The 72,089-nt window shown below is 37.2% G+C and overlaps 5 protein-coding genes across 6 annotated transcripts in view; all 5 read right to left on the reverse strand.

The window, feature by feature from the left end:
• Positions 1-9,154: 9,154 nt before the first annotated feature.
• Positions 9,155-15,970, reverse strand: LOC133804256 (glutamate receptor 2.7-like). Its single transcript, XM_062242402.1, has 5 exons — positions 15,582-15,970; positions 11,270-12,609; positions 10,605-10,917; positions 10,091-10,497; positions 9,155-9,999 (listed from the first exon to the last, which is right to left on the reverse strand). Exons 1-5 carry the CDS (start codon positions 15,871-15,873, stop codon positions 9,415-9,417), a joined length of 2,937 nt encoding a protein of 978 aa, XP_062098386.1. The 5' UTR covers positions 15,874-15,970; the 3' UTR covers positions 9,155-9,414.
• Positions 15,971-32,613: 16,643 nt separating this feature from the next.
• Positions 32,614-36,657, reverse strand: LOC133805077 (uncharacterized). The gene is made up of 7 exons (XM_062243178.1): positions 36,340-36,657; positions 36,201-36,259; positions 33,804-34,509; positions 33,509-33,724; positions 33,351-33,443; positions 33,164-33,268; positions 32,614-33,085 (listed from the first exon to the last, which is right to left on the reverse strand). The coding sequence occupies exons 3-7, from the start codon at positions 33,975-33,977 to the stop codon at positions 32,741-32,743; spliced, it is 933 nt and encodes a 310-aa protein (XP_062099162.1). The 5' UTR covers positions 33,978-34,509; positions 36,201-36,259; positions 36,340-36,657; the 3' UTR covers positions 32,614-32,740.
• A 1,477-nt stretch (positions 36,658-38,134) lies between these two features.
• Positions 38,135-42,047, reverse strand: LOC133804367 (glutamate receptor 2.1-like). Of its 2 annotated transcripts, none has more exons than XM_062242534.1 (5): positions 41,762-42,047; positions 40,084-41,396; positions 39,683-39,995; positions 39,186-39,592; positions 38,135-38,737 (listed from the first exon to the last, which is right to left on the reverse strand). In XM_062242534.1, the coding sequence occupies exons 1-5, from the start codon at positions 42,018-42,020 to the stop codon at positions 38,204-38,206; spliced, it is 2,826 nt and encodes a 941-aa protein (XP_062098518.1). In that variant the 5' UTR covers positions 42,021-42,047; the 3' UTR covers positions 38,135-38,203. The 2 variants fall into 2 exon arrangements, with proteins under 2 accessions (XP_062098518.1, XP_062098517.1); XM_062242533.1 differs by having other exon boundaries at positions 39,126-39,592.
• A 4,963-nt stretch (positions 42,048-47,010) lies between these two features.
• On the reverse strand, positions 47,011-55,089 carry LOC133805374 (glutamate receptor 2.7-like). The gene is made up of 5 exons (XM_062243539.1): positions 54,691-55,089; positions 49,542-50,905; positions 49,161-49,473; positions 48,214-48,623; positions 47,011-47,518 (listed from the first exon to the last, which is right to left on the reverse strand). The coding sequence occupies exons 1-5, from the start codon at positions 54,959-54,961 to the stop codon at positions 47,027-47,029; spliced, it is 2,850 nt and encodes a 949-aa protein (XP_062099523.1). The 5' UTR covers positions 54,962-55,089; the 3' UTR covers positions 47,011-47,026.
• Positions 55,090-67,177: 12,088 nt separating this feature from the next.
• The window catches only part of LOC133805375 (uncharacterized), an 8,531-nt gene continuing 3,619 nt past the window's right edge, over positions 67,178-72,089 (reverse strand). Inside the window, exons 2-4 of the mRNA XM_062243540.1 lie at positions 68,414-69,740; positions 67,937-68,280; positions 67,178-67,865 (exon numbers count right to left, since the gene is read on the reverse strand). Of these exons, the coding sequence (XP_062099524.1) occupies positions 67,338-67,865; positions 67,937-68,280; positions 68,414-69,740 (2,199 nt within the window). The 3' untranslated portion in view covers positions 67,178-67,337. The remainder of the gene's footprint in view (positions 67,866-67,936; positions 68,281-68,413; positions 69,741-72,089) is intronic.

Consider the following 72,089-nt stretch of genomic DNA (forward strand, 5'->3'; position numbering starts at 1 on the left):
TCTCTTATGCGTGTAGCACAGTGCATGTGCACTGTGCCACACGTGTACCACATGCACGTGCAGGCATGTGATTTTTCCCAATTTTATTATTATTTAAATACCAAAAAATAAATTAATTCAAAATTAATTATATTTTTGTTAAATCAAATAATTAATTAATTACACATAATTAATCAATAATTATGTTTGATACATAGAAAAATATTTTACTTATCACATAAGTCCTTTTTGCCCATTTTTGTATTTGCCTTTGACAGTGATTGTTTGAGCCATTTTGGGGACCATGGACCTATAACATTAAGCTCCAATAAATTGAAACTAAATAATTAAACTCTTTAATTATAATAGTTAATTTATTAATTCTGATATTACTCCACTATAAATTCAGAATTGCACTCTTTATGTTATAGATATACTTTTACAGAAATCTTCTTCTTAAGTCGTCCATTGATATAACCATCTTGCAATAGTTCAACCCTCTAATTAATTAGTTCATAAATTAGAATGGAAGAATTACCATTTAACCTTTCTAGTTTACTTCTTATTCCTTAAGTACCATTAATTCACTAGTGAATAATTAATCTATAATCTAATTATAGATTTGAGCTCAAAATCACTCAGTTCCAGAATTAACCCTTAAGGGAACTAATATACGATCCATTAGGAAATATTAGATTCTGTATTGTTGATACATGTTCCCAGCCATCCATGATATTAAATCTCCAAAACAAAAGTCATTAGCCTCATTCTTTGAAGAGACCTTAACGAATGAATCAAAAGATTTAATAAACATGAACAGGAGTTCATGCACACTCAGGATTCAGGTTGATCTATAAATGATCATCAGTTATGATATGAATTACAAGTCTTTATTGTTAAATGGTTTTTGGATAAAGACTTTAATTCACATCGGTCCTTGTCATATATAATCATATTATATAAAGCACCTTTACCGAGATGTCTTACCACATCAATAATCCGAATCTAGATTATTTGTATCATAATGATACTCAGTAAACCGTACTTACAACTCCAATTAAAGAATTCCATAACTTTAATTTGTTGTTGTTGACTACTTTTATTCATTCATGTGATCTTAATTCTCTCGTACTAATACAAGATCACATCCTCAATAATGAATATGGAATTTTTCTGATATTTACAAAATTATTCAAACAATAATTTAACAATCTAAATATAACAATAATAATAAACCCATCGTATTTATTTATTCACAGAAAAAACAAATGTCTTTACATGCTTTTAGGACACACTCCTAACATGCATTCACCATCATATAATAATATAATTCACATAAACATGCATATAATCATTAAATACCATAATAAATCAATTATGGTCCTCCCGTCCTCCTAATCAAGATCCTAAACCTTATTAGGAAATTTGGGGCATTACAAATTTAAATCTCCAATAAATAGTTACGAGCTGAATCAGATCGACCACTTTGAGGAAACAAGTTCTGAATACTAATTCCAGTACACTGTCACTCAAAAATATTCACAATTAATTCGATATCTCTTATATTGAGTTGAACTTTGCTACGGGAACAGTACTCACCGTCATTCTAGTATTCAAATACCATGACGAACGACTCTCTGTTGAAACTTGATGCTCCCTACGTGTGTTCATCTCACATACTACATTCAACACCTACGGCCAAAACAAGAAAAAAACATTGGAAACCTACCCTTACTGTCCATGAATATTAGTTTAGATGGGGAAATATAAATAAAGTGAATAATTCTAACTAAACAGTCCAACATTATCAATCTATACCTCTCCATTAATAAAAACACCAGGACACAATGTTTGAACCAAACCACGCGTGAGATGATTAAACCCCGTGTCTACCAGTGTCTCACTGTGCCACAATTATAAAACAAATTTATAATAATATTGGGAATGCAAAGAAAATTTTTATTGTTAATTAATGGAAAAAATATACTTACTCTGGATTCAAACTATCATCAAATATGTATTTTATTAATTTTCCTATATCATCGTCCATTATGGGCGTGCAGATTTTAAAGGGCTCTATGCTTTGGCTCTGCCCAATTGTAACATTAGAAACATAAACTCCACGTGGAGTTGTCTGTGATTTAGTCTTCACCTGATTAAATAAACTAGTAAATTATAAAACAAGGTACAATAACAAATAAATATAAAACGTACTCAATTACACATTTACCGTTTTTTTCCTCCAATCAACAGGCCCACCAATGCTACTAGACACCGACTGGCTTCCTACTTTTACATCCGACAACTTTGAACATTTTTTATTAATCAGGAAAACTCTAGGCTTCTACAATCTCAAAATTAACAACCAATTAGGTTCAACAAGTAAATTAAAAAAGACAAAAATACCAAAAAAAATAATAATCAACTTTTAACCTACCAAAAGATACCATTACTTACTTTCATCGACATCTCACGCTGCAATAATGTTTCTCCAAATTGGGATGAAATCCTGAAAACAGTATCATCAAAGTTCTCGAAGTTTCCCCCCAAACATTTATCCTCTCCATTACCAACACTTGTCTTCCTTTTGCATTCTATATTAGTTGAGCTATCATCTAACCCTTGAATATCTCCTACAGACTTCTTCAACTCACCGTTACTTAAATCTTCCACTTTGCTACCAATCCCACTACATTTAACGACACCATCTTTGTGTCTATCAAAATCATTTGCTTTGTTTTTACCTAAAGGATTTATAAAAGCAACATCTTCCTTCCTCCCAATTAATTTTTCAACCATTTTACGCTCAAAAAATTTCGCCTCACTATGTCTATGTTTCCCATGTTCAGTTATTGCACGTAATTCATCTTTAATTACTCTCAAATCATCTTTCAACCCAGAATAATCATTACGCAGCCTTTGTATTGATTCCATTATAGAATTCAGCAATAAAACTTCCATCCTAAATCACCAAATCAACAGTAACATAAAATGGGGAAATATATTAACAACCATACAATAATCATTTTAATACAAATTTCATTCCTTCAATACTATAATTTGGGTTTGTATATTGCACATTCCAAGCATAAAAGTGTCGTCTATGTTACTAAAAAACCCATAGCAAAAAAGAGGGTTACCGATATAGTAAAATTAAAGTCTCGTACAATAATATACCCAAATCAATAGGTTAAAATAGTGAGAGTTCATCCTTTTCACCAGCGTGTTACAACTCACATACAATTTATACTCATGCGGATTCAGAGACTTTGAAGAAAGTAAAAGATAAGTTAAAGGCAAGAAAATAATAACAGATTTTAACTTACCCATGTGTCGATGAGAGCTTCAGAACAACCAGAGAAATGGGAGAGAGACAGAGAGAAAAAGATATGGCTGTTTCGGAGAGAAAGTTATCTCATAGCCCTTGGGAAGAAAATGAGGCTTTCAAAAGGGCTTTTATCTCATAGCCATTGATAAGAAGATATCAAAAGCTTGGAGAGAATCGATGGGGAGAAATAGAGAGATAAAGCTTGTAGTGACCCATGGAGAAAGAGAAAGAGAATAGTTCTCTGAGCTGTAAGTTTTTAATGTGTCCAGACTTGTGAGGGAAAGAGAGAGAGAGAGAATAGTTCTGAGAGAAAGAGAGAGAGTTTTGAAAGATCACAGCCCTCCATCTGATCAAATGGTGCAAAAAAAAGGTCTTCACAAGTGCATACGTTTTAAGAGCTGCACAGGAGAAATTGCCTATATATATATGCCCACCATGCAGATTTAGGCCGCAGTCAAACAATTTATTGTTTTAATCTAGTTTTTAATATATAAAAACATAGGTTACATATTAATCAATTATTTTTATTTGTTAATGTAATATGAATTATGTGTATAAGAGTTACGGATGTATGTAGATGTGTCAAAATGGGGACAAACATGGTACATTTATACTAACAAAACAAATATACGATATATAATGTCTTATTAATAAATATATATATTTAGGACAATTCTCCTATAGGGGTTCACTTTAAGCCCTATCGGTAGGGCTCTCACTGTTTCTCGACCCCTGAACAGTTTTCGGCGTGGTTTTTTTTTATGACCATGTATATTATTATAGCTATTTAGAGCATCCTGCAAATTTTCAGAAAATTCCGAATAGTTTACAGTACCGAAAACTAGGTTCAAACATGTTGCTTTCCGCGTGTATAAAAAAAATTAGTCACGCGTGCAACAATATGTTTGAACCTAGTTTTCGGTACTGTAAACTATTCGGAATTTTCTGAAAATTTACAGAATGCCCTAAATAGCTATAATATACACGGTCATAAAAAAAATTCGCACTGAAAACTGCTCACGAGTCGAGAACACTGAGAACCCCGCCGGTAGGGCTTAAAGTGAAGACCCTATAGGAGAATTCCCCTATATATTTAAACAAAAAATAATAATTTAATTATTATTATATAAGTAAAAAAAAATACCTTTATTAGAGCCGAGGCTATTATAGTAAAAATACAACAACTCTCTCTTATGTTCAACTTTCAACTATTTCAGCACGTGTTAGTTAAGTAGCTAATCATTACACAAGTTTGAATAATAATTCAAATAATTAACAAGTTAAAAGAAGTAGACAACACAAAACAAATATTTAAATATCAACTTATTAGTAGAGACCAAAACGAAAATCCAAAATTAAAACCGTTAGATTTAAAATAATAATAATAATAATAAGGTTGTGTTGCGAATTTTTACTACTGCGCAAGTATACGCAATCGAATAAACAAGTAATAATAGTGGAAATATATTATCGTTCCGTCAGGGAATTGATCTAATAATTACCAATAGCAAACTTTTATTTCTATTTGACTAACTAGATTTTAATGACAATTAACAATGAACAATAAACTAAGAAGGCACAATTTAATTAACGAAATTTAATATAAGCGAAAGATTAGAGTATTCTAATTTCATCAACCTTCAATTCTATTCAATCAATAATACAACTAATATGTTTCTTTGATCTATGGTTATAGCAAGTTTACTAATGACAATTCTATTCTCTCTCAAGATATAAAATATTCAGTTTACCTGTGAATTTTCTACATGTCTGTGATAAATTCTACACATAAACCGCATTAAGAACAAAAACCTAATTGCTACACAAACCAATTTGATACTTTCGTTCTAAATTGAAATCTATGTCTATTGTTTAAAGCTATTTCAATTCTCACTTTTCAGATATTGAATTAAAACCAATAATCATGCAACAGATGGCCAATCAATTACAAGCATTAAACATAAGAACAATAGATAACCATAAATTCAAAGATTCATAGAAATTGCATTGAAGACGAATAGAATATCCAGTGACTACATTAAAATACTCTAAATACGAATTTAGTTCATAATATTAAACTTCATCATCCAATTTAAAATTCAAAAACATAAAAATAAACACAAACGAAATAAATGCGGATTCTTCTCTGTTTCTTTCTCTTTGCCTTCAGAATGCCTCCTTCCACTTTTCCTTTCAGATCTTCTTTTTATAAAAATCCAAAAACCTACGAATTTCCATGAAAATTTCCAAAAATGCCCTCGTGCCGATATATCGCCCAAGACAGGCGATATATCGCCTGGCGAATTTTCTCGATGAAAACGCGAGTTTCTGATGTCGTTTTTGCAAAAACAAAATTTGGAATTCCTCCTTATGCCGATATATCGCCTGTACAACATTTCCACATATTGGCCAATATTCGGCTACTAAAACCAACATTTATCCAAATTCTCGAACAAATCAGAATTATAACGACAAACTGCACAAGTTCACCAAACAGATTAAATAGAAACTTTCTCTTGAGAAAAACAACCAAATCAATATGAAAATGTTATTAATAAGCGTATATTTTATACGCTTAGCAGGTTGAGAATAGATCCAATTGTACACTACTTGGTCTTTCTTCATTTTAATGAGTTGTACTCAATACAAAAAAAAAACCATAAGAATTCCATTCATGGTATTGGTTCACTAATAACTTAAAATTAAGAAAACAAATGATAATAAAGCCCCTTAATAAATTAAAACTAATAATATTTGCCCTCCAAATAATATTTTCTAGTTATATCGCTGAGAATTAGTTATTCTATTATAATGCACAATTCATTAAAATTCTTGCACAAAGAAGTTATATCTTCCAAAATTATACCTAACGACGAGTGTTACAACTTTCTTGTTTATAATATTACAAACTCGAAGACGCCCATCTTCATAATAAGCGAGTGATATCTGCTTGCATATCAGCAAATCCTAACACACCGCCAAAATTTCTGCTACATGAGATTTAAGAGTCAAGCTGAGAATGATAATAAGTTTTCGCGCGCAGGTGTCATTTTAACCAAATGCAAATATCACAACACAATTTTTTTTGTCAATGTTTGGTCACAATAAACATATATATTTTAGTAACTATAACTCAATTTGTAAAGAGTTGATCCGAAGTTTATATCCCCTACTTAAAATGACTATATATGTCCACTTTTTTTTAGCAATTTGGGACAACAATTATGAATTTTACAGAAATTGTTTATAGTATTATTTCGAATCCCTTTGACTTATTAAGAAAATCTACGCAATATAATAAGCGGTTATAAAATATTGAGGGAAACTACTTAATTTATTACTTATGGGAGAGATAAATATATATATATATATATATATTATTTATAGTTCAATCACTTTTAGTTAGACAAGAAAATCTATGTAGTATATCATATATATAGTGATCGATTAAAAGATTACTATTTGGAAGTAGTCAATGAACGAACAACTTCACGTAATAATCAGCTAATTTGGATTTATTTACAAATTCTAAATTAATTAATTTGATGAATTTTCGTGGAAAGATTTTTAAGGTAACAGGTCAGCTATAATTCAAGAGATCTACAGTGTAAGCCTGACTTCATGATGTTATGTCTTCGATTTTATTTTTATTTTTTTTCACTATTTTTTAAGTAATAAGGAATGATGTACACATACATCATTGACGATCCTAAAATAAATAAAACTAATAATTGAAATAATATATAATTAGCAATTACTCGAAAAAAGTAACAAATAATTAATTCTTGGGGGAACAAGCTAACTTAAATAACGATTAATAGACGTAAAGGTGATTTTGAAATGTTATCTAAAAAAATTGGCTTATATTCTTTTCGTCATGTTTTAGTAATTAAGACTTAGAAAGCTTGATCGATCTTCACACTGAAATTTGAGTATTGATGCATTATAAGGGTTCTAAATAAAAAATATCTCATACTATGTACATATTACTATTTTATGTTAGTGATCCCTTAATTCTAAAAATATCCCTAACATAACTTCTCTTTCTCTCTTTTTATGATATTGTCTTCTCTCAATGCAGTTCGATGTGCCTCGATGGACCTTGACTTGTCTCGATGCCTTTAGGAAATAGGCACCTCGACAAGGCTCGATATACCTCGATAGGTCCTTCTGCCTTCACTTAGATAGGCCACCGCGACAGAATTCAATATACCTCGATGGACCTCAATAGGTCATTCTACCTTTACGTAGAATTACCACCTCGACAGGTTTCAATATGACTCGATGGACCTCGATAGGTCTTTTTTCCATTACTTAGATAGACCACCTCGATAGGAATCGATGTACCTTGATAGGATTTGATAGATTTACCTCGGTGTACCTCGATTAAGCTCGATAGAACTTGCTGTTAATATTAATTTTTAGATGATTTTTTTTCCATTACATATTAGACTGTTTTCATATTTGTTGCATACAATGGTGTTTGGGAATTGGAAGATAAGGATTTGATTTTTCAGAGATGCTAAAAATCAAGTGCTACATTTGGAGAAGGGTGTGACATACGAGCAATTGCTTGATATTTTTTACGAAGAGCTTGAAGTGGATAAATGTGTGTACGACTTAAAACTTGAAGTCCCGTACACATGCCTCTCACAACCCTTCAAACCCACCGTTATGAAAAATAGTAGGCATGTTCGTGCATTCATCGAGATAGCATCAAAATCTATAGATAAAATGATTTCTTTGTGTGTAACCTTGGTTAAGAAGAATTGTTTAGTAAATGTATTGGCCTCTTCCGGTGTTAATAAATAAGTTCGATTTGAGAAGAATATTTCTCTCCCATGTCCTGGTATCAAGGAATCTCGAAGTGAGATTGAGACAATTGTTCCAGAGACAAATTCTCAGATTATTGTCCATGATGAAATCCTTGTTAGAGATCCGCCTATGTTCATGAGACAGCGTAGTACGATCCTATGACTACGATTCTTATGTTAATGACGATCATGTTGTTGATGCACTTGATGTTAATGGACTTGATAATAGGGCAGATTTGTCTACGCAAAGTTCAAATGTTATGCATGTACAAGTAGTAGAGGAAGAGCATGGCAAAAGACAAGGTCGACAAGCACCTATCACCTACAGTAGTCGTCCTGGTAGAACTGAAAATAAAATAACCTTGTTCCAACATTCCAATCTCTTTAGCCATGTTGAACAACCTTGATCCCTGGTCATATGATGTGTGAACAACCAAAACCCTAGTTTGCATTGTGCCTAGCTTGTAAAGATCGGTCTTGATTTGATGGTCATAGGCCGAGGGTGAATGACACTCCAACATCTACTTCTCCTAAGGCATCAATCAAATAAGGAATGATCCCCTCTCCGTATTCATTGGCAATGTAGATGGGCATCAATTCAAAGCTTTGTTTAGGCAGAACAAAAATTAATAATTGTGCTCAAGTTAGTTAGGATCCAGATACAAGTGCTCGCACCACTTAATGTCACATTTTCTTTTCTTTCTTTGGTAGTTGGTTTCCAAAAAATTGAATTTTATGAAACTTTGTGTTAGAATGTTTGACATATTTAATTTCATGTAATTGTTTTCTCTACTTGTCTCTTAAATTGTTGGTTTTCTTTTTTATAATTTTATTATTCTTACCATTAGTTTATCCGAGCAAAAATTAAGGCACTAGAAAAAGGAAGAACAAGCCACAATTACAATTAATATGTTCATCAAAATCTGCTTGTTTTATATTGTTATATATTATGTAAAAATATTGATTTCTGAATAATTCGGTCTAATATTTCTTCTTTAAATATCTCTAATGGTGCAACACTAAATTACTATACAATATCACAAATTAATACTTTTTTTCAGTTATCTTTTTTACAGATTATTTAAAAATTATTACAAGACATGTCAAATTTCTAATTGCACCAAACCCAAATCTTAAAGAAGAAACAATTAATCTCTGGTACTGTCATGGGAGTGTGAGAATTTGCATGTATATCAGAGTTATATCTACACGTAACATGATTTATACGAATAAAAACTCCTACCATTTTAAATTGAGGTAGAGTTCCATCATTACTAGCATAATATACACAATCTAAGAGTTGTGATTCTCCCTCAAGTCTTGATCTGGGCCAGTGACCTCTACAGCTGAGACTACAACAGTCTCTTGATAAGTTGTTTGTGTACCATTTGGGTCTGGAGAAGACGATCCTGGCTCCCTAAACACAAAGCTTGAATTTGTATGGACTGAGAACCCTGAAGGACTTGGCGGGCAGTTGGTGTTCGGCGATGACATGTCAATGACGCTTCTTTCTCCGACTTCATTCTTTCTAAAAGTGTGCGAGCTGAGGTCCTTTTCGTCAAATGTTCTAAAAATGGCCGCAATTCTCCTCCAAACTGATGGTTCTGCATCGGAGTTCATCAAGAGATTCCTTTGCTCGTAGAGGAACATGACAGCATATATGACAAGCGCCAACGATGAAGCCACACCTGCGATGAGAAAGAGTCCCCAAAAGCTTTCCAGCCCAAGACTGTTGGATGAGAACTTGTTGTTGGGGTCTACACAGTTAGTGTCTTTCTTGAACCACAATTCTTCTATAGCCTTCATTTTCTTTCCTTCAGTCACTTCCAATATTGCCCTCGAAATATCTTGAACAAGAGGCGAGCCTTTCGGAAAAGCCTGGGATATACATGTTGAGAATAATCATATATGAGTTTATATACGAGACAAATGAATACATATGTTGGTAATAAAGAAATAGAGGTCTTACAAAAGCAAAGCCGTCAGCTTTGAATGTTGGTTCAACCATGGTAAACTTGGAGCAATATTTTGCCATAAAAAGTTTCATGTAAGGTGTTTCATCAAAAGCAGCAGCAATCCCATTGTTTTTACTCCCATTTGCAAAGAGTTGGTATAAGTCTTCTGGAGTGTCATAGATCACAAATTGGTGATCTTCAAACCCCATTTGTTTCAATATTCCTTCTATAAAAGAACCCCGTTGAAAGCCAACTTTCTCCTTGTTCTTCAGGAGCTGGTTCACATCAGTGATGGTTGGTTGGAGTTGTTGGACTGTTAAAAGCGAGGTCAAACTAGCTGTGTAACTTTGGGTGAGTATGAGTACTACAAAGCACCATATAATCACTACAAATCTTGCCAAGTTACTCACAACTCTTTCCTCTGTAAATTTATTTTAAAAAAAACAAAGCACAACAAAAAGAACATGTTAAGTCCTTTGTAAAAAAAAGGTTATGTTCAACTTGTTCAAATAATCACAAGGAACTTACTATGTGCAAAAACCATGGTTGAAAAAGAGTACCAAAAGCTTGTTCCAATTTGATGATATGGAGGGCCACGAAAGTCCTCATTTATTCGGTGTTCAAGAACCCATACTACAAACCCAACAAAAATGAAAAAACAACCACTTGTTACCCAAAGATCCCAAGTCAAAGGCTTCAAGAATGCCCAAGCATTGCCACTTCTATCATCCTTGATTGGTACTATCATGTACACACCAGACTCAGTATATGGCAATGTAAAGTCCACATACAAGGACCTATTTGCTCTAATGGTTATGTCCCCAACTGCAGCATCCAGTTTCTGCCAAATATGAGCCATTAAAATGCTGAGTAAAAACACTTCAAAAGGCAACAAAGAAGAAGCTATCTTTAAGGACAATTCTCAAAGAAGAAAACTCTCTCTATTTCTCACTAAGAATGATTTCAAGTTTCAACAACCAACACGAGACTCAGAACATTTATTCTCCTTATATAACATTAAGATAAAAAACAACCCGTCTTTATCTAACTTCAACCAACTTTATCCAAGAAAGAAAACTGTTAATTGAATCAACTTCCAACAAAAAAAATCCATACTTGTTTATATTTAACAGTAATGTACTAAGATAAAAAGGCAACAAAAGTAAGAAACATAAAAAGTTTAAAGCTTTTACCCCATCAAACACTTGGTAGACAAAGTCGTTGTATGTGCCAGCCCTACTGCCATCGGCATTAGCAAAGGGAACATACTCGTACGAAACAGAGTAAGGCAGTGCTTCCAAAACGGCCTTGAAAACATCGATACTGTAACCTGTAACAGAATCATTTGAGAAAGGAAATGTCACATTCACAAACTCCCTAAATCCATGTTTAACCGGGACCCCAATTCGCAACTTCTTCCCATTCGTCGGGATCTGCCACCCCTTAGGAGCTGAGGTCGAGTCACCAGGCCATATTATAGGCGCCAAACTGGTATTCAAAGCAGAGTATTTGGTCTTATCTCCCGAACCCAACGTTCTCTCGAGTCCATTCTCAAGCGTCCAAAACCCAACCTTTCTTTCACCACTTCCATTCACGTTGATGATCTCAATAGTCGAAGTTTGCAGCTGCCCATTAACGAGTTTAAACTCACCCGAAAGCCCTTTAAACGTCATCTTCGATAACGCTTGAACAAGTTCCGGACCAGTCTGAGACACCCCAAACGATCCCAAATCAGTAGAGTTGTTATCACTCGAAACATTCACCCTTTTGAAGCTAAAGTTCGATGCTTTCCCAATCTCCTCAACTGCCTTGGCCAATCCGAAAACGGCGTCGTAAGCCCAAAGCCCAAAAGTCACCAAAGGAGGGTTAACAATGGTGGGATTTTCACGTTGAAATTTTTTTCTCCAGCGAACCGCAAAATTCTGAAGCTCCTTCGTTTTAGGGACATGGGTTTTCAACCCCAAAACTCCTTGCATCGAATCGAGAACAGTTGAATTGGCTGAGCCCAGAAAATCAGCAACCCCATCAGTCATTATCCAAACATAACCATCAGCCATCATACCAATCTTCTCGGCCATGGCAAAGATTCGGTACCCAAGAGCCGGCAACATATGAAGGACGAAGACCCTTGTCTGCATTGTCATGAGCTTGTAGAGCTCGGCGGAAATGTGGTCGTCTGTGGCGGTCGGAGGGATCACACTCCGGTACGGTACTTGGGCATCGACGTCTTGTAAAGCATCGGTCAAGTAAGGAATGATTCCCTCGCCGTACTCGTTGTCGACATAGATGGGCACTACTTCTCTCCATCCGAAAGCTTTGACGACGGCAGCTATGGCTTCCACCTGAGACGAGTCGTTTGCGGCTACTCGGAAGAAGTATGGGCTTCGGAGAGAAGTGAGAGATGGGCTTTTCGCGGAGAATGTTATGATGGGCACTTGGGCTTTGTCACCGAGTTCGATTACGAAGTGGGTCTGCATTGATGTTTCTGGGCCTAGAATGGCTTCGACTTTAACATTTTTTATTAGATCCAAAGCTGTTTCAATAAAAAAAAAATAATTAATACGAAGAATTTAAAATTTCACGTAAACTTTAATATATGATAAATGATATATGAATTTAAAATTTCAAGTAAAATAGTTTCAATAGGAAAATGATATGATAACAAAAATTAACTTATTAAATCCAAAGCTGTTTTGAGAAAATAATAATAATAAGAATATAATTAAACTATTTTAATTAATAAATGCGTTTATTTATTTAATTTTTTTTTCTCTTCTTGGTTTGAGAATCGTGACCGTTAACTTTGTGTATATAATTATATGTATATATATATATATATATATTTTTTTTACTTAAATAATCTACAATATCTTAAGTAGTTATATGTGGTTAAGTGCATGTTGGCTTTTATAAGGTTTTTTTTACAACTTTTGTCAATATTTGGATAAGTTTTAAAAGTGATTTATTGGAGGGCTGTTAAGAAAGCATATATCCACCTAGTTCTCTATATAAAAATTAAAAAGAAAAAAGTATATATTTTGAAATATATTTCAAATCTTATTCTTGTATTATCAAAGCAAAAACAATTATAATTTTATTTTATAATGTTGTAATATATCATTTTTCTCATATGAGATGGCCATAATATTATTATTAGAAAATAGTCAAACAATTTTACATACTAATTAATGATTCTTCAAATTACACAAAAAAATCATCTTCTACAAATTTAATGAAATTTTATTACATTTAGACTATATATAAATATATCTAAAAATAAAATCCAAAAGAGAAAATAATATTTCAAAAAAAATATAATCTAATTTTAGAAAAAAATTATCCTATCAAATTTTATACTTTTTATGAATGGACAAGGAATAATCGTGAAAAGCCAAACATATCTTTGAATTGCTTATATATTGTTTTGAAGTATTCAAATTTCTTTAATCTTCTTAGCATATTTTTAATAAATAAGAAAATCACAAACACAGGTGGACTTAATTCAGGACTTTATATTATAGAAAAATCAAGATATCAATTATTTCAAATAAATATCAATATTAATTTTCTAACACATCATTTTCAGTAAAAACATAAATAAAAATATGGGGAATTCTCTTATGGGGCTTCACTTTAAGCCCTACCGGTAGGGCTCTCAGTGTTTACAACCCGTGAACAGTTTTCGGCGCAATTTTTTTTTATGACCATATATATTGTAGCTATTTAGAGTATCCTGCAAATTTTCAGAAAATTCTGAATAATTTACAGTACCGAAAACTAAGTTCAAACATGTTGTTGCACTCGTGACTAATTTTTTTTATGCACGTGGAAAGCAACATGTTTGAACCTAGTTTTCGGTACTATAAACTATTCAAAAAATTTTGAAAATTTACAGGATGCTCTAAATGCTACAATATATACGGTCATAAAAAAAGTCGCGCCGAAAATTATTCACGAATTGAGAAACACTGAAAGCCCTATCGATAGGGCTTAAAAGTGAATCTCGTGCAGAATAATTATTCATCAAAATATTATATGTGGATGGATATAATATTTTTATATATTGTTCAAAAGTCAAAGTCAATGTAACGTGATACTATTGTAACCGTGTAGATATAAGTAAGCCAGATCGATTCTTCCATCCTGGCATGGAATATGAAGTCCATATTCTTAGTCCAATAATAAGTACATTCTCATCCTCTATTACGGCTAAGTAAGACTATAAGTATAACAGGTGTGTTATTCAAATTTGACTTCTAAATTTTAATCTATATATATATACACACACACTTATATACAAGAAAAGGACTTTGAATACTTGGATATATTTATATACGATTTGGCTATATATATATATAAGTTGGGAGAGTTGAGAAACAATTTAAGTTAGGGGTGTTCACATATGATTTTTTTAGCCTTTATGATGAGATACAATTATCAATTGGATGTTGAATTTTTATAATCGATCTAATAAAATTAATTTATCTTAACCAATTCAATCATTGAATTAGATCGGTTTTATTCATTGAATGTGTCTCCTTGTTTTTTTTTATTGGATTTTTTCATATATCATCTAATAATCGATCTGATCCAATTTGGATCTTCAAAATTCGATCCGATCTAATCATAATTGGATATCAAAATTTTTGGCAGTCGGTTGTATCGGTCGTTCTTATAGAATTTGATGATTTTTGCACACCCCTAATCTATCTAATCTTATTAAAAAAATATATACTAAGAGATACATCTAGTGTCTAACACCATATGAAAGTGACATACCGCTAATCCAATATGAGGGGACCACACAATTTAATTTATTAATTAATATTAAGTATTATTAATCAATCGTGAGAAGCTACCTCATGTAGTGTTATATAACCCACATTAAGGTGACAAATAGCAATACCTCTAATCTAGGCGAAAAAATGCAATAAAAATAATACTAATAATTAGTTAAACTACAATATTTTATAGGGTGGGTGGTATGTACATGAGTATGTGTGTACATATAATTGTTAATTTAAACTTTTTATATTCATTATTTTTATAGAATGAAGCATTATGTATTTTTTTAGTTTAATTATTTACCATATTCCATGCTTCTAGAAATTAATAATTAGTATGTTTTTGAATCTCTACTCACTTACACAAACACCCATATATATATTAATAAATACATAGACATAAGAATAAGACATACAGAAAAACACTTTTTGGGTAATATCTACACTTTTTGTGTAAAAAGATGACGAAGTAGTTGTTTCATTCATATATATATATATATATATATATATATATAATTAGATAACCGATATACCGCTATATACAATTTATTATCAGAGAGAACAAGCATATACACAATTTAATTTGACAGAATCAAATGCTTTAACTCAGTCGAATTTACTATGCAGGAAAACTAGGTCTTTATTATATATATATATATATATAACATTATATAATATGTATGAAAAGACAAAAAGGGTATTGAGGAGAGAAGTGAGTGACCTGAAGCAGCGGCTTCAACGACGTCGGATTTGGAGTTCCTAGTGTGGAGACGAAGTCTGGTTGTGAAGGCAGGATTGGAGGTGTAGAAATCAGAAAGAGCCATATTGATGCAGCTCAGCCCCATCTTCCCAAAATCAGTCTCCAAGTTCAGAATCACCCCAACTTTCACTCCTATTATTTTCCCACCATTACTACTTTTTTGGGCCAACGACATACTCGGGAAATTACAAAGCAAGAACAACAAGGACACAGAAAAAACGACAATCGCTGGGATGTCGTTCTTCCTCATCATCTTCTTTGTTTGTTTGGAATACTGTTTTGAGTTTTTGAGTACTTGAAAAAATAAAAGTAGGTTTTGGTTTGATTCGGAAATGAGAATCAGACAACTCTAAACTTATTCATACATATATATATTGCTTATATTTATAGTAATAATATTAATTATTTCTGAAAATTCTATAGGCTGCCATGTTTGATATATATAATATTTAGTGCTGACAATATTATTCTCTCTAATACGCGACCCAAACTTGTATACGTACGTAGCTATTATATATATATATTGTAATTATTTGTATATGTATTTATGAGTTTTGATCGTTTACCTTGACCAAATCAAAGTAAATTTGTTTGTATCGATATATTGAAATATGCCAATTTCTTAACAGACTAAAAACAGTGAGGATCTGGACCATATATATGTGTATACATATATATCACAACTTTTTTTACATGTTCTCGCTTTAACCCTTATCGGCTCATCTCTTAGTATTTTTTTTTATCGGTAAATAATTTTCGGTGCGATTTTTTGTTATGATCGTGGATATTGTAGCTATTTAGTACATCCTACAAATTTTCAGAAAATTCTGAATAAATTACATTATTGAAAACTGGGTTCAAATATGTTGCTTTCCACGTGTATAAAAAAAATGAATCACACTTGCAATAACATATTTAAATTTAATTTTCGGTACTGTAAACTATTTAAAATTTTATGAAAATTTTCATATGCTGTGAATAACTTCAATATAATATATATTGTCATACAAACAAAATGAAGCCCAAAACTATTTACAACCTAAAAACAGTAAAAGCGAATCGGTAGGATTTAAAGTAAATTTCAAACATTCTCATATATATATATATATATATTTATATAATTCCACCATGCAAATTTCGGCTGCATTGAAGTCTAGTCTTGATTTCTCTTCTACTATTCAAGTGTTGATCGTTAATCACAAGTTAAACAGTTTATATTTTATATGGATGTTTTTTTAATATAAATTATTAAAATTTAGTCTTTTACTTTTATTACTTTCGTCTTTTTCAATGGTTCATAAAAAATAAAAATAAAATATTCTATTAGCTGTGTTCCATTTTAGTTAAATATTTATGTTAGTTATATTAGTTTTTCTTGCTATGTTTTTTTATTTTATTTTTTATTTTGCTAATAGTTATAAATATAGTTGTGTAAGAATCGGTATAAACGACACATTTACATACTTGACATGACAACTATGATCTATTTCTTAGTTCAATATCCTTCCACACTAGAATCAATGAAGTAGTCTTCCTAACATTTTCGAGAGGCCTACGCCCCCATATTTGATTATACAAAATATATATACTATTACTAATATAATAATAGAGAGTCACTACAATGCATCTTATTTTTTTTGCAATATCGGTACATTTTTTTTAAATTTTTGGCACCTGAATAGATATATTCCTAAAAAAATTTATATGACGATGTACATTATAGCTATTTAGAACATCCTATAAATTTTCAAGAAATTCCGAATAAATTATGGTACTGAAAACAAGGTCTAAATTGTCTATTGCACTCATGCATGTTTTTTTGTGTACGCGTGTAAACTTTGACAGTTTGAACCATGTTTTTGGCTTTGTAAACTATTAAGAATTTCTTGAAAATTTGCAAGATATTCTAAATATACCGTCATATAATTTTTTTTTTATTATATCTATTATTGACGCGGTTCTTCGCCAACAGGTAATTAAGAAAAGAAAAGAAAGGGATTAGTGCTAATGTTGAACCATAACAGATATATGATCTTGGAAAAGTGAAATGGTGACTCAAGACACATTTTTTAAGTGGTTCGAAGGTTAAAATCTTTCTACTCCACTAGTCAGTATTATTGCTATATACTGGATATTTGATTACAGGGTATTTCTTACAAGAGATAATCCAACCCTTATTAACTCTCAGGGTCTCCATATTTATAGGAGAAGGCACCTGGGAGTTGGTAAAAAGGTCATCCCGTGTCCTTCTTACCTATTGTATCAACTCTGTGACATTCATGATTAATTCCTAAACCTGACACATAAGTGTGGTCAAATCAATAGGTAAGGAGATAATGGGCCGCACAGCCCAACCCAGTAGTGGGTGTCTGAATACGCACGTTCCTGCTGCGTGTCCGAGAAGTCAGGGGCATATCAGACACGTGATGTCTTATATATGCACGTTTACCTTGCGTGTGTTGACTTTACAAAGGGTCACAGTCTTCAGGTCCAGCTCGTACCACGATCTGGATACCTAACTCGACCTTTGGCCTTCAGAGTCCGGACTCAGTTCTTAGGCAAGCTTGGCAAACCCTTGGGTTATCTCGATCTAAGGAGGTACGACCTTATGATGGAAGCTTCGGTTTTGGGGATGTCCACGAGATAATCATGATTAGGCCGCGACTCGACTCGCTAATCAGCCCGTGGGAAAATCAGGGCGTACATCTACCCCCAAGCCCCTGCTCGTGGTATACCACGTCGTATAAGGCCACAGTAGGGGCTTTTATGCTTCCCCATGAACTCTTCACATTCCATCTCATACGCAGGCGCCTGATACGTGGAACATCGTGGTTGGTGATGGTACGTCTTACGAGAACCGCATTTAATGGCCTAGCCTATACCCAGCCGTCGTTTCGTATTTCGAGTGGAGGGCCTCAGACCCCTCATCAGGGCCATCCAACAGCCGTCTATACGTGACCCTTCACGTATATAAAAGGGGTGGCCACCCCACGCATGGGCCACCCTTTCATTTGAAATTTCTCAGAACTTCTTTCCTTCTTCTCTCTTCATCTCAGAAGAAAAAGGAACCCTCCTTTCTGCGACCGCCATTCTCAGTGTTCAAGAAGCTTAGGCGTGAGGATTCCCTCGAATCTTTGGAGAAAGCAACTCCTACGAAGCTCCAACCTAGGCGACACCTTTATTCACCTCCCAACCAAACACTGTAAGTCTCCTGACCATGCGTGTTTTGAAAATATTTTTCACTGTAGCTTAGGTAAATATTTACTGTAGCCACATGCAAGGGTTTACTGGTTTTTGTGGGTATGAAGGGTGAAAGCCCTTTAGGTTAGGGTATTTTTTGCTGTAGGAAATCGTTTAGGAGTATGGTTTATAGGATGCATTTTCTGGGGAAAATTTCTGGGTAGGAGTTTTGGACTTTTGGGTGCAAAACCGGGTAGCTTAGGGGACACGCTTCACAGGCGGTTTTGCAATCTTTGCCTACTGAAACTTTCCCCCCAAGACAAATTCTATCCTGACCCTCCTGACACACGAATTCCGAGTAATCGGGGATCTGTTGGGAGCACAGACGCGTGTTCATTGAACCGCGTGGTCCCACTCTCCACGGGTTGGGCTTACCTCAGCTCGTGCAAATAACATTTGATTTTTCCTCACGCTTGGGTCGCCTTTTCTAAAATATTTTCTTTTGTTCGTTAGGCGACCAGATGGCACTGAAGAGGAGCGCGCCAAAGAAGACTGTCGGCAGCTCGGCCTCTCAGCAAGACAAAGGAAAGGCGGTGATGCCGGATTCCCCAATCCCCAACTTTGGGCCGGCCGTGGAGCAGGAGATCGAGGTCGCTCCTGATGCCTTCTTTGAGGCGGAGAGGATCGTCTCAAAGGTCACCGACCTGGCGAAGATCAACAAAATCTTTCTCTCCCACAACATCGCCCTGGGGAGAACATCTGTGGTTGCCCGAACCCCCGCGGAAGGCGAGCGGAGCTGCGCGCCACTCGACGAGGTATTCGCGGCCTAGAGCGGCGAGCATTTCAAGGCGGGGGGGGGGGGGGGCATTCCTCCCGCTGGACCAGTATTTCGCGGACTTCCTCAATTATGTGAGGTTGGCACCATTTCAGCTCCCCCCCAACTCTTATCGGTTGTTGGCGAGGTTGAGATATTTATTTTTGAAGCACGAGTGGGAGGTCCCCACTTCAGCGGACATTTTGTACTTCTTCTGCCTCAAGGCTAGCCCGGATCAGCGGGGGCGAGGCGATGGGTTTTATTACTTGACCCGATTTCCCAACACGGCTACGGTCATCGAGCTGCCCAGCCACCCCAACGACTTTAAGGATCAATTCTTCATGTCGACGGGGTTCAGAAATTGCGAGCTCCACTACTTCAATCGTCCTCGTAAGTGTTTTTTTATCCTTAGCTCGTAAGTTAAGTGTCGTTTTAGCTCCTTCCGTATCTCTTTCTGACTTAGATTAATTCTGCAGCCATCTTCGCGAGGACAGAGAAATCTGTGACCCTCGGGGCCCAATACGAGACACTGGCGGGCCTGCCCCCCAGTGAGAAAGATTACCGCGTGCTCGTAATAGACGAGACGATGGTAGCCTGCAAGCTGATTTTCCCAAATCAGACTTTGAACCTCAGGAGGCCCCGGGGGCTTCCCCCAGCTCACGACACCAGACCCATCACCGTGGAGGAGGTCGCGGGAGACGAAGATGAGGAGGATGAGGGCGACGAAGCTCCCCTCGCGAGGAATAGGAAGCGGGCTTTGGAGGTCACCGAGAGGACGAGCGAGGAGAGGATCCAATCCAGAGCAGCCGCGGGTCCTTCTAGCCAAGGTAACCCTTACATGTTTAGGAGTCTAGATAGGGCCACAGCAGACCCCCGGTTGGCTAGGTTCAACCCTAGGCAGCTCGTCCATCGTCACCGAAGTGATCCGGACCTGAACACAACCCTGCTCCACTGTGTCGACCGGCTCATGCTGGACTACCAAGATAGCCGGCCTAGGGGTACCGTAGTAGTAGATAACACCCTAGCCTTTAGGTCAATCCTATTCGAGGAGTATGGGACCAACCTTCGGTCATGGCCATCACTCCAGAGGGGCGCCGTAGCTCCGGGGCTTAAGCAATATGTAGAAGAATCTAGCCCGGAACCGGAGTCGGATCCAGAAATTTCACCAGCTCGGGAGATAATCGACTTAGATTCTCCTGCGGGAGCTCCGGAGCCGATGGTCGTAACCATAGGTTCTTCTAGCCCGGGGGGTAGGATCCCTTTTAGTATACATATACTTTAATTTCTCTTTTTTCCCCCTTGTTTTTGTTTGTGTGATTGCTAACTTGTACTAATCATGTCTTTACTTTGACAGAAAAGATGTCTCAGCCCGAGGAAAGCCTGCGAGGTGCGTTCTTTGGGGGGAACCCCCCAGCAGGGGCCGCTAGGCCAAAAATGAAGAGGCTCCGGACGTCCAAGCACGCCGCCGGGACCCCCACCAAGTCTCCTGCAAAGGAGAAGGAGCAAGCCCCAGCTGCTCAGGTCGTGGGAGCGGTCCCTCCTGCTGCAGGGGGAAGCAACATGCCTCCACCTCCTCCGCGAGCTCCGGCCACCGCCCGGGACGCAGGAACGGAGCTCGGGACCTCGGTGAGTGTGCCCTCCGAGGTACGCATCCCAGTCAATCCCCAGGACCTGGAGAAGATCCCAGAGGCCTTCCGGGGAACGGTGTATGAGTCGGCAAACTACGTCGTCAGCCATATATACAAGTTCAACGAGAAGGAGCTCTAGGCCATCGAGACAATGAGCCCGGTGGGCGTGCTGGAGTCTTCACTGGGCATGACCCTAACGGTAAGCTGACTTTACCCCTTTATGGCTTTTAAAAGTACACCTTGCCCTGTTTTTTCTTTCTTCTCTTTTTTCTAAGGCAATTGTCTTTTCACCTTCGCAGAGCGCCGTTGCCCTTCACCGGAGCATCGCCAGGACCAAAACTCAGCTTGAGGACATGAGGAGCGAGCACCAGACTAGCCTGCAGGCGGCTAAGGATGCCTTGGCAGCCTCGCAGGTCGAGTTGGAAAAAACCCGCTCGAAGGTCCAAGAGCTCGAGACCTCCCTCGCCACCTCGCGGACAGACCTAGATGCCGCGAAGGCTGAGGCTCAGGCCGCCCTAGAGGCCGAGCGGACAACTTCGGAAAAGTCCCTGGAAGACCTGTTCTACCATTGTTGGGCCTACAATCCAAACGCTGACTTCTCCTTCCTGTCAGCGAGCCTCTGGGAACGCTTGCTGGTGAAGTTCCAAGCTCGCCTTGATAAAGAAGCGCCCTCCGAGGCCGGGGAAGGCTCTGGCGTAGCCGAGCAAGGTGAGACGGCGACCTCCAAGGGGCCACCTGGCAGAGCCTAGGGCGTTTCTTCTCTTGTGCCCTTCATTATTTTTTAATATTTTTTGTGTAACCTTTGCATGAGGTGCTTCCACCTCGAGACAATTTGATTTAACGTTTTTAATTGATCCTCTTTCTTTCCCTTACGCATTTTGGTTACAATTTTTTGAAAAACTTAGTTCGCATTAACTTTTACCCATATCTCAAGCTCTTTAGGAAGAACAACGATCAATAAATTTAAATCAACTTCTAAGTTTTGTGACCCGGTTATGACCAGGAACTTACTTTGAAAACTTAGTTCGCGTTAAATTTTACCCATATCTCGAGCTCTTTAGGAAGAACAACGATCAATAGATTTAAATCAACTTCTAAGTTTTATAACCCGGTTATGACCAGGAACTTATTTTGAAAACTTAGTTCGCGTTAACTTTTACCCATATCTCGAGCTCTTTAGGAAGAACAACGATCAATAGATTTAAATCAACTTCTAAGTTTTATGACCCGGTTATGACCAGGAACTTATTTTGAAAACTTAGTTCGCATTACCTTTTACCCATATCTCGAGCTCTTTAGGAAGAACAACGATCAATAGATTTAAATCAACTTCTAAGTTTTATGACCCGGTTATGACCAGGAACTTATTTTGAAAACTTAGTTCATGTTAACTTTTATCCATATCTCGAGCTCTTTAGGAAGAACAATGATCAATAGATTTAAATCAACTTCTAAGTTTTGTGACCCGGTTATGACCAGGAACTTACTTTGAAAACTTAGTTCGCGTTAACTTTTACCCATATCTCGAGCTCTTTAGGAAGAACAACGATCAATATATTTAAATCAACTTCTAAGTTTTATGACCCGGTTATGACCAGGAACTTATTTGAAAACTTAGTTCGCGTTAACTTTTATCCATATCTCGAGCTCTTTAGGAAGAACAACGATCAATAGATTTAAATCAACTTCTAAGTTTTATGACCCGGTTATGACCAAGAACTTATTTTGAAAACTTAGTTCGCGTTAACTTTTATCCATATCTCGAGCTCTTTAGGAAGAACAAGGATCAATAGATTTAAATCAACTTCTAAGTTTTGTGACCCGGTTATGACCAGGAACTTATTTTGAAAACTTAGTTCGCGTTAACTTTTACCCATATCTCGAGCTCTTTAGGAAGAACAACGATCAATAGATTTAAATCAACTTCTAAGTTTTATGACCCGGTTATGACCAGGATAGGACTTAGTTAGCATTTAATCCTTATCAATATCTCGCGTTTTTTAAGAAAAAACAACGGTCAATCGATATGAATCAACTTCTAAGTCATTAAGGAGACCTGGTTATATCCAGGTACCATATATCCCCCAAGTAACTGGGAAAGGGCCTTTCGTGGTTACTTTAGATTACACTTGCAAACATGTACAAAAGCTGATCTTCATTAATACATAAAAAATGGCCTTTCAGGCCTTACAAGTGAATCATTGATAATATTTCTTTAAGTGGATGGCGTTCCAAGTCCGCAGGACCCCCCCTCCATCAAGCCGAGCTAACTTATAAGTTCCCTCATTAATGATTTCGATGACCTGGTACGGTCCTTCCCAGTTTGGTCCCAAGACTCCGTCTTTGGGATCTTTCCCGGCCAAGAAAACTCTCCTTAGGACCAAGTCGCCAACGCTAAAGGCACGCTTTTTGACTTTGGTGTTGAAGTAGCGAGTGATTTTCTGCTGATAATGGGCGAGCTGGAGTTGCGAATCTTCTCGCCTTTCATCAACTAGGTCAAGGGAATTTCACAGTAGCTCATGGTTGTGGTCCAGGTCGTAAGACTGGACCCTATGCGAAAGCACTTTAACCTCCACGGGGAGGACTTCCTCACTTCCAAAGGTTAGGGAAAAAGAAGTATGACCCGTAGGAGTCCGATGCGAGGTCCGGTATGCCCATAGGACCTGGGGGAGCTGTTCTGGCCAGACCCCCTTCGCTTCATCTAATCTCTTCTTGAGGCTCTCCTTTAAAGTCTTGTTGACAGCCTCGACCTGGCCATTCGCCTGAGGATAGGCCACGGAGGAGAAACTTTTCACAATTCCGTACCTTTCACAAAACTCAGTGAACAAGTCGATGTCGAACTGAGTACCATTGTCGGAGACAATCTTCTTGGGCAGGCCGAATTGACAGATAATTCTTTTAACCACGAAGTCAATCACTTTTTTTGGACGTTATTGTTGCCAAAGGTTCTGCCTCAGCCCACTTCGTAAAGTAGTCGATGGCTACCACGGCGTAACGGACTCCGCCCTTTCCAGTGGGGAGGGCGCCAACCAAGTCTATCCCCCAAACGGCAAACGGCCATGGGGACGAGATCATCTTTAGCTCAACTGGAGGGGCTCGGGCAACTGCGGCGAATCGCTGGCACTTGTCGCACTTCTTCACGTGTGAGATCGAGTCTTTGGACAGAGTTGGCCAGTAATACCCCTGCCTCAGGACCTTTAAGGCCAAGCTCTGCCCCCCAGTGTGGTCTCCGCAAAACCCTCGTGCACCTCCTGCATGATGGCCTTTACTTCATCTAGAAGAACACATCGTAGGAGAGGCAGGGAGTGCCCACGCCGGTATAACACCCCATCTACTATCCTATACCTGGGAGCTTGATAGAGTACTCGCCGTGCATCATTACGCCCTTCAGACAGCTTTCCTTTGACGAGATACTCAAGGATGGGGGTCATCCAGGTCGGCCTGACATCGATCATCTCGACCTCCGTCCTGACATCTACTATGCTTTGTTTCTCCAAGAACTCTATTGGCACTAACCCCAAGGTCTCCGTTTCCCCAGAGGTGGCGAGCTTGGCGAGAGCGTCTGCGTTAGCGTTCTGCTCCCGAGGTATCTGTTCGATCGAGCCTCGCTCAAACACGGATAACTCAGATTTTACCTTTTCCAGATAGGCGGCCATCTTGGGTCCCCGTGCCTGATATTCGCCCAGAGCCTGATTTACCACGAACTGGGAGTCACTGAAGCACTGGACGGAGCTCGCCTTCATTTCCTGGGCTATCCTCAGCCCGACCAGCAAAGCTTCGTATTCGGCCTCGTTGTTGGAGGCTTTAAATCTGAACCTCAGCGCCGAGTGGAATCTATGTCCCTCGGGGGATATCAAAATGATTCCAGCTCCGGAGCCGTTCTCGTTGGACGAACCATCTACAAAGATCCTCCACGACGCCTGGGGTGGGGTGATTTGGTGTGAGTCTTCTGCGGGATCCTCCTGGAATCCCGTGCATTCTGCCATAAAATCGGCCAGGGCCTGACTTTTTATAGCAGTCCGCGGAGTGTACAAAATCTAGAACTGACTGAGTTCGATTGCCCATTTTAACAAACGTCCCGATGCTTCAGGTTTTTGCAAAACCTGCCTTAAAGGTTGATCGGTCATGAAGTGTATCGAGTGGGATTGGAAGCACGGCCTAAGCTTTCGCGAGGCCGTGATAAGGCAGAACGCCAATTTCTCCATCAACGGGTACCGAGATTCAGCCCCGAGAAGTCTCTTGCTGATGTAGTAGACTGGTCTCTGAACTCGGTCTTCTTCTCGTACCAACACGGCACTAGCTGTATCCCCGGTGACAGCCAGGTAGAGAAAAAGAGGCTCTCCTGCTTTGGGTTGGGATAATACAGGTGGCTCGCCCAGATGTGCCTTCAGGTCGAGGAATGCACTTTCTCACTCTTCTGTCCATTCAAACACTTATCGGTGGACTTGGAAATAAACCGATTGAGGGCTGCCACTCTTCCTGTCAGGCCTTGGACATCTTTTCGCGACCTGGGCGAGGGAAGCTCGAGCAGTGACCTGATCTTGTCGGGGTTTGCCTCGACTCCTTGGGTATTGACTATGAAGCCCAAGAACTTTCCGGACGCGACTCCGAAAGTGCACTTCTGCGGATTAAGTCTCATGCCATACTCCCGTAGTATCCTAAAACATTATTCCAGGTCGGAAACATGGTTATCGGCAGTCTTTGACTTGACTAGCATGTCATCAACGTAAACTTCCATGTTTTTCCTGATCTGGCTTGCGAACATTCTGTTTACTAACCTTTGGTAGGTAGCTCCGGCGTTCTTCAGCCCGAACGGCATGACCTTGTAACAATAGACGTTAGTCAGGGTCATGAAGCTGGTGTGTTCCTGGTCTGCCGGATTCATGGCGATCTGATTGTAGCCTGAGTATGCGTCCATAAAGGACATGAGCTCGTGCCCCGCCGTGGCATCTACCAGCTGGTCAATCCTTGGCAGTGGAAAACAATCCTTGGGGCAGGCTTTATTCAGGTCGGAGAAGTCTATGCAGGTCCGCCATTTTCCGTTGGGCTTCGGGACCAGCACGGGGTTGGCGACCCATATTGGAAATTTGGCCTCACGGATAAAGCCGGATTTCTTGAGCCAGGCCACCTCTTCCTTCAAGGCTTCAGCCCGAGCTGTTCCTAGGCGTCTTTGCTTCTGGGACTTGGCGGGAACGTTTTTATCTAGATGAAGTGTATGCATGTTGACACTCGGGCTGATTCCCACCATGTCCTCATGGGACCAGGCAAACACGTCCAGGTTATCCCGCAGAAATTTAGTCAGCTCCGCCTTCCTCTTGGTACAGAGGTTTTTCCCGAACTTGACCGTCCGTGATGGGTTCTGCGGATCAATGTTCACTTCCTCGAGCTCCTCAATCGCATGGAGCTCGGATCTATCCTCGCCTATTCGGGGGTCAATATCCTCACTTAAGACGACATTTTCCCCTTCGGCGCTTTGAGGTTTTTCAATCTCAGGATTAGCTAAGGGTTCCTGATATTCCTCTCCACCACCTTGAATGGCCATTGCCAGCTGCCCGGGTTTAGATTTTCCCTTCATAGAAATGTTGTAGCATTCCCTGGCAGCGAGCTGATCGCCATGAACAGTGCATATTCCCGTGGAAGTAGGGAATTTCATCGCGAGGTGGAGAATGGAAGTGACGGCCTCAAACATCATGAGCGTAGGTCGCCCCAAGATCGCGTTGTATGCAGCGGAGCAGTCGATGACCACGAATTCGAGGAGCTTGGAGATTTTCTGTGATCCTTCTCCTAGGGTGATCACCAGCTCGATTGTCCCTATTGATGTTGATCCCTCTCCCGAAAAACCATACAGCATCATGGAGGTCGCCTTCAACTCAGCGACGGTTAAACCCATCTTTTCTAACGTGGATCGGAACAGGAGGTTAACCGAGCTCCCGTTGTCGATTAGCACCATCCTCACTCTCCGATTGGCGAGCTAAACTGCCATGACCAAAGGGTCATTGTGAGGGAATTGGACATGGCCCGCATCTTCCTCCGTAAAAATGATCGGTTATCTCTCCAACCGCTGTTGTTTTGACTGGCACTGCTCCGGGACGAACTCTACTCCGTTATGAGCCTTTAGTTCGTTCAAGTATCTCTTCCGGGCACCCCTACTCGTGCCGGCCATGTGCGGACCCCCAGAGATGGTGGATATCTTTCCTCCAACTACGGGAGGAGGGACGTCCTGATCTACCTGAGGCCCGGGCTGACTGGCCGGGACTTCTGGAGCAGGACAACTTGCTGGAACCCTGTTCCGCGCGTATTGAGCCAAGGGGCCGGCTCGGATGAGAGTCTGGATCTCATATTTTAAATGCCTACAATCGTCGGTATTGTGGCCAACATCGTTATGAAAACGGCAAAACTTGGAGGTGTCTCTCTTCCCCTTATGGTGCTTTAATGGTTCCGGCCTCTTCCAGGGGACTCGAGTAGAGTTGGCTAGGAAGATGTTCTCCTTAGACTGGGTGAGCTCTGTATAAGTCGCGAAGACGGGCTTGAATTTGTCTACAGACTTATTCTTCTTTTGGCCGTGCTAACCGTTTTCGCCATTCCCCTTTCTCTTGCCTCCACCGGGCTGGTTGTTCTGTGAGACGTTTTGGGTCGCTACCACGACCTCCGTCCCCACTTGAGCGGTCTGTTCGGGGACCTGGCTGGTTCCCGCAGCTGAGGCTTCGGCTTCCTCCAAGTTTATCCATTCTTGGGCCCTGTTAAGGAATTCACTAACCGAGCTGACTCCCTTCCTTTGTATATCCTTCCAGAGATCTCCTCCGAAGAAGATTCCAGTTCTCATGGCCATGAGCCTGGAACTATCATCCGCGTCTCTGGCTCGAGCAGCGACGTTCGCAAATCTGCTCAGGTAGGTCTTCAGAGTCTCACCGGGCTGCTGCCTCACGTTAGCTAGGGAGTTGGCCTGAACACGGGCGGCCTGGGAGGCTCGGAATGCCCTTTTGAAATCTGCCGAGAAAGTCTTCCAGGAGCTGATTGACTGGCTTTTACTTTGCTTGAACCACTGCCTGGCAGGTCCAGTCAGTGTGGAAGGAAATATTAAACATCTCAGCTCGGGGCCAATGTTGTGGGCCATCATTAGGGTGTTGAACATCCCTAGATGGTCCGATGGGTCTCCGTCCCCATTGAACTTTGACAAGTGCGGCATACGGTAACCAGATGGGTACGTCGTTGCTGCTATACTGGGGGCGAAGAGTTCCATCTCGTCCCCTGAATCATATTCATCTTTTTCTTTATCTGACAGGAGTTTCCTCATCAGCTCCTCCATCTGAGTCAGGCGCTCGAGGGTTTGGTCCTGATGTCCGTGGTTATTCCGGGGCTGTTCAACAGCTCCGGGCCCATTGTGCACATTTGGTGGGTTATTGCCCCTCCTATCTTGAGATAGGTTATTTGGGACATTCCCCCCGTTACGTACTTCGGACAGGGCCCCCTCTGAGCGAGCGTGGCCATCTCCTCCTGCTGGTTCCCCCCTATGAGAGTTAAGGCGATCTCGAAGGTCGCCCCCCTGGGTGGTTTGATGATTTTGTGCCAAACTCAAACGCTGACGCAGGTCTCCCCCGGAGAGATCACTCCGGTGACTGCCGGTCCATTGGCTCCTGCTAGATAGGCTTGGAGTCCGCCTTTGGTGGTGAGGATTTGGGCTTTCCCTTGGCGCCCTGCTACGCCAGGAAGGTCCAGCTGATGGCGGGTTTCTCCGACTACTCCCATAGGCTGGGATATCTCGGACGGGCCGAGGAGGAGGATGCCTGACTGGAGAGGCGATCCTAGTTCCGTCAGGACGGATCAAATTTGGTGTGGGCCTTTCGGTCATGCCAACCTGCTGGTCCCGCGCTTGGCGATCTGGACGAGGCGCAAGACGGTTGTTGGGGACGGGCTAATGCTGCGAGCCCTCCCCGGATCTCCTTCAGGAATTACCTCGAGCTCCCCTGGGCGCTCTCGAGGATGGTTGGGAGCTAGGTGTCGACGTCCTGACCGAACGGCTGTATTGCTGTTGCCTGGCTCCAGGCACTTCTTCAAAGCTTGCCTCTCGATGGTGTGATGAGGGAGTGGAGTTGGATGTCGAAAGTCTGTCCGAGCGGCTATGCTTGGACCGATTACCCCGGCGAGACTTAGGAGCCTCGCCTTGCCTCTCTCCGACGTTAGCGTCGGTTGTGAGAGGGGGTAGTCGGGCCAGCACATCCTTGATCTGCTGGCTCCTTAGCTGAGCGTTCTCCATCTCCACCGCCATGTAATAACACGGGTTTGGATTAGGTGGCCGGGGGGCCGAACTTCCGGTGTCATCTTGGCCCACCGGCTGCTTTCCTGGCCGCTGCTGGGTCTCAAGAACTTGTTCACCAGGGGTGGCAGTATGATGAGCCTCCTGCCCATCATGCTGCTCTGTCTCGTTACCGTGCCTGGATCGAGTAGTCACCATAGTTGGATGTTTGCGACAGCACTAACCAAACTTGCTCTCAATGAAAGCACCAAACTGTTGATGCGGTTCTTCGCCAACAGGTAATTAAGAAAAGAAAAGAAAGGGATTAGTGCTAATGTTGAACCGTAACAGATATATGATCTTGGAAAAGTGAAATGGTGACTCAAGACACGTTTTTTAAGTGGTTCGAAGGTTAAAATCATTCTACTCCACTAGTCAGTATTATTACTATATACTGGATATTTGATTACAGGGTATTTCTTACAAGAGATAATCCAACCCTTATTAACTCCCAGGATCTCCATATTTATAGGAGAAGGCACTTGGGAGTTGGTAAGAAGGTCATCCCGTGACCTTCTTACCTATCGTATCAACTCTGTGACATTCATGATTAATTCATAAACCTGACACATAAGTGTGGTCAAATCAATAGGTAAGGAGATAATGGGCCGCACGGCCCAACCCAGTCGTGGGTGTCTGAATACGCACGTTCCTGCTGCGTGTCCGAGAAGTCAGGGGCATATCAGACACGTGATGTCTGATATATGCATGTTTACCTTGCGTGTGTTGACTTTACAAAGGGTCATAGTCTTCAGGTCCAGCTCGTACCACGATCTGGATACCTAACTCGACCTTTGGCCTTTAGAGTCCGGACTCAGTTCTTAGGCAAACTTGGCGAACCCTTGGGTTATCTCGATCTAAGGAGGTACGACCTTATGACGGAAGCTCCGGTTTTGGGGATATCCACGAGATAATCATGATTAGGTCGCGGCTCGGCTCGCTAATCACATCTATCAAGGTGTTAAAAATAGAAAAATAATGCACAAATGTTGCAAAAAAAAGAATACATTGTAGTCGTTGCCTATAATAATATTACTAATTAATAAGTAAAATAAAAGGTTTTTTTTAATCAATCTACAAAAGAAAATCAAAGGGCAATAAGAAAAAAAATATTATTATCAGAGCCGAAGCAATTATAGTTAAATAACTATTTCATCATGTGTTAATTAATTAGCTAATCATTACACAAGTTTGAATAATAATTATTAAAATAAAAGAGCAGATAACACAAAGTAAATATTGAAATATCTTAGCAGAAACCAAAACGAAAATCAAAGATTAAAACCATTACATTCACAGAAAAATAAATAAATAAATAAGGTTGAGAATAGATTACTTGCTAAGCAAGTGATATCGACATTATTGATCCAATTGTACACTACTTTGTTTTTCTTCATTTTTTTCTTTGTTGATTTCCCAAAATTCAACCATTTTTTTTACATGTCGAGCAATAAATTAACTTGTGAACTATTCTCCATCTCATCACATGATTAAGCAATAATTTTATTGAGTTGAACTCAATACAAAATCAAGCAATAATTTTATCGAGATACAAAAGTCTATGTATGGGTTTATGACGAAAAAAATAAATTTTGTGTTAATGTGTGTGGTCATAAGCATATATATTTTAGTAACTACTCTTAGAAAAGAGGTGGTCCCAATATATTTTCTTACTTAGAAAAACTAAGTCAACTCTTTTTTTACACATTGTTTTTAGCAATTTGGGACGACATTAGTGAATAAACCTATAACTTGTTTATAATAATACTATTTCGAATCCCTTTGACATAAGAAATTCTGTTTATGAAATATTAAGGAAACTACTTAATTTATTAGTTAAGAAGGAGGTAATGAGACATCAATTTTTTTTTAATTATATATAGGGTATGAAGACGGTATTGCTATATTTTTTTGTCACTGGTGTTGACATAAGTTGGTTTCGGTATTTAGATAATTATAAATTCTAATTTTTATTATGACAATGTATATTGTAGTCATTTAGAACATCACACAAAGTTTCAAGAAATTTCGAATAATTTATGGTACCGAAAACAAAATTTAAATAGTTTGTTTCACTCGTGTACTAAAAAACAGACACGAGTGGAAAATTCAATTGTTTAAACTTTGTTTTCGACACTTAAATTATTCAGAATTTCTTGAAAATTTGTGGAAAATTTTAAATGACTACATACATTGTGATTATAGTGAAAAATTAGAATTTATAACTATTCACATGCCAAAACTAACTTTATAGATCACTGTCAACACCGAAATTTTACTATTATAAGTATTTATAGATCATTCTCTTTGAGATTGACAAGAAAATCTATGTAGTGCATCATATATATTCCAAATAAAGATTACTATTGGGAATTAGTCAATAAACGAACATTCACGTAATAATCGGCTAGACTAGTGGACCCAAATTTCTTATTATCAAGAACAAATAAGAGAAAACTTTTCAAAGAGTATTAACACCAAATTAATTTAGATGATCGAATTTTCGAGGAACGATCTTTAAATGTGACAAGTCAACTATAATTCAAGAGACTACAGTGTAATCCTGACTTCATCTCTATTTGTCTTCGATTATATTTTAATTTTTTTCACTATTTTCTTAAGTAATAAGGGATAATATATATTTTTATATATTACTGACGCAACCTAATAAAATAAACAAACTACTAATTGAAATAATATATCACTACAAAAATCAGGGCCTATACCGAGAACAAATGTCCTCGGTATAAGCCGAAATGTCCTCGGTATATCTTATACCGAGACAATGTCGTCGGTATAAAGTTGTCGGTACAGCCGCGTCGGTAAAAACAAAACGTCTACCGACGACATTAAAAATGTTCTCGGTATACGTTTTACCGAGGATAATGTCCTCGGTAGAAAGTGACAAATGTCCTCGGTACAACAAACCTCAATTTCTCATCGTACTGGTACATACCGACATCTTGGTGGTATATACCGAGGACAATGTCCTCGGTATAGACTTGTCCCCAATTTTTTTTTATATTTGTTATTCCCTTATTTATTTATTTATTTTGAATTAAATATAAGAAAATAGAATAAAATTAAAACACTTATATTAAAGATATAAAAAAAAACATAAGAGTGTATTCGTTGAATTAAAATAAAGACTTGTCTTAAACATGATAATGTAATAGTCAATTGTAATAAAATTCATACATAAGTCCTACTGAGTCGGTGCTCCAACATCAGGATCATCGGGTGGTGGTGGTGGGGCAGATTGAGATCCCGGGGTGATACAATGAGTCCGGACATGCTCCTCTAACTGTCGAAGACGCTCTCTCATCTCAGACAACTCTTCATCTCTAGTTTGTGAAGGACGAAAATCAAATGGAGTTCGGTCCCTTATGTTAAGGATACGTCCATATCCTTTCTGGTGGCCCCGTCGTTTTCCGAAGACATTTTGTACCAAAGATATGTCTTCATCTTCAGGCGCACTCGAAACTGGTGTGGAACTCTCAGTATCAGTTGCCTGTGTCTGCTGTGTGTCGCGGTATGCACGCAATTCCTCCTGTGATACAATGTATAATGTAATTAAAATTTTGAAACAATTAAAAATTTGAAAAATGTTTAAAAAAACTTAACGTACCCAAGTATTTTTTGCTGTCTCTGTCACCCACCCTGTGCCTGATTTATGGTGAGTATCCATCCAGCTATCCGGGATGGACTCAAGTTGCCCAGTCTCTAAATTGCGCTGTCACGTACATATATTTTTATAAAATTAATAATTAAACGTAAATAAGAAAAATAAACTAAAAAATAATTAATTAACTAACCTTTTTATAGCGTAAGGCTGGGATTGACTGAGAACCTCCATAGCTAAGCTCTTTCAATTTCTTTCTATTTTCCTTGTTGACCACAGAACGTTTCTGCAAAAAGTTATCGTTAGTAATATATTTAATTAAGATAGTTAAGTTTAGCAAGAAATTAATACCGTAATTTCTGGGCGACGGAAAAAATCAATTGCTTTTTGCCACTGCGTATCCGTGCAACCACCATAACGATTTTGTGGCCCATTAATCGTTAAGTGCTCTTTAATATCGTACTTCCAGTCAGAATACTTTTTAGCACACGAAGTATCAATGCCTCTCAAGATCCCAGGCATATGCCCTTCTCCATATCTAGTACGCCCAATATCAAACAAATCATCCTAATTTACAAACATTTATTAGTAAATATCATATATAACATAAAATAAGAATTAAGATAAAAATACATAAACTACTTACTTCCAAATGTGCAAGTATTCTTTCTTTCGAGGCATTTGGTACTTTTGACCATTGAGGACAGTCCGGATCTGTGTACTGTCGAACAAGTAATCCGAGCTCTCTTGAGAAATTTGAGCGATTTTGGAAGCTTATTTGGGGCTGGAAATGCATCATGTAACAACTCCAGCATTCCATCAAATATTTTGTTGGGAATTTTTCCCAACACTTTGAAATGCATTAACTTCACTAGGAAATTCAATGAAGTGTAATTTTGACACCCGGGGAATAATGGAGCCTCGATCTCAGCAAACAAATCGTTATAATGTTGCCCACTCCTGTAGTCAGTTGTAGGTATCTCTTGACCGCGCTCATTCTCCGCTTGTTCGTCATTGTCATTTTGCATAAGATCAGTGAGAACATCCATCATCTCATCTTCATCATTTTGATCTATCCGAGCTCTCATTGGTATTATTTCATCCTCTCCATGCCAATGCCAATTGGTATATTTCCGTAGAAAACCATTTACAAAAAGATGATTTTCTAATACATCAATTGTCTGAAATTCAACGTTGACACACCTCCTACACGGACATTTCACCAATCCCCTTGAGTCAACGCACTGCCGGGCTCTCTGGAGAAAATCCATCACACCAGCCTCATACTCATCGGATAATCGATCTGTCAAATTAATCCAACTCTTGTCGATCGACATTGTATGAATGTAGCACTGCACGGAACACTAATCATCAAACTTACAATCAATTTGTGTGTGTCCTAATTCAGAGAGAGGCAAATGTAAGAGTCTTCAATGACTCACCCTCTCTAAACGGGTCTAAGGCTTCTTGTGATGAACACTAAAAAAATATAATATTATCACTATGTGATAATAATACTATTATATCTTTGGTAATAATTTCTTATTACCAAAGAAAAAAGCAAATATAATTAAATATGTTTTTTTAATGTCTTATGCTTTTTGAAGTTAATTATGTTGTTTTATGATATCTAACTATAATATATTTCAGTGTAAATATTATTAAACTTATTTAAATTTGACATATTAATTTAGTATTTATTAAATTACATATTTTACTTATGCTTTATTGAATAGTTTGATTAATTTAAACAAAATTTCTAAAATTTGTTTAAAATTTATTTAACTACTTTAGGATTAATTTTTATTTTTATTAAAATTTAGTTGCATAATGTTAATGTTAATTTTTTTTATTCTTAATTTTAAAATATATTATTTATATAAAAAACATAAATTATTCAAAAATTGAAAAAAAATATTAAAAAAAATACAGAAAAATTAAAAACAACTAACAAATAATATTAAAAACATATTTTTTTAATTTTAATTTTAATAATGATTAAAACTAACAAATATTAAATTTAATTTTTTTAATTTTAATTTTAATTTTAATAATGGTTTTCTAATAATATATTTGTTAATTTTATTTAATCAGAACTAACACATATTATTTTTTTACATATTAATTTAGTATTTATTAAATTACATATTTTACTTATGCTTTATTGAATAGTTTGATTAATTTAAAAAAAAATTCTAAGATTTGTTTAAAATTTATTTAACTACTTTAGGATTTAATTATTACTTAAATTATTTAATTAATGTTTATTTTTATTAAAATTTAGTTGCATAATGTTAATGTTAATTTTTTTAATCTTAATTTTAAAATAAATGATTTTACTTATCAATTCACTATTTATTAAATTAGAAATTTTATTGAGTACTTCTACTAATATTCACAATATCTCTAAATTTTACAATTCTATAAAAAATTCGGCAGCATAACGACTATATTTTCATCTATCCCAAAATTTAAAATCCTGCAAATAACACATAAAAAATATCCAGACCCAGATCATGCAGAGAGCATTACAAATTCATTTTAAATAACTATATAATTTATAATTATTAGTCTAAATTTTATTAATTATTCAATTTTCTAACCAAAATATTAAAATTCTACTAAAAATTAACAACAACAAATTAATCATCAATATTCATAAAATCTGAATTTTTACTACTAACATAAGCAAAAAAATTAAAATTGACAACAACAACATACTAACATTACCACCAAAATTTTCAAATTAACACTCAAATATTTAATATGTTTACTAATATGTTTAATACACATAAAATTCACCAAACACAACATAGAATTTATTTAAAAAAAATACTAATTAATCATTTAACAATTTTCTAATTCCTAATATCATTTTTACTAATACTTATTTTGAAAACCTAAAAATAAATACATTCTATCTAATATAATTATTTCAGATTTTTATTAAAATTAATATTATATTATTTATATAAAAAAACATAAATTATTCAAAAATTGAAAAAAAAATTAAAAAAATACAGAAAAATTAAAAAAAACTTACCAATGCCTTCAATATCTTGCTAGCAATCCCTATAATCCAACAAAAACCGAATACCCAACCTTCAAACAAAAATTAGAAAATATCATTATACAATTTCATAAATATATATATATATATAAAATGAATAAATAAACCATACCTTCAACAAATACACAGAAATTCCTTCACCCTTGGCAATTTTGGGGCTTAAAACCGAGCTTTTATGGAGGAAAACGACTATAATCGGCGGAGGGAGGCGGAGGTTTCGGAGAAAACCCAGAGAAACCAGAGAGGAAGGAGAAGGGGCTTCGCGGCTGAGTGTGATATTTATAAACCCTATACCGAGAACATGTTCTCGGTATAGGTCCTCGGTATAGCAACTAAACCTATTCAGAACCGCGAAAATGTCCCGCGCATATGAAATGTCTATACCGAGGACATGTTGTCGGTATAATGTTCTCGGTATTGAACCTTTTTTTTGTAGTGTATAGTTAGCAATTACTCAAAAGAAGTAACAAATTATTAATTCTTGGGGGAACAAGCTAACTTAAATAACGATTAATAGACGTATAAAGATGATTTTGAAATGTTACCTAAAAAATTTGGAATATATTCTTTTCGTCATGCTTTAATTAGTAAGATTTAGAAAGCTTGATCTTCACACTATTCTGTTATTATTGTATTTTCTTATATGTTGGAATGGTACTGAGTCTAATTAAGTTTTCTTTAAATTGGATTATTTTAAAAACCACAAACACGAAATAATATAAGATTATACTATTTCTGTCTCAAATAATAATAAGAAAGTTTCATGACTAAATAGCTAATAGTTTCATAAATAAATAACTTATACATTAAAGTAATAGAGGGCTTTGGAGGGCAGTTGTTGGTATTAGTATACTACTCTTTGAGTTGATTATTACTACTCTTTTTAAAATGCTGTGAGCTGAGGTTTTTTCCACGTAGTTTTTGAAAATGACTCCAATTCTTCTCTCAAATGGATAGTTGGAATACGAAGATGTTTATTTAAATTATTTTACAAAATATAAGATTTAAAAAATAATTTATTAAAATATAAAATCTAAATAAATAATGAGACAAAATATATTGTACAAAATATTATAATCTCATTATTATTTCCTTTCCAGTTTTTTCTATATATTCAATAATGTTCAATTGTAATCATTTTACGTTAGTTCTGTATATGCAAAATTGCATGATTCTTAACTAAAATCCTATCGCGGAAGGGCGTTATAGTTGATAAAGATATTAATAAAAATATATTACTCCTAAATAAAAATCATACATCAGAAAATCGTAAAGAAAAATCAGAGATATATATCTCTTTTATATTAACGGTTTTTTATTTTTTATGTTAACTTTAACGAATATTTTTATATTTAATAAAATATTTTTATATTTATTTGTAAATTGTAAACATGATTTAAACTTAAATAAAATAAAATAAATAAATAATCAAACAAATTAAAATAATATATTTTTGAGATATTTTAAAATAATAATTATTTAAAAATAATAAAATCATATACTTTATAACTTAAATAAAATTTAAACTTAATATTATATTAAACATATAGTATATAATTTTTTATTGTCACTGTCAAATTTAAAAACTAGAACAAATATAAACTTAAATAAAAATAAATAAATTAATTAATTAACATATGATATTTTTAAGATATTTTATGATAATTTAAATAATTAAATTATATTTATTTAAAAATAATAAAGACATACATTATTTTTTTTATCTTATAAATTTGTGTGATAGTTTATTTTTTATCAAATAATTAGAACTCTTTTTCTTCATCAAATTCACCAAAAGACATTGTGAGATACATTGGAAATTAAAAATAGTTGATGCATGTATATTACTGCCTACACTATAACCTAGTATATATATATATATATATAAATTATAATTACACAATAGGAAAAACATAAGTAATTTTTAATTAGTTGTGACTAGTAGTTAATAACTTAGTAATCTAATCTTAATTCATTTAGACAATATGCTGAGCACTAGAAAATGGTATTGTTCCTTGTTCTCCCATTGAGATTGGGGAGTTTGAGGCTGTATAATTAGTAGTTGATGGACTCGGAGGACAGTTGGTATTATTATTAGCTGTTAAGTCCATGATGTCTGTACCATATCCACCATTATTGATCAGTTGATTACTATTACTCTTGTTAAAAGTATGGAAGGAGAGGTCTTTTTGGTCAAAGCTTTTGAAAATGGCTCCAATTCTTCTTCCAACCGAATCATGGGAATCCAATAAGATTTGCTTGTGCTCATGAAGGAACGTAATTGCAAAGATTATGAGTGCAAATAATGAAGAAACGCCGGCTATTAAGAATAGGCCCCAAAAGCTACCAAGGCTAAGACTGTTGGATGAGATTTTGGGGTCATAGTCTAAACAAGCTTTTTGGTCTGTCTCGAACCATTTTTTCTCAGTTTTCTTCATTTCTTCTGTTTCGGTAACGTTGAGAATGGCCCTTGAAACATCACATACTAGAGGAGACCCTTTTGGGAACACCTAAACAAAAAAACACAACACACCCACAATAGTTATTAATTGGTATTATGATATACTAACGATGCTAATAGAAAAACTCGCATCACTTTAAGCCTTATCGGTGGACTTTCAGTGTGTCGACCCTTAAACAGTTTTCGGTGTGAATTTTTTTATGACCGTGTTTATTGTAGCTATTTAAAACATCTGCAAATTTTCAGAAAATTCCAAATAATTTACGGTGCCGAAAACTAAGTTCAAACATATTGTTTTCCACGCGCATAAAAAAAAGTAATGTTTTAATTTAATTTTCGGTACTGTAAACTATTCAGAATTTTCTGAAAATTTGTAGGTCGAGAACACTGAGAACCCCACCAATAAGGCTTAAAGTGAAGCTAGGAGAATTCCGCACTATATAAACATATATATTAAGAAAATTACTAGGAGTTGTAATTAGAAAGTAAGTACTTACGAATCCATAGCCAGCAGTATTGAATATGGGGCCAATCAAGGTATATTTGGAACAGTATTGGCCAAGAAAAATCCTTGTATTTGGGGTTTCGTCAACATAAGCAGAAATACCACCTTTGGCGCTCCCAATAGACAAGAAATGGTCACATTGATCTGTGGAGTTAAGAGGTACGATTTGCCAAGAGGGAAAACCTGTATGTTCTAACAGCCCATACACAAAGGAGTTGCGAAAACACCCAACTCTTTCTCCATTTCTTAAGAGTTGGTTTATATCTGTAATAGTTGGTTGAAGTTTTTCCACTGTTAAAAGTGAAGCTAAACTAGCCGTGTAACTTTGAGTCAATATTAACACCACAAACACCCATATGATCACCACGAACCGAGCCAAGTTACTCACCACTCTCTCCTCTGTAAACAAATAATTCTAATTGTCATTCAAAAAGAAAAATGAAATAACAACTATATATATATATGGGGAAAGAGAGAATAGTTCATTACTATTTGCAAAAACCATGGTTGAAAAGGAGAATGAAAAGCTTGTGCCGATTTGATGTGAAGGTGGCCCACGAAAATCTTCATTGACTCGGTGCTCCAGAACCCAAACGACAAAACCAATGAAGAGAAAGAAACAAAAGGTGGTGACCCATAAATCCCACGTCAAAGGCTTCAAGAAAATCCATGCACTTTTTGGCTTATTGTCTCTCATTGGAACCACCATTGCCACGCCTGATTCTGTGTATGGCAATGTGAAATCCACGTATTGGGATCGGTTTGCTCTAATCGTCGTGTCTGCTACCACTGCATCGTAGTTCTGTCAAGCATTATAGTACAATATATTATTATATGCACATATATAAGACCAATCAAATATATATATACATGAGTTAGTAAAAAATTACCCCAAGATATACTTCGTATACCAAGTCATCATAGGAACCATTAGGCTTTTGATAAGGAAAAAAATCATAAGAAAGATCGTATGGCAAGGCTTTAACTGCTGCTTTAAATACGTCAATGCTGAAGCCTATGGCATCTGATGTATTAGTACTTGGATCACAGTTTGTCACATCTACAAACTCTTTATAGGCAGTGATGACCGGAATTCCAATCCTCAACCTCCTCCCATTAGTCGGAATCACCCAACCTTTTGGAGCAATAATAGACTCTCCTGGCCATATAATAGGTTTCAGATTTAATTTTGAAGTCGAATATTCAGCTCTCGAATCCAACAAAGTTCTCACCAGTCCATTTTTTTGTGTCCAAAACCCAACTTTTCTCCCTGCTCTACCACCATTCACAACATTCACTATTTGAAATGTCGAGGTTTTTAGTGTTCCATTATCTAAGATGAAATCTCCAGCCAGGCCCCTGAATCTTGTACCTGATAAGGTTTCCAATAATTTTGGACCAATTGGTGACACCTTGTAACTAAAAAGATCATCAGTCGAGCCACCACTTGTAACATTTTTTAACACACCACTACTACCATGTAGTTTTTCAATGGCTAAGGCTAATGCATGGACCGAATCATATGCCCATAAACCCATTACATTGAGTTGGGCATTGTAGAACTTGGATTTCCACCCAACTTTAAAACTATCAAGCTCTTTCGATGGTGGCACAAAAGTCTTGATTCCTAAAACCCCTTCCATTGAGTCGATGACTGAGAAACTTAAGGAGCCTAAGAGATTGGTGAAATCTTCTGTTATGATCCAAACATAACCCTCTCCCAACATTCCAATCTCCTCAGCTAAGGTAAACAACCTTGACCCAAGGTCATACCACATGTGAACAACGAAAACCCTAGTTTGCATTGAGTCTAGTTTGTAAAGCTCGTTCTTGATCTGATCATCGGTGGCTGAGGGTGGAATGGCACTTCGATAGGGAACTCTGGCATCGACTTCTATTAGGGCATCGACCAAATAGGGAATGATTCCTTCTCCGTATTCATTGGCTGTGTAGATGGGCACTACATTTCGCCATCCAAAAGCTTTGACTATGGAACTAATGGCTGTGACTTGAGATGAGTCACTCGTCGCTGTTTGGAAAAAGTATGAGCTTTGACTTGGAATTTTGAGAGAAGGACTTGTTGCTGAAAATGATATTATTGGCACTTGAGCCTTTTGCCCTAATTCAATGATGAATTTGGCTTGACTCGATCTTTGTGGCCCTAATATTGCTTGCACTTGTACATTTTTTATAAGATCCAGAGCTGTTGTTACATTAAAAATAAAATAATAAATCAATCTTAATAAATAATAGTGCATATAAATTTATATATATATATTAATAAGAGATACTAGCTAGATATTAAACAAAAAAAGCAATCGATCCATAAAAATCTTGTGAAAAACCATAATTTATACTACTGAAAATTTAAGACTATATATATAATAACCAAACAGATTTCGCTAAACCAAGCTGCTGCTGCTGCTCTTTGTTTATTTTTCTCTCATGTTCTAATTAAGGAAAAGTCAGAAATGGAAGATATGCAACTACTAAAAAATAGAAGTAAACAAAGAAAAAGTCACTAAATAAATAATGTTCATAGAAATTAAAGAAACTTAAGCTAATTACCTGCGGAGGCTGCAGAGACGATATCTTTCTTGGAGTCTCTGATATTGAGAACCAATCTAGTCTTAAAGTGGGCATGGGAGGCATACAAGTCTGAGAGAGCCAATTCTATGCAACTTAACCAAATTTTAGCAACTGGAGTTTCAAGGTCCAAAACGACACCAACTTTCACTGGAATCGTGTCGTTTTGGGCCATTCCTCTGACCATCCATGTCGAACATATTACAATGAACAAGAAAAACAAAGCATTCTTCCTCGTCATTTTTTAATCTTTTCGATTATTATGCTATTTTCCAGTCACTCCTCTCTCTATATATGTATTGAGTATATATATTTATAGAGGACCAATCAAATGGTCCTCAGGGAGTGAAATTTTTATTAAAAAAAATAAAACGAGTAGAGAATCCGTCCACTACGTTTGAACAACTTAATTATTAAGTAGAGAAATCGTACGTACGATAATTATTAATATCATTTTTTTGTTTGATAGATATTCATTCTTCTGCGTTTGATATTTTTCTTTTATGGTCAAAGCCGTTTACTTTGACTAACTCAAACTATATATTTAAGTTAGAATTATTGTCACTATATATACATCATATTAAATATATAAAAATAAAACATTCCAAAAAAAAAAAAAAAAAACTGAAAAAACATGCTATTAACAACTTTGTTCTGGTCATTATTTAGATGATGTAGTTACTCTTTGTACCCAATTTGAAAAACTGATTGGGACTAAATCATTCTGACAAAGAAAGCAAAATTTTCTATTTAATGTATATATACACAATAATCATTTGTTTATATATATATATATATATAAACTCTAAACAAAAATGTAGAATTTGACATCAAAATATTTTTTTTATCTCCAACATTAATGTGGAACTTCATGATCTTCAATTTTAACATTACAAGGAAGTTGCGTTAAAATGTTTCGGTGGTGTATTTTACCAAAACTAAAAAGTAAATAATAATAATAAAAAATACCTTTCATACTATTTAAACTCTAGGAGTAATTAATTAGTTAGTTTTAGCTAATTCTATTCAATAGGTTGGTTATTATTGAAACAAGTTAGTCTCTAGTAAGAAATTTTTGGTATTAAGCAGTTGTTTTATTAAGTTTAAAGAAATATTTTAAATATTTAATGGAATATATCTTAAAAATTACGTAAAAAGTAGATATTTAATTATATAAATATAAATTTGTTTAGGAAAAAAAATCATTAATATATGTTATTAATTAAAGACTGGTTCAAATGGGACACTTGACAATTTATTGTTTGATCTTGAAAATCTAGAATATATATAATATTCACTGTCAGTTTCTCTAAATATTTAATGACTTGATCAACTTGTATATTCGTGTTAGCAATACTTTTGAATCATTTTAGTATGAACATGTGAATGACAAGTGGAGCTAATGACTATAAGTTAATAAATATTAATTATTTATAACTACATATTTAGAGTATATTTGAAAATTACTGTGTAATTACTAGGTCGTGTAAGTAGAACAACCAAGTAATACTATATTTAAAAATACAAAGTGTGTCTGGATATCAAGCGATAATTACTTCCTATTGATGAAACAACAAATAATTACACAGAAAAATAATATCATGTAACAAATATTATTTGAAATTAATAGTAAGTAGTAATTAAATAGTGTAATTACGCATAATTCTCATGGAAGCTATGATAATTAGAGAGTTTAATTGAGATCTCAATAATTACTCTGAATTACATCAAATTCCAATTATAAAATGACTTTCTAAACACGCCCTTAATTTAGTGAATTACTCAGAACTGCTCCAACTCACTCCGAATTAATCAATACTATTACTTGCAGCAAAAGAAACTAGACTAAATAATTGGGTGTGTGAGTGCATGTACATGTGATTTGATATTAATTTTTTTGTAATTTATTTTGCTATAATTCAGAACAAGAGATGCTATTTTAGTATATTGTTTTTTCTTTTCAAACTAATTTATTATCCTATTGTTTAATTAATATCATTTTAATATTTTTGTATACGTATGGAAAGTTTATTTAATTAATTTTTTTCAGATTTAAAATATATTTATGCACTTTTTATCAAACAAATTAATTATATATATTATTCATAAAAAAAATTGAAAGCCAAAATATTATATAAATACAAATAAAAAAAGTATTAAAAAATTAAATGGGATTTTTGTCGAGGCATGAAGTGTTGAACTCATTTACGTTTAACATTCAAAGACGAAAAATCAACCCATTCCCATCTCGTACTTTGTTAATTTAGATGGAGAAGTTTTGTCCCATTCTCATTTTTATTTTCTTACGAGAGAAATTGATATTTGTATTATGTGTATAGATTTTAATAATTTTTTTTTCATATTAAATTTTATTTCTTTTTCTTTTTCATTTTTATTTATATTCGTAAATTTTTATTACCTCCAATCAAACATCCGTTATTAGAATACCCTTCTCATATGCCACAACATTAACAAGTTAAAAGAAAAAACCCATTTGTCAAAATAAATCAGAATACTATTTTTACCTTTCAAATATATCTTTTCATTTTATTAATGGTCGACGTGGGCACTAACTAGAACATGCACTTGGTGAATGAAGTCAGTCAAGATTAATCTTGGGATATAATATATTGAAGTTAAAGAAAAATATATCATAATAATAATATAACAGGAAGTGGAACAACTAATTAAGAATATTGAATATTATTATTATTATTTGTTCTTAAAAATTAAATGAGGGGTAATGTACGTGTCATATTCACTTGAAATCAATCGTAGTTCTATCTAGAGAAGTCAAATTATATATAAATATACTTTGTCCATATGTATCATATATTAGAATGGTCAGCACTGACTAACCCTGGAGCCCACACCACATTAGGAGTTAGCTTAAGAAACCTTCAATATTCCCTTAGTCTATTAGTATATATAATAGCCAAGTCTAAGACAATTCTCCTATAGGGTTTTCATTTTAAGCTTTATCGGTTGGACTCTTCAGTGTTCTTGACTCGTGAATAGTTTTCGGTGTGATTTTTTTTATGACTGTGTATATTGTCGCTATTTAGAGCATCCTGCAAATTTTCAGAAAATTCTGAATAATTTACAGTACTGAAAACTAGGTTCAAACATGTTATTTTTCACGCGCATAAAAAAAATTAGTCACACGTGCAACAACATGTTTGAACCTAGTTTTCGGTACTGTAAACTATTCATAATTTTCTGAAAATTTGCAGAATGCTCTAAATAGCTACAATATACACGGTCATAAAAAAATCGAGCCGAAAAACTGTTTACGGGTCGAGAACACTGAGAGCCCTACTGGCAGGGCTTAAACTGAAGCGGAGAATTCTCCTAAATATATATATAAATATATATATCTTCTATATATTTTTTATATAATAAGTGTGTAGATAACGGAAATTCATAATTTTAATGGTGTTTTATTTTTTTCGTTAACTTTAACAGAATATTCTTATATATAACAGAATATTCTTATATTTAACTGTGAATTGTAAACATAATTTAAACTTAAATCAAATTAAATAAATAATTAATTAAATATATTAAAATATAATATTTTGAGATATTTTATAATGACAATTATATAAAATTAATAAAATCATATCTTTTATAACTTAAATAAAATTTAATTAAACTTAAACTTCACTTATTATTAGAATAATTCCATATTAAACATATAACATAATATAATCTACTATCCTTAGTATATTATATTATATTAATTAACAACTACATAAACTTCAACAAAAATTAATTAATTAATTAATTAAAATAAGATATTTTAGGATGATTTAAATAATTAAAAGTCCTTATAATCTACTACAAAATATATTAAGAAATATATAAAATAAATAAAAAGTAATAAAAAATTAAATGAGATCTTGTTGAGACAGGGATTCACTTTCCTCCAAAAAATTATTCTTATTCTTGTATTGTTCCTTGTTAATATTCGTTCCATTTGGGTTGGGCAGGACTTGTGAGACCTATAATTCTCATGAGAGAAATTGACATTATTTGTATTATTATATACTGTGATTAATTATAACTTTTCGTTCCATTTGTATTTTTTCCATTCAAATATAACTTTTCCAAGAATGGTAGTCAGAATCTTGGGAATGAGGTTAAAGAAAATTAAATATATAATGTAACATAACAGAAGTAGAACAAACTAATTAATAAGCTAGAATATTGAATAATATTATTCTTTCTTCTTAAAATTAAATGAGGGGTAAGTGTCATATTCACTTGAAATCAATAATCGTTCAGAGAAGTCTAATTATATAAATATATATATATATATGCTTTGTCCATATGTGTCATACTTGTTCTGCAAATATCTATTAGAATGGTCAGCACTGACTAAATTATTCATTTACAAAGTTATTACTTTAAAAAAAATAAACTAATATAATTAAATCTAAAATATTTTTTATATTTTTTCTTGGCATATACATAGAAAAATATATATATCTCTTCTATATAATAAGTACGTAGATAACAGAAATTTTTTGTTTTAACAGTTTTTTATTTTTTTAAGGTTAACTTTAACGGAATATTCTTATATTTAACAAAATATATTCTTATATTTAACTGTAGTTTCTAAATACTTAAATTTAAATAAAATAAATGATTAAAAAAATTTAAATGTGATATTTTTGAAATATTTTATAATGATAATTATTTAAAAATAATAAATAAGTAAATAAATTAAAATATGATATTTTTGAGATATTTTACCATGATAATTATTTTAAAATAATAAATAATTAAACAAATTAAAATATGATATTTGTGAGATATTTTACAATGATAATTATTTAAAAATAATAAAATTATAATTTTTATAACTTAAATAAAATTTAATTAAATTTAAGCTTAATTTAATAATATCATATTAAACATATAATATAATATACTGTGAATTAGCAACAAATTATTTTTTTTAACAAATTAGCAATAAACTTAAATTTATAATTCATATATAGTATTTAATATTACATTAAACATATAATATATAATCTCTTGTTATCACTCTCAAATACAAAAACTAGAACAAACAAAAACATAAACATAAATAAATTATTTAATTAAAATATAATATTTATTTTAAAATTTATATAATATTAATATAAATTTAATAAAAATAATTAATAAATTCTATAAATAAAACTAAACAAGTAAATATGATAGTTGCTTGATTCTAGTATATATATATAACTTGGTAAGCTATTGTTCATTGATTTGGATAATATTCTCGTTGCTAGGCCGTACATCTTCGGGAGAGGCCATTGAGAGTGGCGAGTTTGAGCCTGAAAAAGTAGTACTTGTTGGACTTGGAGGGCAGTTGGTATTATTATTACTCTTTCGAAAAGTGTGGGAACTGAGGTCTTTTTGGTCAAAGCTTTTGAAAATGACTCTCATTTTCCTCCGAATTGAATCATTGGAATCCAACAAGATTTTCCAGTGCTTATGAAGGAACATAATTGCAAAGACTGTGAGTGCAAATAATGAAGAAATGCCGGCTATTAGAAATAGACCCCAAAAGCTATCGAGGCTAAGTCTGTTGGATGAGATTTTGGGGTCGATTTCTAAACAAGTGTTTTCCTTCGAATTCCTCTCCAACCATTTGCTTTCGAGTCTCTTCATTTCCTCTCCCTCTGTCACATTAAGAATGGCCCTTGAAACATCATGTACAAGAGGAGACCCTTTTTGGAATGCCTAAAAAAATGTAACACATGCACAACAATTATTACTTGGTATACTTCATCACTAATTATACAATCATATATATAATTATAAAATCCTCCATATATATGACAATTTTTTTATTGGGGCTTCACTTTACGCTTTACCGGTAGGGCTCTCAGTTTTTTTCAACCCGTGAACAGTTTTCGGCGTGATTTTTTTTATGGCCGTGTATATTGTAGCTATTATTAAAGCATCCTGCAAATTTTCAGAAAATTCTGAATAGTTTACAGTACCGAAAACTAAATTCAAACATATTGTTTTCCACGCGCATAAAAAAAATTAGTCACGGGTGCAACAACATGTTTGAAGTTAGTTTTCGATACTGTAAACTATTCAGAATTTTCTGCAAATTTACAGGATGTTTTAAATAGCTACAATATACACGGTCATAATAAAAAATCGCTCCAAAAATTGTTCATGAGTCGAGAACACGGATCAGCTCCACCAATAAAGCTTAAAGTGAAGCCCTATAGAAAAATTTCCCTATATATTATTTTGCACAAACTATTTGACCGTGCTTACAATGCAATTTTTTTTCTCTTTTGAACATAATGAGCAAGGAAAAAATCTCCTCAACTAATATATAACTCAAAAAATGAAAACGACTACAAGAATTTTAAAAAAAAAAAAGAATGGAAAAGCTTGAATAGAAAGTTAGTACTTACGAAACCAAAGCCAGCAGTTTTGAATATGGGGCCAATCATGGTATATTTGGAACAGTAGTATTTTGCAAGAAAAAGCCTAATATAAGGGGTTTCATCGACATAGGCAGCAATACCACCCTTTGCGCTCCCCATGGACAAGAGTTGGTCACCATGTTCGGCGCTTTCAATAGATACAATTTGAGAAGCTGGAAAACCTCCTTGTCTTAATAGCTCATACACAAAAGAACTTTGTTGACACCCCACTATTTTTCCACTCTTTAAGAGTTGTATCAAATCGGTACTAGTTGGTTGAAGTTGTTCCACTGTTAAAAGTGATGTTAAACTAGCCGTATAGCTTTGAGTCAACACTAACACCACAAACACCCATATAATCGTCACGAACCGAGCCAAGTTGCTCACCACTCTCTCCTCTGTAAACAAATTATAAAAAAATTCATTATTAGAAAGGAAAAATCAAACAACTAAATCTTTACTAATAGTAAAAAATGATATATATATATATATATATATATAGCACAATTCTCAATATAGGGGCTTCACAATTCTCTGTAAACGATGTGGCTCTTCAGTGTTCTTGACCCGTGAATAATTTTCGGTATGATTTTTTTTAATAACCGTGTATATTGTAGTTGTTTAGAGCATTCTGCAAGTTTTTAGAAAATTTAAAATAGTTTACAGTATTGAAAAGTAGCTTCAAACATTTTGCTTTCCACGTGCATAAAAAAAATTAGTCACATGTGCAACAACATGTTTAAAATTAATTTTCGGTACTGTAAATTATCCAAAATTTTATGAAAATTTGCAAAATGCTCTAAATAATTACAATATATAGCTATAAAAACTATTCTCGGGTCAAGAAGTTCTACCAGTAGTTAAGGTGAAGGACGAGAATTATCATATATATATATATATAAATATATATATATATAGTGAGAGGGAATAGTTACTTTGTGCAAAAACCAAGGTTGAAAAGGAGAACCAAAAGCTTGTGCCGATTTGATGTGAAGGTGGTCCTCGAAAATCTTCGTTTATCCGGTGCTCTAGAACCCAAACGACAAAACCAATGAAGAGGAAGAAGCAAAGAATGGTGACCCATAAATCCCACGTCAAAGGCTTCAAGAAAATCCATGCACTTTTTGTCTTGTGATCTTTCATTGGCACCACCATTGCCACGCCTGACTCTGTGTACGGCAATGTGAAATCTACGTATTGGGTTCGCTTCGCTCTAATTGTCGTGTCTGCCACCACAACATCATACTTCTGTATGTATGTATGAATTGTATAGTTAAACTTAGACCAAGTCAAATAAAAATGCTTATTATTATTACCTCAAGATACACTTGGCGGACCAATTCATCGTAAGAGCCAGCGCTTGTATTATCAGGCTTGGCATAAGCAAAGAAATCATAAGAAAGAGCATATGGTAATACTTCAAGCGCAGCCTTAAATACATCAATGGAAAAGCCTGTGGCTTCTGATATGTTAGTACCTGGATCATGGTGTGTCACTTTAACAAACTCAGTAAACATAGTTTTGACTGGAATTCCAATCCTCAACCTCTTCCCACCATTTGTCGGAATTTCCCAACCTCTGGGAGGCAATAAAGACTCTCCTGGCCAAATAATAGGTCCCAGATTCGATTTTGAAGTCGAACATAATTCATTGTTGGAATCCAAGAATCTTACCAGTCCATTTTTTTGTGTCCAAAAACCAATCTCTCTTCCTCTACCACCATTCACAATATTCACTATTTGAAACGCTGACATTTCTAGTTGCCCATTATCTAAGTTGAAATTTCCCGCTATGCCTTTGAATCTTGTGCCTAATAAGGTTTCCAATAATTTTGGACCAATTGGTGACACCGCAAAACTATCAAGATCAGTAGTCGAGCCACCGTTACTTAATATGGGTGTATTTATAACACCACTCCTACTGATATTCTCAACTGCTAAGGCCAATGCTTGGGCTGAATCATAAGCCCACAAGCCTATGACATTGAGTTTTGCATCAAGAAAAGTGGGATTATTCTTATTACTATTATCCTTGTAGAACTTGGCTTTCCACCGAACTTTAAACTTGTCAAGCTCTTTTGATTGTGGCACAAAATTCTTAATTCCCAAAACTCCTTCCATTGAACTAATAATCGAGGAGTCTAAGGAGCCTAAGAGATTGGTCATACCTTGAGTTATGATCCAAACATAGCCTTGCCCAAACATTCCAATCTTTTTTGCTATGATTAACAACCTTGACCCTAGGTCGGACGACATGTGAACAACGAAAACCCTAGTTTGCATAGTGTTGAGTTTGTAAAGCTCGGCCTTGATTTGATCGTCGGTGGCCGAGGGTGGAATGGGACTTCGATAGGGCACTCCGCAATCGACTTTCTCTAAGGCATCAACCAAATAAGGAATGATTCCTTCTCCATATTCGTTGGTAACGTAGATGGGCACGGCTTTTCGCCATCCGAAGGCTTTGACTATGGAGCTAATGGCTATGACTTGAGATGAGTCACTTATGGCTGTTTGGAAAAAGTATGAGCTTTGGCTTGGAATTTTGAGAGAAGGGCTTGTTGCGGAAAATGATATTATTGGCACTTGAGCTTTTTGTCCTAAATCGATAATAAATTTGGCTTGAGTTGAACGTTGTGGGCCTAGTATTGCTTCCACTTGTACGTTTTTTATAAGATCGAGAGCTGTTTCATCATAGAAAAGAAACAAGTCAATCAATCTCAATAGATAATTCTCGAATATTTGAAAGGAATACGTGACAGTGAAATTGACACGTGGCATGAGTCAGTAGGGTGATCTGGCTTAGTAATGGCCCAATACATCAGTTAAGGAATGAGACAGATAGTCAAGCCAAATACGCCCGATCGAAGAGAGTATTTAGACTGGGGGTTGCTTGGCTTAGACCTCAGTTTAAAGACCCATATAATTAAATTGGTGCCAAGTCCAAGAAAGTGAAGGGGAGGTATGAATTTTGGTTCAAGATATAAAAACAGTAGGTCCGATCGGACCTAAGCTTAGGGGACCTCTTGTTAAGCTTGGCTCGAATGAGTTCAAAAAGAATAAGGCTCAAGTTTTACTCAAAAGGGGAAAGCCACATAGTGGCCGATCGAGCATACACATAGGAGGTACCTTCGACCATTCAAGTCCAAGGAGAAGTAGATGGTGGCTCGGACCACCTTGGTCCGAGGAGAGAAGCCTAATGCCCGATCGAGCATTTGGTTGAGCGAAGAGGTTCAAACCTAGTTGGCCTAAGGAGAAGGATGTGTGCCCGATCGAACGTGGTCTTGTGGGTACCTTGGACCATTTTGATCCAAGGAGAGGTGGTGGCTCAGACCACCTAGGTCCGAAGAGAGAGGACCAAGGTCCGATCGGACCTTGGTTAGCCAAAGGAAGCTTGGACCATTTAGGTCCAAGTAAAGGGGCATTATGCCCGATCGCACAAGATCTCCCCCGATCGCACATGACCTCCCCCGATCGTGCAAGACGCCTGCAGGAGCGCTTGGACCATGTTGGTACGAGGATATGCTAGGAAGAAGATGGCTCGGACCATCTTGGTCCGAGGAGCAAAGTGTAAGGTCATATTGGACCTTGATTGAAGGAGTCAAATAAGGTGGTTTGAACCACCTTAAGCCAAAGAAGACAACCATTGTGTCCGATCGGACACAATGGAGGAGTATACCTCGAGTGTAGTTGACCTTTGGTCCAAGGAGAGCCATGCGTATGCTACCTTTGACCTACGTGAAGCTTGAAGAATAGTCAACATGCATGAGAAGCTACGTCAAACTGCCCGAAAACTACTTCAGTGAGAATTGGTCTAAGCATCCGGGAATCACTCAATCCTCACTCGAAATTAGGGATGAGTTATATTTTGAATGTTTATTTTGTAATATAAATATTAGGTAAATAATAGAATATCCCGATCAAAAGGGGATATCAGTTGAGAACCCAGGTCTATAAATAGGGACTTGGGAGGATCGTAAAAGGACTTTTGGCAAAATTGAGAGTGAATCTGTATTCTAGAGAGAGAAAGTGTGTTGTTCTTGAGAAAAACCCATTTTTGTATTCTGGAGTATCTCACACTGAAGAAACTCAGTTGACAAGGTTCATCTGATCTTGAGTGTGAATATAGTAATAAAATCTCTAAGTGGATTAGGCTATTACCGATCATCGGGGCTGAACCACTATAAAAACCTTGTGTTATTTACTTCCGTTCATAAAAAACTGTCTGTTGTCGTTTATAATTCTCTTGAAGGTTGTCGTAGTTGACGTTCTCACGTCGTTGGCTAAATTCACAGTCAACATATTGAATACAATTTTTTTTTTCATAATGGTGTCCGTTGTATATCAAATCTCTAGCAAGTTTTTGAAAATTCTGAATAATTAAAGTACCGAAAACAAAGTTCAAAAAATTTGTTGTACGTGTGCATTTATTTTTTATTATTATTATCATTATTATACGCTTTGTGTGATTTTTTTTATAAAAAGTCTAAATTATGTATATGGAAATTTATGTTTTGTGTAAGACTTATTTTGGGCGATTACCCGTTTGAACATTTTATTTTTAAAAATTATCTTTTAGAACTCGTGTTTTGTCAAAAGGTTAAATATAGGATTGGATAGATCGATTATTTGAACATTGTATTTTGGCCGATTACCCGTTTTGACCCTTTATTTTTATAAATTAACATTTGGACCATATATTTATTCAAAAGGTTCAAAAAAATTTATAAAAATTAAATTACATATAATTTATATTTTTTTGTAAGGGTTCACATCATTTTGAACATTGTATTTTAGCCGATTACTCGTTGGGGTCTTAATTTTTAAAATTAACTTGTGGACCTCAAGTTTTGTCAAGATGTTAAAAATAGGAATAGATAGGTTGGTTATCTAAACAATATACTTTGGCCGATTACTTATTTTAACTCTTTATTTTTAAAAATTAACCTTTGGGCTATGTATTTATTCAAAGTGTTAAAAATTATTTATAGAAAGTAAATTATATATACACACCATTTTGAACTTTGTATTTTAGCCGATTACCCATTTGGACCCTTTATTTTTTAAAATTAACTCGTGGACCTTATGTTTTATCAAAATGTTGATTACTCGTTTGCATAATCTTTTATATACCGCTTCAAAGATGTTATTTTTTTAGTATATTATGTAGTATATATTTGTAGTTTATTATGTAATATATATTTATAGTTTTTTTTATTATTTTATTTTTTGTTAGTTCATTAGGTATTTAATTCAAAAAATATCTTATTTAAATATCTAAAAAAATAACATTTAATGTATTTTTGTTAGTTTATTAGGTATTTAATTAAAAAAATATTTTATTTAAATATTTAAAAAAATAAATTTTAAATAAAAAAAATTAGATTAAAGGAGAAAATAGAAAAAATAGTTTGGAGTAATTTTAGAATGACACATCATCTCTTTATTAATAAAAATGAATAAAAAAAATTAGATTAAAGGAGAAATTAGAAAAAATAGTTTGGAGTAATTTTAGAGTGTCACATCACCTCCTTGAAGCTCTCCTTTATTTATATATATATATATATAGATTCTGGGAAACACCTACAAAGCATTCTCTTTTTACAACATAGGTTCATTATTTTTCTATTTTCGGCACCTGGATAGATATAGTTCTAAATTTTTTTATATAATAGTGTACATTGTAGCTATCTAGAATATCTTACAAATTTTCAAAAAATTCCAAATAAATTATATGGTATTGAAAACGGAGTCTAAATTGTTTGTTGCACGCATGCCTGTTTTTTTATATACGCGCGTAAAATTTTATAGTTTGAACTATGTTTTCGGCTTTGTAAACTATTCAGAATTTCTTGAAAATTTGCAGGATATTCTAAATACCTATAATATATACTGTCAGCTAAAAATATTTGAAATTATATCTATGCAGGTGCCGAAAATAAAAAAATGATGGACCGATGTTAAAAAAAAAACGTTGAAGTTGCTCCTGATATTCTAGATTATGTATTCTATTATAATATTAATATTTTAATTTATTAATAAAGAAATTGATGTCAACTAAATTATTACTAATAATGATACAAAAGTGTAAAAAGAGAATTATCATAAGAGTATAATCATTAAAGTACTATACGTACTAACTCCAATTTATTATGCATGCACGCACATTATATATATATATATATATATTTATATAGTTATATTAATATATTATTCTAATCATATCAATAATTACTCGACATTAAGTATTGAAAATTTAAAACTATAATCCAACAAGATTAAGCTAAACGAATTAGCTGCTCTTTTTACTTCCTTTTCTTCTCCTGTCTAACGAAAAGTCAGAAATATGGAAAAAGGTGTGTGTTTCTACTTATTAAATTTAAGTAATTAATAAATAAATTAACTTTTTCTCTAAATATTAAGCTAATATTATATATATATGATAAAATTATAGAGACAAGAAAGGTACCTGCGGAGGCTGCAGAGACGATATCTTTGTTGGAGTCTCTGATATTGAGAACCAATCTAGTCTTGAAGTGGGCATGGGAGGCATACAAGTCTGAGAGTGCCAATTCGATGCAGCTTAACCAAATCTTAGCCTGCAGAGTTTCAAGGTCCAAAACGACACCAACTCTCACCGGAATCGTGTCGTTTTGGGCCATGCATACCAGCATCCATGTTGAACAACTCACCATTAGCAAGAATAGTATAGCATAATTATTATTCTTGCTCATTGTCATACTTGAATCTTTTCAATAATACTGCTAATTTTCATTCCCCTCTCTGTATATGATGCCTTATTCAACTAATAACCTTCGTTTGTAGTTACATAGACATATAATATATATATATGTATAAATATATATATATAGAGAGAGAGAGGAAGGGAGAATCGGTCCACTACGTTAGAACAAAATAACTGGAGGAGGAGAATTATTAATATTATATCTTACTAGAATTTTTTTTATCATTCTTATAAATAAATAACTAATTAATAAAAAAAGTATTTATGGCATTGAATTGAGATTTTTCTCCAAATTTCTCATCATGACCTTGATTTGTCAAAGCTTTTTCTCTCATTCATTCTCTGCCTGTAATTTCTTTTACGATCACGGCCGTTACTTTGACTAACTCATTTTTATAGGGAAATTTGATAAATCATGCTTACATTAGCTTAATAATTAAAATTTGAACCAAAGTTAACCACCATATGATACAAATGCTTATCTTTCATTTAATACCAAAAATACCCCTCTCATAACAAAATCCCATACCTTTCCTCTCTAAAATCTTGCAAAAAAGATACACATGGGTAAGTGATTTTCTTTGATTCTTGTTGTTGTTGGTTGTTTTTATGATTTAGATTGTTGTTTAGATGTTGGATCTGTAGTTTGTTGGTATTTTTTGCTGTTTTTTGGGTGAAAATCGTGGTCTGTGAAAATCTGCGTTTTTTTGGGTTCCTTGAATTTTTTTTTCTAAATGCCCGATAGTGTCCGATATAGGCCCGATGCAGGGACGATAGTTGTTGGGTTTCAAGGTTAGTGATGAGGTCCGATGGCCACCCGATGCTTGCCCGATATGTTTTGGTTACCCGATGGTCATTAAGGTTCGATGGCTACCCGATGGTTGCCCGATATTTATTTCATTCTACAAACCCTTTAAGTACGATAATGTATCGATACTAGTCCGATGCATGCCCGATAGTTTTTATTAAGTTAATGCAGACCTATTAGTACGATTGTACACGATGGTACCCGATAAGTGCCCGATGCTTGCCCAATAGTACGATGGTACACGATTTTACCCGATGGTACACGATAGTGATAAAAAAAACTTAATAAAAACCGTACCTTTCGGCTTTTCCCCTGCCCATTTCCCGTTCCCTCCCAAATCCCAACTCTTCACTCCCACAAAACCATCGAGCAACATAAGTACTCACACCCGACGCTTCTCTCTCCCTCACCCACCATCACCCGACGCTGCTCTCTCCCTCACCCGACGGTCGGAAAAACCCCCACCGGAGACGTAGAAAAACCAAGCCCCAACCCCCACCGGAGACGAAGAAAAACCAAGCCCCAACCCCCACCGGAGACGAAGAAAAACCAAGCTCCAACCCCTCACCGGAGAAGAAAAACCGACACCCCATTGCGCAAAAATGTCTAGGGTATGTGTTTTTTTTAATCTCTTCTCCATTAAAAAATGTTATAGTATGTATTGTTGAATTTGACTGTGTTAAATCTGACTGTGTGACATCTGATAAACCGTAAAATTTTGAAAAAAAATTCTGGGTTTTTTTAGAGGTACGATAAGGTACGATAGTGGGTCGACATGGGTACGATAGTATTTGTGTTTCTCGTAACTTCAGGTTGAAGATGAGTGTACGATAGGGGTACGATAGTGGTTCGATGGTGGTACGATAAGTTGTGTTTTCTGATAACTTGAGGTTGAAGATGGAGGTACGATATGGTACGATGTTGGGTACGATGTGTGCCCGATAGTGGGAACAAATTGTTGTGTATGTTATAATACGATGGTGTACGATGTGAGGTACGATTGTGCACGATAATGTTATAGTTCCAGTTTTCCATTGGTGTCCGATATGGTGCGATAGATTCCGATAGTTGCTCGATAGTATATTGTAGAATATAAAATTTGATGTTTTTTTTTTTATTCTATTTAATTGGGTATTTATTTGTTTTATGCAGAACTTAAGACCTCCACAACTGATAGTTCCAGTAGAGGAACATTTTACGGGACGTATCACTTGGCGCGGCAGTTGGTACTTTCCAAAGATTAAAGCAAAATTTATACAGTGTGGTTTATTGGATAGGGTGAAGGAATCCCCTTTCAAACAGTTCTTCATGGCGGAACCATTAAATTTTTCTGGTGCCTTAGTCCATCAATTGTTGTTGCACAAATTCAGAGGGGAGAAGACTGACGAAGTCCAGTTTTATATTGGGAAAAAAAGATGTAGATTTAGCCAATTGGAGTTCGCTTTAGTTACTGGTTTAAATTTTGAGGCCGGACCGTCTGAAGCTGAGATTAAAGCGAAGACCACTTCGGATCGGTTGATTCTTGAGTACTTCAATGGTCATTCCCCAGTGAGCATAGGGCAACTGCGCAGAACTTTTGAGAGTTGCCAAATAGTTGATGATGTGTACAAGATGGGTTTGTGCTTATTAGTTGAGGGTGTTTTGAAAGGTCGTGAGGAGAAGTTGATGGTTTGGACTGACATGCTGAAGATGGTAGACGACGTTGACTTCTTTTTCCAGTACCCGTGGGGGAAGATATCATACCAGAAGTTGTTACAAACTTGTCAAAAAGACTTTGTTGAAATGAAGAAGCATTTACAGAAGAAGATTGAGAAAGGAAAGACTCAGAAGGAGGCCAAGTACTCTATTTATGGGTATGTTGCAGCATTGCAGTATTGGGCTTTTGAGTCCATCATTGAGTTAGGTCAGGATCATGCTGTGAGATTGGGCCAAGGCATACCAAGAATGATCAACTGGCAGAGCAAGGAGAAAGTAGAGATACACAAAGAGCAACTTATTAAGTTGTTTGCCAAAAAGGTGAGCTTTTACTTTACTTTTGAATGTTCTATATTTTTTTCTAGATATGCAATTTTATGGGTACTGCACGATAGGAATACGATAGAGTACGATTTTAGTACGATTATGGGGTTATTTTGTGGTTTTTTGTCAACTGTTTGAAAACTGACTAAGTGGTACGATTTGGTACGATGATGGTCCGATGGGGGTACGATATGTATTCTTTGTTAATGTAGTAGTAGAGGTACGATATTGGTACGATGTTGTACGATGATGGTACGATAGTTAGCAAGTAATTCTCACTTACGGGTACGATATTGTTATGTTATGGGTACGATATGGGTACGATAATTGCATGATATGGGTACGATATGGGTACGATTGGGGTACGATAGTTTACCATTTTTCACAGATGACAATTACTTATTTTTTATATTGTTTTACTTTCCAATCTAAATATGCATTGTTTTTTGTGGCAGTTGACAGTATACCCCTACCTGTGTGCCCGACCTGCTGAAGAACAGTATGTGAGGACCCTTACAGACAATGAAGCCCCATTGTATGTGGACATGGGGTTAGAGGAACTAGAGGTGGGTCCCGATGGAAAGCCTACACAGGAAGCCTTACAGAGCCAGGCTGAAAAGCTTGCTGAAAAGTTAGCTGAGCAAGCAGAAGCAGCAAATATTTTTAAGGAGGTTCCACCAGCTCAACCTGAGGCACCTGAGGTTCCCCCATCAACACCTCATGCCAGCACCTCCTCCCAAGCTGAGCAACCAGGCTACTCTATGATTTTGGCCAGGTTGGAAAAGGTTGAAGGGCAACAAAGTGCCCTTATTAAAGGTCAGTCCGAGATCTTGGGTCAATTGCAGAAGCTTATGACAATGATGGAAGATCTTAGTAGGCCAGTTCCAGATCCACACCCTCAGTCCACTGAAGAAGGCCCTCAGTCTCATGTAGATGTAGACATTCTCCCTAACGATTACAGACCTGATGATGTAGTTACTATTACCATCATAAGTAGGTACGATGGTAGTACGATAATGTACGATGATGGTACGACAGTAGTGGGACGCTAGTGGGTACGATGGTGTATAATACTAGTTTTTGCCATAAAGGTACGATGATGGTACGACATTAACACGATATTGGTACGATAGAAGGTTTTATTGTTACTATATTCATGTACGATTGTGGTACGATAATGGTACGATTGGGGTACGATAGTTACTATATTCATGTCTGATAGTTTTTTGTTTGTTTATTTTGGTACGATATTGTGGTTACTGACTTAATTTTCTTTTAATGTAGCATTTAGATGCAGCATTCCATCTCATGAGGAGGCGTCTAGAATTTTATCCTAACGTGTACCCTCAGAAATGTGTTGTTATGCCTACAATTTTTCCCGAATCATTGAAGGGTCGGTGGGACGCTTTTCCAGGTTCTGACTACTCTAGATTTAGTTGGGATGACAGTATATTGGACTTGGTTAGGGGTGATGCAGTCCAGTTCTTACCGAGTTGGCAGAACAAGGAGTTCATTTATTTTGCCCTCTACTTGAAAGACCAAATGCATTGGGTAGCTGTAGAGGCAGACCTGAATGGGTGGATGCTCAACATCTTTGACTCCAGTATTGGATCAATTTCCGAAAACGATTTGATCAGCTTGATGGTTGACTGGTGTACCATTTTCTCGTCAGTCTTGCGACAGTCCGGTTTATTTGAGAACCATGACGTTATACTCGCGCCTCAGTTGACAGCATCAGAGAGTCAGGTCAGACCCTTCGATTGGAAACTCATTCCACGTGAATTCGTACCGCAAACAAAATCCAGGTGAACTTTATTAAATATCACATATTAATTATTATTTCTTAATTACAAAACTTTATTAAATTATTGTTTATTTTCTAATGCAGTGGCGATTGCGGATGTTACGTAATTGAGCATATTGAACATAAGCTTCTACAACTACCATTTGATAATGTAACTGACAATAATATGAAACTTTTTAGGCAAAGGTGGTGTGTAGACTTATTCTACCAAAACTTATGTTGAACGGTCTTAATTTTTTTGAATTGTATAATTTTTTTGATTGCTCTTTTTGTAATTACTACATTTTAATGTGCTTAATCTTTTCATCGTACTATCGTCGATCACTATCGTACTCTATCGTACCCTCACTTGCCTCACAAATTTCACGAACAGTACTGAAACCATACCATCGTACCATTATCGGACCAATATCGTACATTATCGTACCCTAATGTCGTACATTAACTATCGTACTACATCGAGCAACGTCGTACCATATTGTAAGATACATTTAAATAATCCTACAACAAACAATATCGTGCATTGTCGTACCGGCATCGTGCACTATCGAACCAACACTGAATTATTACATATTTAAGAGTTTCATAATGGAGAAAAAAACAGAAAAAAACCTGCAAAATCCAGCACATAACAAATATTACTAGTTCAAGCAGAAATAAAACATAATAGGTCAACTAGAATACAAACAAAACAAGTTAACCTCGGTACTTGCAAGACGCTTTGTTGTGCCCTTTACCACCACACTTGCTACAACATCGTTGTATCACAACCTTGTCTCCATTAGATGGATATCGATTTTTCCTAATTCGTCCGACCTTTTGCTTCTTCGGTCGGCCTACAGGTTTCTTCTCAATCGGTACTCCAACTTGGATGTTCTTAATGTCTTCAGGCAATTCCCAATCATCCTCATCACCAACTGGCATAATTGTCCCCTCATATGTGCTCTTCCAACTCTCTCTTGTGTAATATTGAGAGCACAATGCGTACATGCTAATATTTCGTTCTTGAGCAGCAGCACATGCATGTGGACAAGGAATCTTCATGATTTGGAATAGGCCGCAACTGCATTGTCGTGCCTCCAAATCAACTATACCACCGCTCTGAACTGTTCCTCCGGGGTGGACATTAAATGTATAAGGTCCAGCTCTGTCGACGCTTAAGAACCGAGATTTCTCAAATTGACATGACAAGTCCCCCTCCATAACTGGTGATAGAGTCGTGCTACACTTTTCAGCGTTTTCCTTTCGAGTAGCAAACCATGTTTGAATAGTAAACCTGATGAATTCAACAAAAGCAGTGATCGAGAAGGCTCTTGCGTCCTTAGTTTTGCTGTTGAAACTTTCAACCCAATTACTTGTCATTACATTGTAACGGTCCCCTGGAAAGTACGCACGAACCCATCTTTCAAATCCAATGCCCTCAAGATATAGTGCAACTCGAACATCCATTGCTTTTATCTTTTCAAATTCTCTTTCAAAATCTGTCTTCTTATACGAGTATGCACAACTGTAAATATGATCCGTGAAGCAATCAGTCTTGAACTTGCTAGCCACGTTCATAATAATGTGGTGGTAGCATGCGCCATGGGGTGCATCAGGGAAGACAAGTTCCAAAGCATGAACAATGCTTTGATGCCTATCCGATACGAATGCTAAGTTCTCAACATCCCAACCACCAAGGAAATACAAAGCACCGGTGTTGCCAGTTTATACAGAAAAGGCAGACCCGGTAAGACACGTTGGAAAGTTCGAAGATCAGATGGAGCTGCTTGGGGTGAGTGATGATTACCGCTGTAGAGTCTTCCCCACCACCTTGTCAGACACTGCCCAGGAGTGGTACTGGAAGTTCAAACCCGACTCCATCACCTCTTGGGAGAGCTTTAGGAAGGAGTTCTGCAGGCAGTTCAGCACTGCCCGAACCCCACCTGTTTATGCTAACCACTTGGTGGATATTAGGCAAGGCAAGGATGAGTCTCTCAAGAACTACATACAGAGGTTTATGAGAGAAGCCAATCGGGCTACCGCGGTTGGAGATGAAGGGAAGATGGTTGCAATCTCCTCGGGTATTATTTATAGAAGTCCTTTGTGGGACAGCATCCACCGCCATCCGATTTCAACTTTACAACAGTTTTTGGACCGTGCAGATAAGTACATGAAGTTGGATGATGCCATTGAGAAAGGAGAAAATGGGTTGAAAAACCCAAGTGGATCAGAGGATACTCCAAAGGATAGCGGAAATGATCAAGGCGGTAATAAGAAACGTGGGAATAACGGGTCTGACCGCCGCAGTGAGAAAAAAGCTAAGTCTGGGTCGAATGACAAACCTACGAAGTATGAACCTCGATTCACCAACTACACTACTCTTTCGGCAACCCGAGCAGAGATCTATCTAGCCAGCCATCAGGAGGTCCCTTACCGAAGACCCCCTCCAATCAAGAAGGAAATGAGTAAGAGGGATAAGAACAAGTTCTGTCGTTTCCATGGAGACTATGGTCACGACACGAACGAGTGTAATCACCTTAAGGATGAGATAGAGTTTCTCCTCCGTTCGGGAAAACTAAAAAAGTATAAGGCAGAGAAGACCCAGGGAGAGGGGAGCAACAATAATCCTGGTTTCAAGAGGCAACGGTCTCCACCTTTGCAACCTGAACCTGTGGACTTCACATTAGATACAATATGTGGAGGACCACATCTTGCTGGTGATAGCAACAAGGCGAGGGAGAGATATGCTCGCACCCTTCGTCATGAGTTAGAGGCAGCGTCCACATCCGAGGTTATGACGGTGGAGGAGAGACCATCAAAGAACCCAAGGTATGAAAGTGAGTCCCTCACTTTCACTGAGGAAGATGCTAAACACGTGAGGTATCCTCACAATGACCCTCTTGTAGTGACAGTACAAATAGCTAACATGAAGGTGAAAAGATGTCTGGTTGATACGGGAAGCTCCGTAAACATTATTTATAAGTCCTCTTTTGAAAAAATGAAGCTATCCATCAATGACTTGAAGCCATGCTCTCACGTCATTTATGGGTTTACTGGAGAGGGACTATCACCAACTGGGACAATAAAGTTACCAGTCACCACGGGGGAAGCCCCCAAGCATGAAACCGTGATGACTGAGTTTTTGGTTGTTGACTGCCCGTCTGCCTACAATGTGGTTATTGGTCGACCACTACTCACCAACTTGCATGCAGTAGTTTCAATTTGGCACCTCTCTATGAAGTTCCCGACCAGCGCTGGCGTAGGCTGCATCCAAGGAGACCAAAGGGAAGCTAGAGAGTGTTATAATGCCTCCATAACTAAGGCAAAGAAAGGTGCCAAGGAGAACAACATGATTGTGTGTGTTGAAGGAGGGGAAGTGGATGAGATAGACGTAGACCAGAGTCTTGTCGTAGTAAACGATGAAGAAATGTTGGAGGAGTGTGGTCAGGAGAGCACTCCTAGTTTGAAAGAGCAGAAGACCCCATCAAGTGATGAAGTCACCAAATAGGGAGTTGCCCAAAGCGAGGGAAGAGATATTGATCCTCGCTTTGGGGATTATGAGAATGATGTGGGACCGTCCGAGGAGTTGGAGGAGGTCCCTATAGATGCGAATGACCCGACAAGAGAGGTCAAGATTGGGAAGAAATTGAAAGCTGAGGTGAAAGTACAGCTGATAGAGTTCTTGCGAAGGAATCAGGATGTCTTCGCCTGGTCTCACAAAGATATGGTGGGTATCTCACCAACTGTGATCAGCCACGTGCTCAACGTGGATGAAAGGTATCCAGCGGTACAGCAGAAGAGGAGGTTGCTTGACAAGGACCGAGCAAAGGCTCTTAAGGAGGAGGTAGAGCGGTTGAAGGAAAATGGGTTTATTAGAGAGGCATACTACCCAGCTTGGGTTTCAAACCCAGTCTTGGTGCCTAAACCCAATGGAAAGTGGAGGACTTGTGTAGATTTTACTGATCTAAACAAAGCATGCCCGAAGGATTGTTTCCCTTTACCGAGAATAGACCAGTTGGTGGATGCAACCTCTGGTCACGAGACCTTGTCCTTCATGGACGCATATTCGGGGTACAACCAAATCAGCATGCATCCTCCTGATGAAGAGCATACGAGCTTCCGAACGGATATAGGGCTCTATTGCTATAGAGTGATGCCCTTCGGGTTAAAGAATGCAGGAGCTACCTACCAGCGCTTGGTGAATGGCATGTTTCGTGACTTAATCGGCAAAAGCATGGAGGTATACGTAGATGATATGCTGGTGAAGTCGAAGGAAGCTGGGGGGCACGTGGGAGACTTAGAGGAGTGCTTTGCAATCTTGAGGAAGTATAACATGAAATTAAACCCCCTCAAGTGTTCATTTGGAGTGGGTTCTGGGAAATTCCTTGGGTTTATTGTCAACTCCCGAGGAATAGAAGCAAACCCTGAAAAGATCAAGGCTCTCATGGAGATGAAGTCTCCCACAAGAATAAAGGATGTGCAAAGCTTGACTGGGCGGATTGCGGCTCTAAGCAGGTTCGTCTCAAAATCAACGGACAAGTGCGTCCCGTTTTTTAACCTCCTTAAAGGAGGCAAGAAGTTCGAGTGGACCGCAGAGTGTGAACAAGCTTTCCAGGCGATAAAGGAGCATTTGGCTCAACCTCCTGTTCTTTCTAAGCCAGTTGATGGAGAGGACCTACTTATATATCTAGCAGTCACGGAACACGATGTTAGTGCTGCTTTAGTACGTGAGGAGGATAAGGTGCAGCACCCAGTGTATTACGTTAGCAAGCGTTTGATAGGAGCGGAGTCCCGATACCCCATGATTGAGAAGTTGGCTTACTGCTTGGTACTTGCATCACGAAAGTTGAGGCCGTATTTCCAAGCACACCCCATCAAGGTCCTCACTGACCAGCCTCTTCGCCAAGTTTTGCAAAAACCGGAGTCGTCTGGTCGGCTACTTAAATGGGCGGTCGAGCTAGGCCAGTTTGAAATCAAGTACCAACCAAGGACTGCTATTAAAGGTCAAGCCTTGGCGGATTTCATCGCTGAGTGTACTGGAATCGTTGAGGTCCCTAACCAGCAGGAGAGTGTTACTGGGTTAAAAGAGGAAGTTCCTGCTTGGCAACTTTTCGTTGATGGATCGTCGAACGAGCACCATTCAGGAGCTGGGATTATATTAGTTACACCAGAGAAGCACCGAATTCATTGTGCACTGAGGTTCGGATTCAATGCTTCTAATAACGAAGCGGAGTATGAGGCCCTCTTAGCAGGCCTGCGACTGGCTAGAGATGTACGTGCCCGGTCGGTAAAGATAAACAGTGATTCCCAATTGGTGGTTTATCAAGTATTAGGGGAGTACCAGGCGAGGGGCCTACGCATGGTGGCATACTTAAACAAAACTAAAGATTTACTAGCCCAGTTCGAGGAGTATACCATCAAACTAGTACCAAGGGAGCAGAATTCCAATGCTGATGCTCTAGCCAAGCTTGCAAGTGCGAAAGATGCCGAAACACTGAATATAGTTCCAGTAGAGTACTTGGCAGAGCCAAGCATTGATAGAAAAGAGGCCATGCCGATTACGATAGTCGACACCTGGATAACTCCCATCATTGCTTACCTTGAGCATGGGACACTCCCAGATGGTCGAAATGAAGCAAGGAAAGTTATGAGGCAAGCTGCTAGGTACACCATGGTGGATGGAGTGTTATATAGGAGAGGATACTCCTTACCTCTCCTCAGGTGCATAACCCCCGACCAGTCAAAGAGCTTATTAGCTGAAGTGCATGAGGGGTTTTGTGGAGATCATGCTGGGGGGCAGAGTCTATCTAAGAAGATCTTGAGGCAAGGCTTTTTCTGGCCTACTATGAACGAAGACTCTATGGAATATGTGAAAAGGTGTGACAAATGCCAAAGATTTTCCAAGGTACCCAGAGCACCCCCAAATCTTTTGAAGCAAATGCAAAGTCCGTGGCCTTTTGCAGTGTGGGGCATTGATCTGATCGGGAAGTTACCCAAAGGAAAGGGAGGAGTGCAATTCGCTGTGGTCGCGGTAGATTATTTTACTAAATGGACTGAGGCCGAACCATTAGCCACGATTACATCGAAGAAAGTGTTGGACTTTGTTGTTAAAAATATAATATGTCGCTATGGTCTACCTAAGAAGATAGTGTCTGACAATGGCACCCAGTTTGACAGCGACATATTTACCGATTTTTGCACTCGGCATGGCATCACCAAAAGTTTCTCCTCGGTAGCCCATCCTCAGGCCAATGGGCAGGTTGAAGCAGTGAACAAAACATTGAAGGACACTTTGAAGAAGCGCCTGGAGCAAGCCAAGGGTGCTTGGGCAGATGAGTTACCAGAGGTCCTTTGGTCGTATAGGACTACCGCTCGGACGGCAACTGGCCATACCCCATTCTCTTTAGCGTATGGGTATGAAGCCATGTTACCTGTAGAGATAGATCCACCCTCTCATAGAAGGACCGTTTACAACCAAGAGGAGAACCATCAGTTGTTGGCAGAATCATTGGACCTCCTCGAAGAGAGAAGAGAGGAGGCAAGCCTCAGAGTAGCAGCTCATCAGCAAAAAGTGGCACGCTACTTCAATTCCAGAGTGCGAGATCGAAAGTTCCAGGTCGGAGATTTAGTCCTAAGGAAGGTGTTTGTTAGAGACCCAGCAGCTGGTGTGCTAGGACCAAACTGGGAAGGACCGTATCAAATTGAACAAGTCTTACCGCCCGGCACTTACAAGCTTGCTCGATTGAATGGGGAGCTGATCAGAAACTACTGGAATGGCGAGCACTTGAGAAAATATTATCAATAAATACTACTTGCAGAGTAGTAGCTTTGTATCAAGTGCTTAACTTGTTATTTAAGTTTTTTGTTTGTGAACTGGTTATTTGCTACCCAGTCGCATTATTTTGAACAATGTTATTTTGTTTGGAACTCGTTGTTAGACACGTTTTGTCATTTATTATTACGAGTAATAAAAGAGACCACACGCACTGTGGTCGTACCTTGCTACAAACTTTGCATATGTGTTGATTATTTTCGCCGGGCAGTGTTCAACTGTCATAATGATTTAAACAATACAGGTCTTCTAAAAACTAAGTGTAAATATATACTGGACAGTGTTCAACTGGTCGGTATCATAATATGAAGGACCAACGTTTAGATAATATTTATGTAGTGGTCAACTACTGATATATGTTCGTATATTTTATGTGTTTCACGAGTAGTAACTACTCGAACAAATTCGATCAAGTAGCAAGTGATCAAGGATTTATCAACCCTCAATCACTTGGGGGGCACATAGGGTATACTGGTATGTATTTCAACACAGGCAATAAGAGCACGAGCAAATATGTTTGTTTTGTTTTTGGGCTGACTTGTAAAGTTTGGAAGTCTAAAATAGCCATTAAGCTAACTTGTTTTACAAGGCTTAAGCAACTTAGAATTTTTCAAATTTTAAGTTAAAAACCGATATTCGTGTAATAAGAAATTTATGCTCATAAAAAGTTAGAGCAATAAGAGCATGAGGAAGTATATTTAGTGTGAACTTATGGAATGGTTAAAATTTCTAAGTAAAAAAAAAAAAAAAAAACTAAATTCTCATGTGAAACTAAAGGCATCTAAAAACTTTGCTATGCACAATAAAAACTTAAAAGTTTGAAGTTGTCAACAAGGAAAGAGTAAAGTATTAAATGTCAAAATAGCTCACTAGTTCGAGCAACAAAATACAAAGTAAAGTAGACTGTGATGAACCACGAGAGGGAGTCACAGGCGAGCTCCTCTAGAGGGTTGATCGACTCCCTCCTCTGCATCAGCTGCTCCTCTCGCTCGGAATGATAAAGCAGAGCAGGCAGGGGTGAACGCAGGAGGATTGGCAGCTTCTTCAGCGGCCCTTGCTTCACATCTGGCAAGATCCTCTGCCTGGGCCTCCTTGGAGAAACAATCAAGATTAAGAGGCTTGTTCAACTTCCAGACCCTATAAAAACAGTCAAAACTGGCCTCCTCAAAGCGAATCAAGTCAAGCTCTTTTTCTTGCTTCAGCTCTTCGTTCTCGCTGATCAACCTCTCATTGTCTCGAACTAACTCTTTAATATCGAGGGATTGCTTCTCCAATTGAGTTGTCAAGGAAGCATTGTTTTGAGCCTGCTTTTTGAGAGACTCGTCCCGTTCAGCTATAGTTCTCTCTGCTTGCTCCAGCTTGGACCTGGCCTCCACCAGTTGATCGTCCTGCACCTTGATCAACTCCTTGTAATCTACGGCTCGAAGCTGAGCATGACCAATGGTGACAAGTGACTGCATGGAAGACAAAAAGTTAATACAAGTAAAAATACTAATAACAAAGTATCTCAAGGAAAAATGCTTACCTTCATCAATTGAGTGAGTCCTCTCTTCAAGACAACTTCGACACTAAGTCGAGGGTAGGAGTCTAGGCTTTGAAGCGTCGATGCATCACGGCCAATATCCTCAAGAAGCCCCTTGCCCAGGTCGCTAACAGCACGAAAAATCTCACTCGAACTACCCTGGTGAGTAGGAGTTAGGCTCGCAGAAGGAGGAAGGGAAGAGGGGGTCAATGGCGGAAGTGTAGTCGGTCCCCCAGGTTGCCTCCCTTGACTTGGCGGTACTACCTTCTGAATCTTCTGTGGAGGCATAGAGCCACTTCCATCACCAGTTTTCCTCTTTGAAGCAACTTCTCTGAACATGTCTGAATCTGCCAAGGATGAAAAAACAAGATTGTTAGAGAAATAAACATAATGAAACGTGTACAAGTGTATACTGCAATTGTGATACTCTCTAATTACCAATTATAAAAAATATTCCTATTTTCACTAGGCATGTGTTACCTGCGTTGAAGATCTGTTCAAGGAACTCATCCTCGTCATCCGAGGATGAGCTAAGTTCCCCTTCAACCTGGATAGCTTTTCCTTTCCCAGGTTGAGCGGGAATAGTAGATCTACGCTGAGGATCAGGCTCTCTAATGACTAGGTCGCCAGATCTGTGAGAAAGCGGAGAAGGCCCGGGAGAGGGCCGACCAGTCACTAGCTCCAGGCCCCCAGTAGACCGATCAGGAGTATCGTTCTCCCCGGTAGTACTGTCCACCGCCAGATCCTGGTCACATGGCACCAAACCCACCATCTGGAGAAGGTCCAGTGTGACCAACCTTTTCACATCCTTCTCCTTAAGACTCATGTTAGCCAACTTTTTGGCCCGCCTAAACATCTCTTCAGTAGGCAATGGTCGCTCAAATGGACCCGAGCGCGTAAAAGCCAAGTTGTTGGCCTCAATATCCAATGTGAGGAAGTATTCCTTATGATACTTCCCGGCGTTTGATTTGTGGGAGATGCCGTTGAGATATGTAATCCCCCTGTGCCTGTGATAGAAGTGGAAGAAGCCTGAGTTGTTGTGGGAAGGATTGGTCCGAAGATCAAACAGGTAATGCACCTCATGGGGGGTAGGCTCGTCCCAACCATTCAGAAAGTAAAGGATGTACAGCGCAGAGAGTGCCTGGATCCCATTCGGTGTGATCTGAAATGGGGAGACGTTGAAGTAGTCTGCTACAGACCGGAAATACATGTGCAGCGGGAGTGTTGCTCCAGCATGCACATGGTGCCTGGACCAGGCACAGTACCTTCCACCGGGCCTATTGGCTCTTTGGTGCGAGCCTGGGCACGTCACGTTTGCCCCGCTTAAGCCTAAAGCTTCAATGTGTTTCTGGAATAGCGCGGGAGTAAGTTTTGAGGTTTCGGCAACGAACCAGGAGGGTTCTTCTTCTCCCTCATCACGTGGCTTCTGGACAGCCAAATCCTGAATCGCGGTAGCAAATTTCAGAGAAGGCTTTCTTGGAGCTGTGGTAGTGCGGGTTTGATTACGCTGTACCACCTTCTGTACTGCTCTGCGGGCAACCTGCGGGTCGTGTTCCTGAGGGAGCCTGTTAGATTGCTTCACCCTCATCGTCGACTCAGAGGCTTGTCGAAGAAACTGTTCCTCGTGGAGAAGATATAAAGCTGAGCGAGGGAGGATCTGTTTGAAGCGGTGAAGACGATCCTCTGGAGTGTAACCGGTAGACGAGCCTGGTGAGGAATCGCTATTCAAGGGAGTCTCGATTGTTTGCGGGGCGGATGATTCGGAGTCCGTATGGTTGTCACCTCCCCTATAGTCAGAGCGATTCATCTACAAAAATGAATAAAAAATGGGGAGGTGAGTAACCATACAGAAAAAATTCATCAAAAATAAGAGTTATTTTTATACTTGGAAAATTTTGTCTAAGTTATAAAAATATAACGCATATAAAAAATAATAATTTTAATGCTCAAAGGTGCCTAAAAGGTACTTAAAGTATTGAACTTGTTAAAGCTTATAGAAGGAGGCATTGTTGGGATTTTCCTATAAGACTAAGTTCCTTATGTGTGTAGTTAACATACAGAGGTTGGGTATACACTTGGAAGGAAAAGAAGCCAAGGTCTACGGAATGTGGTCCGATAGGACCGTATGATTGTTCTAAGGGACAACTAAGCATTCGATCGAATGCCAAGATAGGATGGGTACTCATGACCAAAAGAGGCGTTCAGAGCCCATGGGTCAAGGAACCGTGCATCCACGCGAGCCCAGAGCAAAGTGCACTTGGTCCGATCGGACAACTTCTAGCCAGGAGACGTCCTGCCTCGCCACCGCTCGAGCTTCACGCGAAGTCCCCAAGACGTCCGATCGGACATAGCACGCCCGAGGAGAAGATGTTGAGGTCCGATCGGACGTGTGCCTCGTGCCTCCAAAAAACTCCTAGCCAGCAGCTGCAACAATTCAGGACCGATCGGGCATGGGTGTCAAGGGAGGTTCGAAATTTGCTGTCAAAAATTCGGGCACTTAAAAGCCAAGGAAGGGAAGTGTGGTCCGATCGGACCACACATTTGTCTGAAATTTTTCGAATCTCCGATCGGGTATGAAGAGAAAAGCAACCACTTCCAGCCTTGGACAAGAGCTCCGATCGAACCTAATGACTTAACCACAACTTAAGGAGGCGTCGTTGGCTAAGGTGTTTTGGCGTGGGCTCCGGTCGAACATAAGGTCCGATCAAACCAGATGGAACTTGCACGCCTCAAGAGACGCGTATGCCCAGAATTTCTGGGCAAAAAACCATGTAAAAAATGGCCCCTAATGGCATACTTTGCCTACCCCTAATCCGAACCAAATAGACAAAGCCCTAAAAATCCCTAGTCTCAAACACATTCCATCATTCACATAAAAAAAAAAACAAGATCAAAGCATATAAATGAAAGGTTTTCTTCATGTTCTTAAAAACCCATTACACTATCAAAACCCTCAAAACCCATATTCATGTTTATGTCAAAATACCAAAAATGTCTTGAAATTCCTAAAAGCTTAAGGGAAAATTCGGGTTACCCATGCCACAAACCTCATCAAGACAACAAGCAAACACATTGAACAAGACATATTCAAGAACTTCAAGAACATCCAAGGCACAAGCATATTCGGCCATGGCATTTTTTTTAGAAAAAAATGTAGCAATCTAAGAGGCATGGAGAAGAAGACTTACCCAAGGTTGGAGAGTTTTGATTTTACTTGGAGGATGCTTGAAGATGAAGAGCTCCCCTTTAAGCTTGTGAAGTCGGCAAGAGGAGGGGGTCCTTGAGAGGGTTTCGGCCAAGAGAGAAGATGAAGGGTTTTTTTAGAATAATTTTTTGTATGTGTGAAGAAGAGAATGTAAGGTGGAGATATTTAAAGGGAAAAAAGTGGGTTTTTCATTTACTTTTGGACCTTTGATATTCTGGGACTATTTTTCTCTCCACGATCATGGGTGGATTTTTGCAGTGATCGTAGGTCTGCTGCATGAAGATGAACAATTATTATTTTTCATAATGACTTCAGCGGAGAAAAAGTTTATTACGTGAATAAATCATATAATAAACTTAGGGGGCAAATGTTATCCCAAAAATTTGAAAGAAATGACGTGACAGTGAAATTGACACGTGGCATGAGTCAGTAGGGTGATCTGGCTTAGTAATGGCCCAATACATCAGTTAAGGAATGAGACAGATAGTCAAGCCAAATACGCCCGATCGAAGAGAGTATTTAGACTGGGGGTTGCTTGGCTTAGACCTCAGTTTAAAGACCCATATAATTAAATTGGTGCCAAGTCCAAGAAAGTGAAGGGGAGGTATGAATTTTGGTTCAAGATATAAAAACAGTAGGTCCGATCGGACCTAAGCTTAGGGGACCTCTTGTTAAGCTTGGCTCGAATGAGTTCAAAAAGAATAAGGCTCAAGTTTTACTCAAAAGGGGAAAGCCGCATAGTGGCCGATCGAGCATACACATAGGAGGTACCTTCGACCATTCAGGTCCAAGGAGAAGTAGATGGTGGCTCGGACCACCTTGGTCCGAGGAGAGAAGCCTAATGCCCGATCGAGCATTTGGTTGAGCGAAGAGGTTCAAACCTAGTTGGCCTAAGGAGAAGGATGTGTGCCCGATCGAACGTGGTCTTGTGGGTACCTTGGACCATTTTGA

The sequence above is a fragment of the Humulus lupulus genome, chromosome X, assembly GCF_963169125.1.
Source record: "Humulus lupulus chromosome X, drHumLupu1.1, whole genome shotgun sequence".
NCBI lineage: Eukaryota > Viridiplantae > Streptophyta > Magnoliopsida > Rosales > Cannabaceae > Humulus > Humulus lupulus.

Coding starts and splice junctions, on each gene's coding strand:
- LOC133804256 (XM_062242402.1), bottom strand. CDS start 15,873: ATGATGAGGAAGAACGACATCCCAGCGATTGTCGTTTTTTCTGTGTCC. Junction 10,498..10,604: donor AACCATGGTTTTTGCACATA/GTAAGTTCCTTG, acceptor ATAAATTTACAG/AGGAAAGAGTTGTGAGTAAC. Junction 10,000..10,090: donor AAGCTGACGGCTTTGCTTTT/GTAAGACCTCTA, acceptor TGTATATCCCAG/GCTTTTCCGAAAGGCTCGCC.
- LOC133805077 (XM_062243178.1), bottom strand. CDS start 33,977: ATGGAATGCTGGAGTTGTTACATGATGCATTTCCAGCCCCAAATAAGC. Junction 33,444..33,508: donor TCCGTCGCCCAGAAATTACG/GTATTAATTTCT, acceptor AACTTTTTGCAG/AAACGTTCTGTGGTCAACAA. Junction 33,086..33,163: donor AGACAGCAAAAAATACTTGG/GTACGTTAAGTT, acceptor ATTGTATCACAG/GAGGAATTGCGTGCATACCG.
- LOC133804367 (XM_062242533.1), bottom strand. CDS start 42,020: ATGACGAGGAAGAATGCTTTGTTTTTCTTGTTCATTGTAATATGTTCG. Junction 39,996..40,083: donor TATACGAAGTATATCTTGGG/GTAATTTTTTAC, acceptor AATGCTTGACAG/AACTACGATGCAGTGGTAGC. Junction 39,593..39,682: donor AACCATGGTTTTTGCAAATA/GTAATGAACTAT, acceptor ATTTGTTTACAG/AGGAGAGAGTGGTGAGTAAC.
- LOC133805374 (XM_062243539.1), bottom strand. CDS start 54,961: ATGACAATGAGCAAGAATAATAATTATGCTATACTATTCTTGCTAATG. Junction 50,906..54,690: donor CGTCTCTGCAGCCTCCGCAG/GTACCTTTCTTG, acceptor ATGATGAAACAG/CTCTCGATCTTATAAAAAAC. Junction 47,519..48,213: donor AAACTGCTGGCTTTGGTTTC/GTAAGTACTAAC, acceptor ACATTTTTTTAG/GCATTCCAAAAAGGGTCTCC.